We start from the raw sequence: 70,074 nt of genomic DNA, 5'->3' as shown, positions 1-70,074 counted from the left end.
ATGTACATATCTGCACTTCCTTATATTTGAGTAATCTTAAAGCCCTGGTAACGATAAAATAGATAGTGATGAAAATAATTAGGGCTAAAACATCGACAAGAAACTTATAAATTTACATTTTTTTCTTTCTTATCTATTTCTTAATATTATTGTTATATTATCAACCATAAATCATTATTTTAACTATATATTATTAGTAAAGGAAAGTCGTTTGAGGGAATAGTAATTTATTTAATTAAACAGCGCTATCTGCATTAACTTAAAATATATGACAAAATAAATATATAATAAGTATAGACTTGGGATACTTAATTTGTTAGGCTAGATAAAATATTTTAGAATAACTTTGTTTTCAAGTAGTTATTTGCTCTCACAAAATCAGACTACACAAGATTCATGATTTGATATATGTGGAATACTTAGCTAACATGAAAATATATGGCTAGGTGTTCTATTGTGATAGCCAATTATAACAAGAAACACATTTTCAATTTAAATTATTGTGTCATAAATAAAAAAGAGTTCAATTTCCATTAAACTTTACCACAACAATTATATTGTTTAGGAGTATTCTGTAGTTTTTTAAAAACATTCTTTTTTATTTCTACCGATTTTTTTTTCATCTTAAGTAGAAACCGTAATAAATTCCAAGATTTAACGATCATACGTAAGGTAATTTTTCGTTTTATAAATGTTTGTACTAAAAAAAGTTAATTAGAATTTTCTATCGTTTCTTAGTGTATAATTTTAGTTTTCTTATAAAGGCAACATCATTTCACTAATCACAAGACACATAACTTAAAGTAAGGCACTATTATTAAAGTCGGTGAAACAATAAAGCTAGCTTTAAATTAATGTGTAATCCAGTTACTATGAGAATAATGAAATTAAAGTTTAAACAAGAAAATATTAGTTGAGCAGACTCGTCATTGTATTTAATAATATAAAAACAGGCGTGCGACATTAACAGCAACTTTTATTATATGACGACTAACTTTATATTAGAAAAAAAATATAATCTTTGCAGAGTCTCCTTAAAACAAAGTTTTAACAATCTGTGTTATGAATTTTATATTACATAACATATTCAAATAATGTTCCCAAACTCATTAAAATTATGAGAGAAATAATTTTTTGGAGGACACGTTGCTTTTAAATCCTGTAATAAGTATAACATAAATACAACTCTATTTAAATAAGAAATTGGCTTAACGATCCGATACTCAACCAACGTAATGGTTGGTAGTTCCACCTAAAATACACGAGGATACCCCCAAACCTTATTTTCAATATCCACTCATGCTTTCACACGAACTTGGTAAGTAGTTTTCGGCAAATCAACTTATAAAAACTCATAAATGTATGGGTTTTGGCATGGCGACCTTTTTATGTAAATCGAGTATGTGATAGTTTGAAAACCATTTTGTGTAAAAATTCACTATAAAAAAATATTCTACGAAACCATAATTTCGAAGTAATTGTTGAATCGTTACAAAATAATATGCAAGTCTCATTTAAACTCTTCATATAGAGGTGAAAATTTCTAAAATATTCATAACATTTAAATGTTTTGACTTTGTACTGTCACTGTGAATCAATCTAAAATTAATCTTTAAGGATCATCCGGATGATATTACAAGGCTACTTTAAGTTACGAATGAGTTTCGTCAAGGATAAAAATTTTATTCATCTTACGAAAATATTTTTCTCTTTCATTTCAACACTGAAAAGCAGTTATTGTTGAGTACTTATAGCGAGAACTTCTTAAATCCACAGGACAAGAAAAAGGAGGACTATAATACCAATTGCACTATTGATAATAATTAATAATAACTATAAATTTAAAAGTATGATATACACAAAGCACTACAACGTTAAGTTTCGAATTGACTATAGCTGTTAGCTCTAATGGCTTTGACAGCGTCACCGGGAAGGGTGGGTGATCCGATGAGAACTACCCGTTAAATTCGGGCCTGAAGGGTCCAGAGGGGTACGCCCATCCCAAGGGTGCCTCTAAGAGGCCGGACCTCGGCTTACGACATCGTTGAAGGGAAGGGTGGCATCGAGTGATGCGACCTTATGACTGTTTCAACAGCTTCAAATCGAGAATATTTTTGGTTTGGATTGCCTCGGTTTGGGAGGGTCATAGCTGGATTAGTACTGGTCTGTGGTCTGAATCTAACTCGGATAGCGCCTCGATTGAATGCTACTGGAGTGTTACTTTCTTCAGGAGGGCTATGTTGAGCTCGTCAGGTCTGTCTTGCGAGCCGTCATGGAAGGGGTATCCCGTCGGATTAAGAGAAGCGGTGATCTCTATGTTTAATTTATCTACAATTTGATCTAAATCGCGTCCTCTAGCATTTGGTCGTCATGGGTTCCAGGGTGCTTGGGGGTTGCTTGCGGTTAAGGTCCTCAGCCAGAATGCCTGTGAGTTCCCTAAAGAAAGGAGTGACTGGAGGTTGCAGGTCCATTCCGGTCGCATTTCCTTGGGGCGCCGCGGTTTTTCGAGGTCTCTATTTATAAGCCTGATAGACGGCAAACGGTTTGTAAATTGAATATATTCTTACCTTCCGGGGTAAGAAACAAATGAGCTAAAACCATGTGAATGGTTTTTCGTTTGGCCTGTGCATGCGATGCACCTCCAACACTTCTAAGAAGAAGGAAAAGAAGGTTAAGATTTATCTTTTTAGAACAATAATACAACTTACAAAATGTCCTGTATTGCGCTGTTTTTAGATGTTTCAATTAAAAGACTTTTGATTCTGACTATAACAATCGTTTTCAAAACTTTCTGATTACTTCAAAACCTACAATTATATCTTCCATTAATTATTACATTAAATTCTATGGCTGAAGATTAAACCAAATTGAATGATGTAAAATTACAAAACTTTGAGAAGGAAGATGCGTAACGATTCAAAGTACTAAGTCCAATGACAGGACTCATCGATAAAGTTTATAGTTTATCACGAATAAAAGAAATCTTTTGGTATTTTTTTCATTTTAGTTGGTTATTATTTCTTTATTGACAAAACTAGGTTGCAATACTTTTAAGTGTTTGGGCAGTAATATTGTTCACTTCTCTTAGATCTTCTTTTCATTTGTTTGGGGTAGTAAATAACTTTAGACTTCAAAGAATATTCTTAATTCCTTATTAAGATTACTTATAGCTTGTATGATATAGCAATATAATGAATATCCCATGATTTTAGCAGTTATATGTCAAGAAATCAAACTTTGGCACTTGTATTTTTTGTTTTAACAGGTCTTTAATAAAAATAAATTAATTCTTTTAGCCATGTAAGCCAAAAGAAAATGTGATTATTTTGAAATTAATGATATGGAAATTGCATAATTTATTTAAAAAGTAAATAAACGAGTAAATGTTTAAGAGAATTTAAATAATCTTAAAAAACCAACAATAACCTCTAGAAGGGGCATTACTTTTGGCTTAGTTGTACACGAGTTAAGACACAGATAAGACCTGACCATAAGCTTACAGACCCACGTATCGTATTCTTTTTGTAAAAACACAATAAAACTATATTTTTTTTATTAATTATAGCTTTTAAAATAATTATTCTTAATAATCCTACAAATTAGGTAAAACGCATTTAAATTATATAGCAAATATATAAACAAAATGAATTATTGTAATCCGAAAACTCTTTCATTTATAAAAATCACATTTTTATTTTTATTTTATTATAAAACAGTTTTTCTCGCGAATAAACTACGAGTTATTTAAGTGATTAATGTTTCATATATAAAACCACTTTTATTAATATGTGAGTTATAAATAACTATTGAGAATGATTTTATTTTTTTATTTTTATACAAAATACAAAGTAAAGTTTATTCAAAATTGTTCCCATTGAATATTATATTCTAATTATTCTAATATACAGCGTTTGTGATTAAATTTATGAAAAATGTTGGTAATATTTAAATGGTTATTATATTAATATAACTACATAAAGTTTCCATTTTTAATATTCCAAGATTTTAACGCTGTTGATATGATGGGATATTATTCTCTTAGTTTACGCAATATCATGAATTATATTGGCTCACGGTTAACATAAAAACAAACTGTCTAATTAAGAAAAAAGTAAAGGAAATTTTAAAGCCTGGAAGAAAAGCTGTTTTAAATATGTCATTTGTTATAGAATTTTATATAAAGATTGGACAATTATTTCAAAATATTCATATTATATTAAAGTTTTCATATCACCGATAAGTTTTTTATAACTTTAAAATTGTCTTATTTAAAAGGGCGACGAATTCCTAATTATAACATACGTACTCGTACCCACATACATAATCGACATAAATATTACAAATTTGCTTTACTTTCTTTATCAAATCGTATTCAAGATGTATTTTAATATTGACAATCATTAAATAATTCGTGAATTATAAATGATATTGATTTTACTATAACAAACGCATGAACAGTTATTGCGATGTTTCATTGCCAACATAGACAACAACACTTATGTTTTTTCTATACTTCTTCATTATATTTAGTCAGAGACAACGGTCTAGGAGTGATAAATGTTGTAGCTGTTGAAATAACTTGTATACATTTGAATAAAATATAAAGGAATATTTGTATGACATTCAATAAAAGTCTTATAATTTGTTTGTTATAAAATAAACGTTCTTTATCTCACCTCGTTTGCTCGATGTCGAAATATAATTTACATTAAATCACGTAGCGTCAGCTATGTCAACATTTTTATAATCCTTTCTTTTGTATTTTTTTATTGTATTTTATAAGTTTGTTTGTTTTTTTCACAGTGTATGTATGTATATATGTATATATAAACATTCAATACATAGCTTGTCAAATATATCGCTACAATCGCAGTCATTCATAAAAGGCTATTTTTTTTTAATGTATCTTACCTAAACTTGGTTTTCTCTGAACATACACAAGAATTTAACAAATCTCTTTGATCTCCTTATGAGTGATGTTATGTGAATACAAAACGTAGTTTTCCATGAATAGTTTCATGAATACTTAAGATATTCTCATTAATATTTCTTGGAGTTACAACTGTATAAAAAAAGTTAACTAATTATTAAATTCTTACAATTTTAAATAATATAAAAAAATTATATTAATATTTTCCGAATATATGCAAATCTAATTTTAAATCAGTGGATACTTGACGGAATAACATTTAAAATAAAATATGATTAAACTAAAATTTAATTTCATGAAAGCATCACGAATTAAAACATTAACAGTTTTGATTAGTTTATACATTAAAATATTTTGTCTCGATTTTCAAATTATCCATTTACTTGTCCGGAACAAGATGAAACTGAAACATGTATTATAATTAAATCTTACAAACTACCTGTATTTAATCGAAATGAAGAAAATATTGTAGCATTTATTAAATCGTTATTAAGGCATTAAACTATTGGAGGGTAATGAAGACATAAAAAAAGTCTTAACGAATACTAAAGAGTAATTTTTTCTTTCAATGTCTTGTAGAACAGATACGAATTGTTTCTTTGTAAAAAGAGAAGTCAGATTCTGATGTGGTTTAACGTAAACTGTAATATTATCTTGACAAATACGTTGAGATGTTTTTTTTTTTATGCTAAAGGGGACCACCGAGCAGACGGCCTACCTGATCGGGGTTTGACGGTCGCTCATGGACATCTGCAACAAAGATTTGCGAATGTGTTGCCACCCTCGATTAGGAAAGAGGGGAAGGAAAAAGTGGGAAAGGGAGGGAAAAGGGAAGGGGTAGGAGAGGGTGGGAAAAGGGAAAGGGAAACCGGTTCTCTCACTCATCGGACGAAACGCAGCTATTAAAGACTACTTCACGCCGATATTCTGTGAGAGGGTGGTACTTCCCCGGTCGAACCGAGCTGCAGTAACTTGACCACAGCTAGGCTCTACCACTTACTATTTGAATAAGTAGGTGCTTCTTTTTATGACTTTTTAACTTTGACTCAAACTTTTAACTTTGACACGGTCTTTATCAAAATCTAAAGTGCTTACATGCTTACAAAATTTTCTTACTAAATTGGTTGGTCTTTGTTAGTAATAATTTAATATTTTATATTAAAGGTGACTTTTTGTAGTAAAAGTGACTTCCACCTTTTTTAATTCGTGCCTAAATGGGCCTACAATCGTATTTCGTTAAAGAGTGCTCTTACATATGTTTGGGGAACTCTACAAGTTATACAAATAACGTTGAGAAATATTTTTTTATAGGTTGCTTTAACAAAGGCATAACCATAACTTATTTTTATTTTCTTATTTAGTACTACTATAATATTTTCCAACTCATTCCTCTTACTAACGTCAAGAAAAATTAATAAAAAATTATCAAGTTAACAAACTGTCAGAAGTTTATTTAAAAATAAAACTGATAGTTTTTGATTAATTTAGCTTCAGGAAGCTAGATTGATCGTTGCTACATAATTATTTAACTAAATCTGCTGAATAACTACTGTGAAAAACATAATGCTATTTCCTTTTTTTTTAATACTATAATAATGAAAATTGTATCTCTAGGATAATGAAAACTGTATACAATGTGAAAATAAAATTAAAAAATTAAAAATATTTATTGATTTCGAACAGTTAATATTCTAAATTCACAGGGGATGATCAATCACAGCCGTTAGGGCTATTTTACTTTGTTCTATTTTATCTGTGCCGTATTTCTGTCATGGCGGTGCGCGGGAAATCAGTTGTACACCGTTTACGCTTTGCACTGCATGCCTGGTGTCGAACATCAAGCGGTAATTTTATTTCGAACGTGAAAAGTAATAAAGTGACACATTCTGCTTTCGTGTTTATTGAAGTTGAACTTTTATTTTTTTTTTATAATAAAAACAGTTTTAGTGAGTATGAGATATATATTTTTTGTGTTTACTAACATGAAATCCTGGTAGATGTGAAAGAGGTGAGCATTATTATTGTTTTTATTTACGTCTTTATCTGAATCTAATTTAAATGAGTTTGTTATTTGTACGACAGACAACTTTATATCATCTATTCTCAAAAAATGACAATGAAATTATTATTATAATTAATAAAGAAAATCGCCGTGTTTTTTTTTATTACATGACGTTTTTTATACGATTTCTGCTAAAGTATCAATAACTTTTTCTGCCTCTATAAGTGACTGAGTGCACGTAGGTTAGAATTATTTTAGCCATATATAAAAAAATATTTGAATGCGTATATAAGGTTAGACTGATTAGGGAAGGTGAAGTTATTTACGTTTTCATTGTGTACAATAATATTTTTTTTATATAATATTATATGATAATATGATATTTTTTTTTTTTTTAAGAAAAATATAATAACGTCATAATCGTATTTTGTTAGGAAACAATTTTTTAATATAAAAATTATTCCGTATTATCTTCTTTTGGGATAAATAAACTAGGTGTTCTCCTATTATAAGCCTTTTTGCTGTAAAGGTTTCTTTGCTTCTGTAGTTGGTTACCTGCGGTTACTGGATCTGGTTTTTAGAGAAACCAATAATTTTCATAGTCTTTTATTGACTTAAGGATTAATAACAGGTTAAGATGGAAGAATAACATTGGGTGTTTTTGTAGAATATTTTTTTATAGACTCAAAAAGGCGACTACAATATCTACGTTATACGGCTAATTCACACGTAAAAATTATATTTCTATATAAATAATATCCTTATATACAGGAGATGATATCTATGAAATATGGTCAAAGTTTAAGCTGAAATCAACACTCATATTATAAGCCAGAACACACTATGTATATATGTTATCAGTAACCAATTCCATTTTAATCAAGTGATATATTGAATGACGGCTCTAAATATCTCTTCTGCCTCTTATAATAATTAATTATCTCTCATTATTACCATAATACCTCATATAGTAAAGCATCCAATAAAAAAAATCGGTTTTAGTCAAGTATACTGAAAAATTTTGAGAAAAAAAAATAAATCACATTTTTTGTTTTGGTATTATTCGAAATCTTTGTTCGTTCAACATGCAAATTTAAACAATAGCACTCTGATGCAATTTGCACAGATTATTTATAGCAGAAAAATATCAAAGGTTAAGCGAATACAATGAAATATATTTCGAATAGTTTTTTGATATTCTGTAAGAAAAAATCGGTTACAGATAACAAAGAAATTACATCTTCGCAAATCCGTCAGAATAAAATCTTTACGACTATGATTTTTATGAGTCGCCGATATGATTCTCGCTGACTCGTACATTTTTGATTCACAATGTGAAATAAAATGATTTTATCTCTAACTAAAATCATCTTTGTAGTATATTTTATCATTAATTGCGCACAAATCGTAATGTTATATTATAAAGTATGTAGATGTTATTAAATAAACGTTTACTAGTAAAAAGTATACGTATAAATTTTTTAAGCTGTCAGTATTTAAAGAATTAACTACCTAATAATCTCTTTAGCAAATGAGTGTTATTTAAATCATTTTAAGTTATATTACATTTTATACATAAAAATATTGTAGTAAGAAGTTTTGGGTGTTTTGCACATAAACCAAATTATATCTCAAAACCCTTTGTGGTGTGAACCCCATAATTAATTATTGACAAAATTAATTCATACAAAGTATTTGTAGCGCTTGGTTTTAAATAAAAATATAATGTGATAATGGATAAAAAGGAAAAAATATGAATTATCTATAATAAAGGGTTGATGGTATGAGTAAAACCAAAATCAAGTATTTTATAATATAATTGTAATTATGTGTAACTTGCTTTAAATTATTATGCCGCGTTTTTTTACATACCCTCATTTTGAAGATCAAATAAAATAATTTATTGTTATAATTCTTCGACTATGTAAGATGTATCCAAAGCGTAATCAGTTCTATACTGTTAATAACATGTCCGTAGGAAAGTATTATTCCCAAAATCCTTTTTTTTTTTCAATATACAACAAGACATCCTAATCAAAACAATCACCTTACACGAAATATCTTAATAGATCAAACCCACCATTGATTGTAATATCAGAAAGTAGTAATGAAAATTCTTGCTCTATTATGTGTTTTCATATAATTTCTCCTAATGGCCCGTCATCATCATCGGGCTATCGGAGCCCACTGCTGAGCAATGAGCAAAGACCTCTTCTCACATGGTAAAGGTTAGAACACTAATTACTACGCTTGCTCAAAACGGATTGTCGATTTCAAACTTATAATTTGTAATTATAAGACCAGGTTTCCTCACGATGTTTTCCTTCACCGCCTGTCAGTGGTGTTTAAATACTCTTAGAAAGTACATATTACTCGGAAAAGATCACATTGTTACTTGCCTGGTTTCGAACCCGCGCACTCACGTATGTGAGGCGGGCCTTTAACCTCCAAGCCACCACGAATGGACTTCAAGTCTAAAATATTAGCTGCATGTCCACTTGCACATTAAAAATGTGAGTTTGAACAAATAAGCTTGTAAATTCATAAAAATATACCAGTAGATTATTAAGTTTAACTTAAATAGTCAAAAACGGAACTGAATTATTTTTCTCATACTTTTCCTTTTTCTTGTTTGATTACAGTTGACGAGGTCAAACAAGAAATATTAAAAGTGAACTTCGTTTTGATTAATGTTTACGAATAAACAGAAAAAAATTACTTTTAGTTCAAGTAATTCTTTGTATTCCTGATATATATGTTAATATTTATGACTTAAATTTGATATGAGAAATAGATTGTTTTTAACTTTCCATAGAATCAAAGTAGCCAGAGCCATCCATTGCATTTCAATGTAAAATTTTACTTACAACTGTTTTCCTCGTTTCTCGATTAAAATAGATTTTAGTCTTATTTATTTTAAGAATGTATTATTTACGATATTATAAAAATATGTACCCCTTATTCCCCTTAAGTTCTTAAAAAACACACTCTGTGCTTAAAGTATTAAAAGATTTCTTTTAGACCGATGGTTTGCAAATTTAAGAATGTAAAAGATATTAAAACTTAAAGAAAACTGTAAAATTACAACCACAAATATGAATGCAACTGAAACCTTTTCATTTTGTCACTATCACTATATTCTGTGCAGTTTTTGACAGTTCATGTGAAACATGTATTAAATAATTTATTTTAAAATGATGATAGAATAATAATACGAGGAAACATGCTAGATGCAGGGCAAATGAAACTACACCAATAAAACATTTTCAGGTCTAAAGTGTACTCAGTCGTGCATGGTCTTTGTAATATTCTTGCTAAATATGCACCTTAAGAGTGCGCCTTATATATATACTATATAAATCTAAGCTATAAATGTTTATAAAATGAAAATATTTGAAACAAATATATAAAAAATCATGAACACAAGCAGGATTATGATCATAACTATTAGGATTATTCCTCCAATAAACTCTTAACTAACTTGACATAGCCAATGAGTGAAGACGTGTGAAAAAATGTATATATTTATTATCTTATGTGTATTATGGAAATTTCATATAATTTTTATCGAAACGGGTCGTTACATTTTTTTAAATAGCTGTGTAACGAGGAGAAAGTCTTAACCGAGACGAAAGAATATGAACTTGATTAAGGTTATATTTTTATTACCCAGAATTAAATTTCGATTACTCATGGATTTTTCTATAAATAGCTAATTTTAATTAATAGTAAGTCTTAATTTTTCATATTATTTGACTTTTATATTTTATAGTCGGTAATTAAAAAATTATAGTATTTTGTGGACCTTCCCATTAGGGAAGAAGAAGAAGAAAGAAAATGTATTTTCTTTTCCTTTTTGGAAATTTGTCTATTTCATTGTTGATTCCAAATAAGCCAATTTTATTTTTCAGAAAATTGCATGATTCCGGATAAGCAAAAAAATAGGGATCTGAACCTCCTTCAAAGTTGAAAGGATTCATTTTTCATTAAAGAGGGATCAATCGATTTTTACATACGTTTGTACCGTATATAAATTTACAGCTTTAAAAAAGGCTTGCTGTGTTTTTTTATTTATTTAACAGTTTGTTGAAAACCACAGAATAAGAAAGAAATATTATAACAGCAAGAAAAGAAAAAAAAAATATTATCTTGTGTTCCTGTTTCAATGAGGGACAATATTGAATACAAAAATATTGGTTAGTATTCAAAATGTGTCCAGCAAAACCTCTTAAAACTTAATTCAGTGTTCTGTTATTTGGCCGGATTTGAAGAGTTTGGCCGAGAACAAAATTACATAAAATACATAGGATGTCCTAAGGATAGTAGATTTTTTTTTCAGTTTCGTTTTGTCTATCGCTGTTAGCCCTATTGGCTTTTACAGCGTCACCGGGAGGGGGCGATGGTAATACTTTACTACCATTATAACCTTCTGTGGTAAATTCATCCGTTTATTGACAGTGTATATAGAAAGGCTATATAAAGAAAGATAATTAATTATTGTAGTGATATTTTTTTTAGGATTAACGAACACTTCGTAGATATTGAAGTTATAGAAGGTTTTAAACCACATTATTTAGTGTTATGTGCATAATAGTGTCTCTCTTTTAACCACGATTTTCTCAGAGATAATGATACCAAGCAATAGTAACCTTTTTTCGTAACAGTAATTGTCCATTAATGTTACAAATCAGCATACAGTAGTTTGCAAGGAAACCATGTTAATTGGCCGTCCTAATGTGTATGTATGCATTATTATTGTAATACGATTTGAATTTAAATGAAAGTAATGTGACAAAGGAAATACTTCGAAATTTTTTAGTAAAATCGTATTTTCGCTTTTGAAGGGTTGGTTTAGGTTTAAGGTTTTTTTTTTCTATATAAAGCTGATTAAATTGGACTTAGTCCCTATTTTCTTCTTTCTGTAGGTACTCCTTTGTTAGTTATTATCTTTAAATAGGATCGTTTCAGATTATTTACTGTTTCTTTTGTTGTTACTAACATTATTTTTTTATTTGCAATAATATTTTTTGAATACTTAAGATTTTATTAATTATTTCTGACTATTCAAAGCAATATACCAAATATTTAGAGAAAATGTATTTATATCTAGAGTGTGTCTTAGTATAGAAATAACATCGGCTTAAGATCACTACTATAATATATTATGTTATGATTGGTGTATTTTATTATTTTCGTATTAAAAATTATATGTAGAAATATAGAATTTGAACTTGTTTAAATTAAATTGAGAAAGAAACAAAAAGAAAGTATATAAATAATTAATTAAAAGAAAGTATATAATAATTATTTAATAATAACTTTAATTTCATTAAATATGCAGCCGATATAGAAATTATATAATAAAAAATTCATTGACAGGAGTAAGAGTTGAATCAGAAACCTAACGAATGTTGCGTCTCGGTTGCTAACTATATTCAAGTTGCTAATAATAATTGACTCAAGGAAGAAGATCGCTGTTAGCCCTCTCGCGATTAAGCAAGCCCGCCAGGCGGGGGGACGCTCCTTGTCACGTGAAGTGAGCCCTCGGGGGGAGGTGGCCGTTCACGGCTGCATGCCTTGAGCGATTCCCGCGTCGATCCACCAGGCGGTGAGGAGAGTGACCGCTGGTGTTTTAGTGGGTAGCATGGGTCCTTTTGGCCCGTGAATCCCACATAAGATACTCCATCTCCCCTAGACGGAGGGGTAGGTATAAAACCTTTCACCGGGTTAACAAAAACAAAAAAAAAGGAAGAAGATCTCTAACCCCTAACTTGATCGTTAGCTATGAGTGGCTAAAAACTTTGATTCGACCGGGAGATTTAACAGAAATAACAAAATATATTTTAAAATCGTAAAGGATTACTTAAATTAAAATAGTGTTACATAATTAATATTATAATTGCTATTATATACAATATATTAAGTGGGAGAATAAGATGCGACCCGGCACCCGCACGGTGAATCCATGGAATGCTGAGAGGTTTCGTTTCTTTTAATACACATTAAAATACAAATTAAAATATATTTTGTTTTCGTCAGTCTGCTGAAAATATATGCTGATATTATTTCTTAAAAAAGGGTGCCTGTCAGCCTTAATGTTACAGACATTCTTACGATCTGGCTTGTCTTCCTTACCACTCGCTAAAAAGGGCTGCGAGATCTCATTCATGTCGTGAACGATATTTTCAATTAATTTTGAAATAGTCATTTTATGTACAAAATCAATGATTACTAACTACAAAAGTTCAAGGTGTTTCATAAAGTTTGCCTTTAAGATGAGCGCAGAAAAACAATCCATGATTGTTAGATTATAATACCTGGATGATAAGGGGATGTTATCAAACCGGCTTATCAGTTTTGTAATGTGTAAGGCCAATCGACATCTTTCTGAAACTATGACTCGAATGTGAAGGTTGCATATTCTTAAAATTAAAGAAATGTGTATTCGTTAATAAGGATTTTTCCTCAGAAATTTCTCGCTCTTGACGATTTTCAATAAAATTTACTCCAATTATTCAACGCTTAACAATGCACACATTTTTACATTACATTTCGTGATATTTCGATTGCGAAGTGGCCTTAGATGTTTTAAACCGGCTTTTATTGTTTAGAAGACATATAACGACAATTGTACTTCTCTTTATTTCTTTTAACATCATTTTTGTTTTACGTCTCCATTAATTGCAGAACAATAGAGTTAATCTTACGAAATTATTTTAACATAATTTTTCACACATTTTTAAGGTCAGTGTTAATATTACGCTTAAGAAAAATGTGAATTTTAAATAAGTGAAAAATGTATCAGAAATACCAACGTATGTAATCGCATTATAGATAATAACCTTTAGTTTACTTGATCTATGTTACTTGATCCTGGTAGTTATAAAATATTTAAAGTTTCTTAAAACATTTAAATTCCAAGATACAAGGGCTTATTGTAGGGTTTTTTACAGATATATATAGAACATTTCAAGAAAGATTTTAGTAAAAAAAAAATTTTTTATAATTCAATGTGTCATAATTTTTGCAAACAGTAATTTTCTATTCGCGAACTCATACCCTCAAGCAATCCTCAAACTTTACCACACATTGTAAATATTGATTTCCTTAACTCAATTCGTAGGTAAATGTTTACATTCAACGTTTTTCATTTGTCTACAATATACCTTGAATTCTCTTTCTCATACTTCAAGTGTACATAAGTTTAATTTATTATTGTTACAAACAATATTAATAAAACAGAAGTATAAATAGTGATGAAATTTAAGTACACTCTATCTAGAACATCATTGCATTATATTTTGAATAATTTTATTATTGCTTCCATATTCACAAGAGTAAGCCCTTAACCCAAATAAAAATGTATGCAGCATTTTTGTCGCAACAGTTTGTAAGTTTTTTAGGATTGAAACTTTAAATATTTACTAAAAAGTAAGTTGATCCTGATCATATATTTATTCTGTTCGATCCACGTCCACAACGAAGAAAACATGATGTGATATAATGGCATATATCCAATAATTTTCTTGTTATATTCTCTTAGCAGAACAACTAGGAAAGTGATACTGTCGGGCCATCTAAAAGTTTACAATTGTATAATAAGACTATTATAGAAATACATTGAGATTATTAAAATTGAAAAGATCCAACTACGATTATTAATTTACAGAACAATGTGTCAAAATTAATTTCTATTCCATATGCTATGTAATAACTAGTTTTGCCAATTTCAAGTCCCGTTGTTTGGGGTTCAGACCAACAGTTGCACAAATTTTTCCTTAAAATTAATTCATGATATTATTTGTATGTTTATATTCTTTTAACGATATTCCTGTATTTTTCATAAAATTCTAGAATCACTTACAATTACTGAGTAATTTATATAAAAAAGTTTCCAGGTAATATTTAAACCAAACATAAAGTAATTACGATTCCTAGATTATTATAAAATCACAAAATTTTATGGACCTAAACCTAAATTTAATACGTACATTTTCATATTTATTGTATAAGGCATAAATTAAATTAAGTTTTCCTAATAATATTCTGATAACAGTAATTGAGTACGTTTGTGTAGTGAGCATCATACAGAATTCCTTACATGATATATTTTCCGTTGTCAAATCCATTGCTGTTGCCTAGGTGGAAGGCCATAACATCGACTGCCGGAACATCCTTCAGAAATAGTTCTGTCGTAACCAATTGGTCAGGTCTCGATACATTATCTATCGAAAACCTATGCTGGAAGGGTCTAACTTGCCGTGAAAATTAGTCTGTAAGTGAGCTGATATGCTATTTTGTATTTTTTTCTTACTATCCTACAAATAAAGACCAATAGACCTATAAACTACACAATAAAAATGGTAAAAAAAAAGTACATAAATGAAAAGTTTAAAATCTCTCAGACATATTGTATTCAATTTGTGAATTATTACAAATTCCTTGACAAAATTAGGATATAGGTCAGTTAGATTACTAAATTTCATAAGTACAAATGTAGTGTTAATCATTTAGCGCAATGAAGTTATCATTCATGTACTTTTTATTATATTAGAGTTGAAATATATTAAAAGCTATTAAAATATGGTCTTATGTCTTCCCACAGTTACGTACTACTTGTAAACAGACATTATTGTTTGTTTTCATGAAGTGAATAGAACAGCTAATAAAGAGATACAATAATAGATTGCCATGCACTAAACCAAAATTTTTACGTTTCCAGTGGAAAGAATCAAACCATTTTATATATATTTCATAGTATATTTTATTTCAATATTAGGGTATTACCTTGAAAAAAAAACGAGTGCCTATAATAAGTCAAGTAAATGGTGTAAATATTTGTCAATATTTATTATGTTGGCATCAATAAAAAAGCTATAAAAATCAAAGAAATAGTAAGCTTTAATAGTACTAGTATTTATTTATATTCTAGAATAAACATTCTCATTCGTCCCTCGAACTTTTTAAATGTCAATGAATGCCTGAACTTTCAAGAGAGGCAGTGACTTTGCCCGTTTATTACAGAAAATTGGGCTAATAGCAGCGAAGTGTTATTTTACTAATAGTTTTCTTTCATAATCTATTTTCGTATATTTTAGTTTTATAAGTTTGGCTTGCATGTTATTAACATTTTTGGATAGTCTACCAAGTTTTTCCTTGCTTTATTTTTGTAAACATATTACTTAAATAAACTTAATAATGACTTATGTAAAATATTCAAATTTAATTGGGCCTAGGTTTCAAATTTACTATTTGACTTTAATGATGTTAAAATATTTGAAGTGGCCAATGATTTTCAGCAACAATTAGAAGATGACTTAGCTATTTTATGTATTAGTATTGGAAGACAAATTTAAAAAACTTTTATTGAGAAACTGTTGTTTTTACCAACACTCAGCACGTCTGCAGCTTCTACTCAGGATTTGTCTGGGAATATTCCCAATGGCACAGACGATAGAACACACAGATGGAGCTCTTATCCCTTTGAAGGCTTAAGGGTTCTATATCGTCTGTGAGCAGGGGATCGTTGATTATGCGAACAGCACAACGTTGTGTGGAGTCAAGTGGAAGATGTTGACACTGTGATGCACTGGACCAGAGATAAGAATAGTACTACATGTGGATAGGAACTTCTGCTTTGTATAATAAAAGCAAGTATCCCGGTGTGAATTACTGACTCGCTCTACTCAGTACACCTTTTTCCATGGTAACGTTGGAAAAATGCTTTACGCGTACCACTTGGCCCGGGGAGGGTTATATGGGCAGCTGTGGTTATATGGGACGCCTAGGTATAAAGCGCCCAGTCTACCCACTAAAAAACCAGCGTAATTCCTCCTCGCCACAAAGGTGGGGGAGGCTGCGGTAACGCTTTCGCCCAGCCCGCGGCGCTATCCTATCTAGAATTCAACGCAAAATAGATTTGTAGAGGCTTCCAGAGGCATGCCAGCGTGGTAAGGCACGCCATCCGACTCGTGGATCTCGTCGAAGCTTGATCGCAGACTCCCCGTGGCTGCCGCCCCGGGTTCTCCTTAAAGAGGAAGGCGGCGGTTGTAAGCGAGCCGCCTAAGCCCGACTCGCTTACAGCGTTGTTAGCTTGACATTGGGTCGTTTTCCATCAGCCGTTCCGCTGCCTCCTTTTGCGCCATGACGGTTTCGAAAAGGAGAGGAACGCTTGCTACGACCTAGAACTATCGATCATAGATTTAACTACGGTCGGTAATGATAGGTCGTCCACTATTTTAGCGACGAGGCTTGCTCATTCACGAGCTCAGGATGGACACTCTCGAGGGTGTGTTGCGCCGTGTATTCAACTCGTAACCACCCCTATGGCACACTGGAGTTTGCTTCCCACGAGCCACACGCTATAAGTACCTCCCAAAGCATGTATGCCCGGAGAGGACCTGGGTCAGTCGGAAAGTAAGCGTCTCATGGTCGTGATTTAGCCACTCAAGCAGAATCGGACGGATCGCCTCAACTGTACGGATGCCTGCTGTTGGCTGAGATAGCCTCGACGTCCACTTCACCCTCATAGCTCCACGAAACTCCTTTCTTTGCACCTCTACCTCGTTTGGAGTTGCCATTTTTACACAAGCTTTCATTCCCTCGCGCTACCAGTATAATAACGCGAGGGACTTCGCCTCCAGATCCCACGGCAGCGATCCCGCCAACACGAACGCTGCTTCCGAAGAGATAATCTTATAGCCCCGTACTATACGGATAACTAATACCCTTTGCGCTGCACGTAAATAGGCAATGCTCTGGTTTTTGAGTGAATTCGCCCACACCATTTTTCCGTACAGGGCTATAAATTTCACCACACCTATATATAGGCGCCGGCATGGCGATGTGGGGCCCTCTCAGGTTCGGGAATATACGCCCAAGTGCTGCAGCTGCATCCAACAATCTTGGCCCCAGGAGCTTGAAGTGGATCTTAAAGGAACAGCGGGAGTCGAGGACAGTTCCTAGGTACCGCAATGTCGACTCGATTTTTATATAGACTCTTCCAACCACTAGTTGAGCCCTCGCTGGAGGTGCTATTCGAGGGCCATGGAGACAGATGGCCTCCAACTTGTGCAAGGAAACCTCCAAACCTAATCTCCTAATACGGCTAACTACATGGGCCACTCCTGTTGTTGCCAAAAATGCTGCTTGCCGATACGTAGTTTCGCGCGCCGTTACCAGTTGTTGTTCATTACTTGTTCTATATTTTGAAATATCAAATATTACGTGCGAGAAAAATTTAAAAATATTTGTTCATATCTAAATTTCAGAATTGTAGAAATTAAATTAATAGTACTTATTAAGTCACTTTCAAATGAATGTACCAAACCTATAATTTAATATAACGTTCAAACCAGTCGTGCTTTCGAATTTCTGTGGTAGATAAATCTTATTTAGCTGGAAATTTCATTAGTTCAGTGAAACGAACAATTCGTGTTTTAAGATTCATAATAGTAATGCTATAATTATAATTGTTTTATCAGTTTGGAGTCAAAGTGAAATAATTGTTCGAAATGTATTATAATGATTGATATAAAACATAAATATAATAAATAATATTCAATTGACTTTTCTTATAACTGATTGTGCAAAGAATTAAAATCGAAAGAGTTTGTGAACTGTTCAACGGCAACACTTACCTTCAAAGAATTTTAACTGACAATGCCTGTTGTCTACTTTAATAAAAAATTAACTGCATATCTTATGTATTTATTTAAAAAAAAAAATTCCGAATTAAATTAAAATTAAATTTAAAAAATGCGGTATAAAGGAAATTAAGAATTGGTGTGTAAATGTATACCACTAGCCAAACAGAAACTTTTAATGAGTTATAATAATTTTCATGTATCTTAGAAATATTCTATTGAATTTATTTTAATATACAATAAATATTGAAAGTTAATACATATTTCTATAACAACAAAAGTACGTTTCATCATTGTAAAAAAGAAACTATTTTAAGTACCCAAACGATTGTCTTTTTTTTATTATTTCACTGCATGTGTTCATAAAGTCGTTGGATATAAAGATTAGAATAGATCTTAGATGTTATATTATCCCTTACGAAATGCCTTAAAATCCATGGAAGTCTTATAATAAGTAGTACAACATTTTGTGGGTATCCGATCCTTATCTACAAAATTACAAACACATGTACACACATAGAAACAAAAAAAACATACATATATATCTCTTTGAAAAATAAGTTTAGTACTAGTAATTAAAGTATGCACTTAAGTTACAAACTACCAAATAATAGTGAAATAGGGGAATAAGAAACTTGTTTATAAACTGAACATGTTTTATATATTTTTTTATATTATCCCTTACGAAATGCCTTAAAATCCATGGAAGTCTTATAATAAGTAGTACAACATTTTGTGGGTATCCGATCCTTATCTACAAAATTACAAACACATGTACACACATAGAAACAAAAAAAACATACATATATATCTCTTTGAAAAATAAGTTTAGTACTAGTAATTAAAGTATGCACTTAAGTTACAAACTACCAAATAATAGTGAAATAGGGGAATAAGAAACTTGTTTATAAACTGAACATGTTTTATATATTTTTTAAAACACAACGTAAATCAAATATTTTTGCAAACATTTTTTTACGTTACGGTTATCAGCAAATCGAATCATTTTTAATTTATTTTTAAATTCTTACTAGAGAAAATATTATAAGGTTTTGATATAAATATTAAAGCGTATTTATTCATATTAGTTAAACTTTAACTGTTATCAAATTTTAGAAATTATTGCGACGAGAAAATTTGATCGCAGTCCAGCAAGAAAAAAAGAAGTGACAGAAGATATGATAATGGCATATACATAAGTATGTTTATGAAACAGTATTTATGATTAAAAAAAATTTAAATTTTGCTACATTTGGTTTTAGTACAGCGTTTAAATTATATACTAATATATCAGATACAAAACTGTTACTGAATTTCAAACAGTATAAAGCCTATCCGCTATAATTACTTCAAACTCCAACACATTGATATAATAGTACCTCTATGGTAAGATCCAATCTCTCTTCATTTCCTGACAATTGAAAACAGACTTTAGGTTGTGGAGATTACTTTCATTTTCAGTCAATATTCCAATCAAGACAAGAATCGGTAACTTCCGTTCAATTGATGATGTGACGTAATGACAACCAAAACTGGGAAGCTATTGCCATCCTGAACTTGAATTCAATAACCAAGGTAAATATTTGTACCCTGATTTTCGTCAAATACCAGTTAAATCATCAGGAATAGATCTAAATTTTCTCTTTTTAATATGTATTTTCTCTTTCTAAACATAAATCCATATTAAATTAATTCGGTTTATAATTCTCCTGCTATTTTGTTTGTCTCTTATAAAAAACTCTTCTACCTGTCGTTAATTAGATTTTTCTTATCCTAGAAACGGTTTTTCTAGTTCAAACTAACACTTTTTAATTTCGATCATTTAAATAACATTCAAATTAAAAGGAAAAAAACTTTTATATACAAAAATAGTATTAAATTTTAAAAAGAATAAGTATATGCCTCTGTAAAGAAATATCTAGATTGGGAAAAAAAATATACTACATATGTATATTCAGTGTCTTAACTGCTTACTGTTTTATGTAGCGGTTCAAGTGATATGACACAACAAAAACTATCTATTTACTTCATTCAACATAACTGTTATAAAATATTCAAACCTATCTTTAATATTAAGAATTAGTAGAATTTATCATTATAATCATTATACTAAAAATTGTCATTGGCACATTTTTAAGTATTAAAAAAAAATCTAAAACAAAATATCCACTTTGTACATATAGAAATGTGATACATACGAGATGATTTCTCATCAAGGTTAAATTACCGCTTAACATACTGTTCACGTGATTTTAAAAGCATTAAAATAGCATTTTGTGAAGTAAAAGTATAAATATTGAATTTTGCAAATAAATAACATCACACAGCTTTCTGTCACCGACATTATTGTGTCATCTTTCAAGTCACGATACGCTTAAAAAACGATAAGTAATTTATTCTTAGGTATTATTGCAAAAGATTTTCGACTGTTTACTAGGACTATTTTCGACTACGGTTACTTTACAGTAACCGTGATCACGGACAGACAAGGTGAATGGGTCCGTCAGTTGATTTTGTTACTTATCATCTACCACCCACGATTTCTTAATTTTCTAGCGTACCGCTCTGGATGCACCCAGAATGCGCTTACTGTGTCTTGAGGTCCTGCGGTGGAATCACGAACATAACATTTTATATTTTCGGTGAGAGGATCTCAGGTGTTAGATAGTTTCCAGCCAACAGATGATTTTCAATAGAGAAGATAAGAGAAAAAAGAAGAAACATCAGTTTTTAACCCATAATAAATTATTGACTTCAATTCAAATAAGTTCCAAATTTTCAAAGAGAGTGAACATTTTGTTTAAAAACTAGTATTTAATGATATTGTAAATACAAATTGAAATGTTTTTGAATAGACCTAATAATAATAATAAGTGCCGTTATATAAAATTTATCAATTTATGTGATAATTACAAAAAAATGGTTATGGTAAGAAAAAATATTGCTTTATTTACAACTTCTACAAACAGCGGTTGGTCACGAATTTGTGTACAAACATATATATGTAATTTAGAAACGAAAATTTACATAATACGGCCACATTATAATAGACTGTAGAAAACATGATAGTGATCGGATTATGCAATGTTCTTATAGTTCTGGGAATAAACCATTTTAAGAAAACATATGTTACAATAATAGAAGCAAATATGTTAGTTTTTAAGTGTATGTCATGCCAAATAAGATATTCAAATATTTAAATTGATTTAAATATAATCAGTATATCAATAGTACATATTAATATAACTAAGTTTTCGTATGAAACACGGGTTTTAGTTTTTGAATTTTCTTAATTATTTACCAGTCGAAGATTTGCATTTCAATTTAATTTACATCTACTGTCATCGATATGTTTATTTTCTTGTTTATTGATGTAGATGCACAGTTCTCGATATTAAACAGACTGCCATACTGCCAGACTTGACTGGCGATTTTCCATGATAACTTTTGCTATAAAGAAACCGAACCGGCGGAATAATAATAATACTTTAAAAATGCAGGTTTTTGGATTTTTAAGTATTTTGTGAGCTAAAGATTTTTTAATATAATTATACATATGTATGTACATATATTGACAAGAAGTAAAGGTTTTATACCCTTAAGTTAAAGTGTTATAAGTGTGGCTATATATTTCTGATAATATAATTTATTTAAAATATATTTACTAAGTATATTTTCGAGTATGTTGCCCATGTTTGAAATTTGCAACCATTTGATATCTCTAGTAAAGCGACAATTGCTTTGAAGTCTTATTAGAACTAACTCAATAAAGCAATTAAACTAAAAGAGGGACTGCTAAATTAATTATCACCAAACTAATTTTGTCAGTACGATATTTAAGTCAACGAATGGGACGAAACTTCTTAGCACTCTATTTATTAATCGTGCGGGTGTCGGGTTCATCGCGTTGCTGGAAGAGGAGTTTTACAATGCCTAGGACTTTCGACCCAGATCAAGGTTTAAGGGGACCCATCTAAAGCGCGTGAAGCGCTTACATCCACCGTCGAAGCTCCTCTCTCTACCTAAGCAAATTTGAAACGAACCTATTAGTAGAGAGATTCAGCTGTTATACCTCTCACTCACACTTCTACTGCGTATTTACAACGAACATATTTCTGGCGAGTTCGTTAGTTGGTTTGTAATACTTGTTGACATTGAAGGCATAGTCTTTGGGGATATTGGTTTCCCAAGGAACCGTAAGCTCTATTAACACAACGCGCTTTAAAATTCCAGAATACAGAAATTTATCTGGTCTAGACACGAATATCCCTTGGGATTTTCATCCTGGGATTTTTGTCCATCATTAAAGTCGTTTGATTTTGTAGCCCTAGAGGCTTCTCTCACAAAACCTATTGATACTTAACCCTGAACCTTAAACAATCTGTCATTAACTATTAGTAATTGTCTTTGTGTGAAGTCACATTTATTCAGTGTTTGTTTATTCATCATCTAGAAACAAAACTTTTTTCTCCAAATTATTTATTAGCAGAAAATAGACAAAACTGTTTTGTAACATTAATCTTAAATGATTTACATAGAGCGTTTTCTAGTTGAATGAGTAGCGTACGCATAAATTTTGAAACTATAAAATTAGTGTAAAAAAATTATTCCAATTTCAGATTTATATCATAGGCATTTTTTTATATTATTTTATGTTATTCTAATAGCAGACATACTAATTATTAACTTACTGTATTACTTAAATATAAATCGCTATTATATATATTCTTAGAAACAAGGTAAGAATTGACTTTTTAAAAAATAACATTCGATACAATTCCACCGCTAATTTATTAAATTTACACAAAAATAAAAACAATTCTAAATGAATAACTTTCAACTATCTTGATTTAAACTAATCGTTACATGAAATCCGAATATCACACAATCGAAACCGAAAACACACTTCTAAAATCTTCTAACGACTAAACTATCACACCAACGCGCGTTACGAACGAAAAAGAGCCCTGATGTCCTCTGACAACTGCTTATATGTCGTTTGAGTCTCTCCTACCCTCTCATATTCCTACAATATTATTAAGTTAATAATTTTTAATTGAGTTGAGACTATATATTATGATCACACTTCCTGATATCACCATTCATAATAATATTATAATTAGGTACCTTGACCCAACACACTTATATAACATTTTTAAATCACACACCAAAGATGTATATAATTACAAATTAACGTATATATGAAGTTATTATATTTAATGTCAATGTATTGATAAACAACACGCACCCTTCATAAAATATCGCTTAGCAAAAGGCGGGCCATCTATTTTTACACCCTGTATGTATTCCGTGCCATCATTAGCACTGTTTCTTAAATCAAAAATACACACGCTATCACGCAACCATCAAACTAATAGTCCGATTCTGCCCCAAATTTAGGGATAATAAAAAGTGCGATTAATATATGAGTGAATTGTAATTTAATTGAAATCTTATCACTTATAAGCGTCCTGTCAAGAAACGTTGATAATGATTTTCAAGTTATATGAATAGTTTAGGCAAAATTTTACACATTTATAAACATACATTTCAACTTTACGTGAGAAGAAATTAAAGGAAATGAGGAGTACGCCTGTGCATAGTGACTGTGTCAGAATCAATGTTAAATTCAAAAATATATTATATCTTGTACCCAAAATTGTCACTCGTCACTTTTCAATATATTTTTTGTACCTAAAAATTTATTGTCAGTTTAAAGTAGTTTGCATTTAAGCATATACCTTTCATACACGCGGTAATAACTTTGATAAGGAATAAAATTGCTTATGACAGTACGTTAATAGTATTAGCGAAAAAGTGAAATAAATAATAAAATGACATCTTTGGTATAAACAAAGAAATCGTACAACTGAAAGCGGTTATTGATTTTGATAGATTTAATTTATTTCATAGTACTACGTTGTTGACCTTGACAAAGAGTGACTTTGGAAATTTCAAGCTGAGGTCTCACAATAGAATTTTTATTAATTTAGGCTGAAGGTCACAATCACACACTTTGCAAGGGCAATGACATTTAAGAGGGTAAAATTCAAACAGAATGTTTAGACATTACCCTTTACGTGCCCTGTCTTTGAAGTAATTTTCCACAAATATTATGTGTTTGCTTAAAATATACATCAATAGAAAATGTAGAGTGAAAATTAAAATGCACTATTCTGGTATTTGCCAATGAAATAAATTGGTGCCTATTAAAACAAAAAAATTAAAAATATTTTCTCAATCAATAAAAATTATATTTTATTTCTGGTTTGCCTTCAAAACTCTCGTGATTTCTTTTCATTTCACCGTATTTGGATACCTGTGATAAAGCTCCTTTGAGAGTCAAAAATGAACATCTTTATGTTTAGAAAAATTTATAAGCATACTTACCTAAACAAAACTAAGACGTCTTATATTTAAAATTCATGAATCATCAGATTTTTTACTATTTAAACGGTTTTATTATATTCATTTTTTTTAAGTGAATGTATAACTTGTAATATGTCTGTTAAATCGTATTCCTAAGTATAATGTTATTTTTACTTATATTTTTAGTTATTATAAATAATTCCAATGTGACTCATCAGAGTCTTGTACACGTCTTAAGTTCTCACTCCTAATATTTAAAGAAAGAAAGTGCCTTTAGGCGACGACATCGAAATTTTTCCAAGAATTTTCATTTTATTTTCATAGGATTACGGTGCTCCCAAAGAAAGATTACGTTGGCGTGACTACTTTTTAAAAAGTAAACAAAAATATATTGCAATATCTTTACTTTATATAAAATTGTAAAATGTTTAAAGAAATATGTTTTTTTAAAATAATAAAATCCGCTTAGTATATCCGAAAATAGATTAGTTTCATTTAAATGAATAAAACTCGCGAAACTCTTAGATCTCAATATGGTTTTTGTCGAAGTACGATTTCTTGCACGGTTTAAATAAGGAAAAGTAAATAAGCTAAATTAAATCGAATCATACCAAATATTAGAAAACTTCTTTCAATTTCTTATTTAATGTAATTAGATTTAAATATAATGAATAACATTAAGATTTTAATCACTTGCTAAAAAAACCGATAACAATGAAAACATTATACCATTCATTTGTATTAACAAAATGTAAATTATCTAATGATGTTTATGATTTTCTGTTTACACATTTAAATGAAACTAAGTTTATTAGATACTACGCGTTTTTATTATTTTATATCACCTTGATCAGGGCACCTTTTTATTTCGTCTGGCAGAAATTTATTTGAAATAAATTAATAGAACTTAACACTTCTTGCGATATAAAATTAGAAGAAATTGTTTTGTGGTGGTTAAAAAAAGACCCATTATTAATTAAAATGTACATGACTAGGGAAACTCCTCGGTTTTAGAGGGATATTAATTGAATCTATTTAAGAACCAAAGCGAGGTAATTGAGAGAAATTGACTGAATTGAAAAAAAAAATTAAAAAAAAAAACGCAATAATCGGTTGATTAGTTTGAGCTACGATGGCATTGGCAGACACACACTGATATTGACGTCAACTTATAACACCCCTCTTTAAGCGTCCGGGGTTAAAAGTCTGTCGATATATATAAGAGTATGTTGTTAATTTTTTTTTAATAAATTCAATTTTTTTTTAATTGAAATAAATAATGAAAACGTTTTTTTTAATTTCCTTCCTTTTAGAATATCAGTTTTTTTTTGTTTTGAAAAACGAGTATAGTTTAAAGATAAAATCAAAAATACGGAAAGACTTACCCATATCAAATATTTTTTTACGTTTACTCATCATTAATGCCACTGAGTTTCAGGTTCAAAAAATAAATTAATACTTATTTAATTAATGCAGTTCTAGTTGTTAGAGTTTAATTTCCACAGATTAATATGTTACACTTGAGTGTGTAATAAAATACTTTTAAATTATTTATTTTTTAATAATGGATCCACAAGCAATATAATCGGTCGATTCGTTTGACAACACTCACCACAAGTTAGTTTTTAAGCTCATTTTTAACTTGTTTTAATATTTCACTAATTAGAATTATTACCCGACTGCTTAAAAGGAGGATTACGACTTTCGAGTCTTATTATTATGTATGTATCTATGCATATATGTGAGTATTTATATGTGTATGTGTACGAGTATATTATTTAGACAGTATGAATATTTTTGGCACACTATAAATCCTAAAAAGCTTGCTGTTTAATTATGTGAGATGTGCTCATAGATTAATCTTACTGTTGACTGTGACTCTGGGTAGAGTGAAATTTAAAAAATCATAATAAGATTTTTTGACACCAGTCTTCAAAAAACAAAATATTTTTTCTTTAAGGTTATTACGAATATGCATGTTAATAACACCTATTAGTTTTATTGGAATTCGGAATAGCAAAATCTAATAAATGACGTAACCCTTTTTACTTTAATTGCGAAGCTTCTATTTTCATCCCTTCAGTTTTTCCATGAATTTAATAAATATATTAACGCAGTTGGATTCTTGTATTATTAATACACGGTATTTGTTTTTTCTGCGACATAAAACAATCATACATAAAATTTTTATTTACAGGTGGTGAATATGGAGTTTTATCGCCTAAGAGTGTTTTAAACAGTAAATGTCAGTGTAAATTGAGAAGAATGGCTCTTAAAAATTTATTATCCTTCCTTTGCGTAATTTTTATGTGTAATCTACATGTTGGCGTTAAAGGAATTGAAATAATAGTAAGAAGAAGTTATAACAGAAATATTTTTAATGCTCCAGATAGCTTAATAGATTCTAAATACTTCATAATTAATGATAAACAGATAATAGGCGGCAACAATAGGAGTGATCATAGAGATAAGCGCAACATTAATAATATCACTAAAATTGTTTTAACAAAGGAAAAGAGGAAAGATGAATACCAGCTGTCATATCACACAAAAAATATTCTTAAAGAAGATTTAAACGACAAAGATAAAATGGTTGCCAATAGATCTAATGTGGTAAATGAATATGTAGAAATATATACAGAAGAACCTTGCGTTGGCGATCCTGAATTCTGTAATATGACAAAAGAAGAATACTTGGAAATGTTATACGAGTATATTTACCCTAAATCATACGAATGGGTCCTGATTGCAACGCACGCGATCGTATTCGTGACAGGATTGATCGGCAACGCCCTAGTGTGTATCGCCGTTTACCGTAACCATACAATGAGGACAGTGACCAACTATTTCATCGTGAACTTGGCTGTCGCTGATTTCTTGGTAATCCTCTTCTGCTTGCCGCCAACTGTGTTATGGGATGTTACCAAGACTTGGTTCTTTGGTACTGCGATTTGCCGAATAGTGCTGTATTTTCAGGTACGTTTTTATTCTTCAATTTTTTATTCAACAAAATCTTTCTTTTTTCGTTTTTATGATAAATCATTCTCTATGAATGTAATGAAGGAAAAAAAATATAGTTATATTTAGACATATTTTTTTAGGGTAGTAAAAAAAATTATTAAAATGATATTGGCTAGTTTCTGTTGCGGTGTGACATTTTACCGACTACAATCACACCACACCCTTAAGTACAGAACAACATAGAACTGGATTTTCATTACGTCATAGGGCTGGTAGTTTTATTCATTGAAACCCTAGGAATCATTTGTGTGTTTCTACATTATTTTATTCTTCTTATCACGTCTTATTTTTGGATATTTTTTTTTATATATTTTTATCATTATTTGTAGATTTGCAGAGGAATGTTATATATAATACAATTCAAACTATTGTTAATATATAACAAATGCTGGCACAAACACTCTTATCCATATTACGAATAGACTTGTTGATTAGTATTGCAATTAATTAATACTTTAGGGTAATTCAGTATTGTTTTTAGTATTATTTAGTTATATTTTACAATGTTATTATTGTGAATATTGGTTTAACGAAATGAATAAAAGAAAATCACTCAAAACAAAGAAAAGCGAAAACAACTATATAACTTGTGTAACCTGGCCTTAACACTAAATAACTTTTTCATTATTTAACATTAAGATTGATGGTGTCACTTAGGCAATTCGTACGGTCGATATCAGTCTAGTCCACCGTGACTTGAGAAACTATTAATTTACTAAGTAGAGAATCAAGGAGGTATCAAGTGTAAAAAAATGTTTTTAATGTTGTTAAGCCTAACTCGGCTCTACATATAGTTATTCTTTCAAGTCTTATCCCGAAAGGACAAATCAAGTCAAAAGAAAGTATGCCTTATGTTAATAAGCATACGCTCTGATAATCACAAATTTGGGACACTACAATAATAATGAGAGGATGAAAGATGCGCTGCCTGGCCAAGAAAATCATGTCTGTAGGACATATAATTATGAAATATGAAATAACAACAAACCGCTGCTCCGGTTGACTTCTGACAAGGAGGTGTTTAAAAAAAAGAATGTGTATGCCAGTTTTTATTTTTCGTGTTACTGTTAAACCATCAGTACCTTTAAATTTTCTGTTACGGAGATTTTGGGCGGCCATCGTACCCAATGGACAACTGCATTACCGGGGATATCATTTGCACGTCGCAAACTAATAGTGACCATAAATGTATAAGTTTCGCTTCCTTGTATTTAAAAAGTTATTTCATACTATTAATGTCTACAACAAAATTTAAAAAACCTAATAGAATAAAATTGTAAGCGTAATCGTTTGTCTGTCACATAAAAATAATAACAAAGTAACTACAATTATTGAAATTGCTCACTCGCGATTAATAATCACTAACAGTCAGTCCTTTTTTTCCTATTTTATTCCCAGCGAAAACAAAGTAAAGTCGTACAATAACTCTTGAAGCTATATATGTAGGGTGGCACAAAAAAACTAGGCTTATTTTACAGTATGATCGACTAGATTAGGTTGGTTTTGCAATTTACTCATTAACTATTTAAAAATCTTGAAAATTAAATATTGTTTAAAAAAATATAGGTTCGTATTTTATGCATTTTCAAAACGACATCTTGAAGAAATGTATATGGTGTAAATGCCATTTATGTTATTATTAACTAAAAGTTATTATTGGAACAAAATTCCTTCTTGCGTGTTGCGAAAGGTGGGGGGGGGGGGGGGGGAAATTAAGACCAAAAGTTGTAACGACACTTTTTGCTATAGTTGGAAACCGTGCGGCGTGCGCGTTGCTCGTTGCTCGTTTCTCTCTCTCTCTCTCTCTCTCTCTCTCCCTTCCTCTCTCTCTCTCTCCCTCCTTCTAACAAGTCAGTAAGCCAGCAGACAAGCCAATTATTTTCGATTCGTCTTTCTATTTCACATTGTACAGTTTAGTATCGCGACGATTACATTTATAACTTAAAAACTACTGGACGGATTTCACTAAAATTGATATGGGGATTGCTGATCACCTGAATGCCTCATTCCCATGGGAATATTTTTAAACTAATTTGAACCAAACTTATGTAAAGTTACTTGCATTGAACACTTAATGAGTTTAATAATGACATGTTGTATTTAATTAATGTACTAATTTTCGAGGGACAAACCATGAGTTGTGTCGGTCCTGAGATCTGCCTACGTCCTGTTTTTCTCATCGACAGTTATATATAGCTTTATCTCGAGTAAGCGATGCAAGAAGCCTGTTTATACTCACTGAAACTGTTAATACGACTTCTAACATTGTTTATGAAAAAATTTTGTAGTAAGGTACTTTTTCTACGCGAACAAAGTCGCAGGCACAGCTAATCTTCAATATGTCTTGGCAATTGATTCACCAATGTATTTTCACCATTTTGGCCGACCATTTTTAACATCAATTTCAGTGTTAAAAAATCTAAACTATTGCTACAGTTTCTAAAGGAAGAATTTCATTTAAAAATATACAATAATCCAGCACAATGAACAACAAAATATAATACTACCATTGATGCGGTTTTTTCAAGACATTTGAATAAAATAGAATCCTGATTAAGTATATATATATATTTTTTTATTATTAACAAATATTATATATATAAATACATATATAATATTTGTTAATAATAAAAAATATATAAAAATAAAAGAATAAATATAGCCATTCACTAATTAATTGAAAAGAACTTCGGTTTATCCGGATATCCCTTGATATCACTCAAATTTTTTATATTAAGTTTTAGGTTTATTTATTTATCAAATAAATAATAATAATACACCTACAATATTGTAATTTGTTGCAATTTGCAGTAATTGTGATCAAAAGCAGATAAATATAAAGTGTGTTTGAGTTAGTTTTATTTTTTGTCACCTAGAGCCAAAGATTTCTTAATTTTCACTCTATTGCTCTGGTCACTTCACATTAGTTTCCTCACCAACTATTGGAAAATCTTTGTTTTTGGTGCCTAGCAACTTTGCGATACTGAACATTTAGAGGCCGAGCTCCAGCAATGCAAAGCATGCTCTTACCATCAACAACTTGTCCGTTCCTCACCAGAATCACTAAAAAAGAAGCAACGCACAGTTTAGTGACATTATGCTGTTTTATAATATGAGGAGGTTTACTGACAAAAAAGAAAACTTCTTGCAGGTTTCAATTAAAACTATATATAAACTACAACCAAATCGAGCAAATTGTTCTAATCGATTAAGAATATCATTTCTTTAAAATAAGTGTTGATATTTCATAGTGACCTGAGGCTTGTCATATCCCACAGATAAACGAAGAGAGGAAATGGTACTGGGGCTAAAGAAATGGTATCTAAACGTACAGTTGACAAGCGAATTCAATGCAGCCGTTGTACCAAATTATTTATATAAAAACGTCTATTACATATAGCTAGAGAAAATCCAGTTAATTTGTAAATTCTTAGGGAAGGTCTAATTCCACCATTTCAAAAATATTGCCTTATGATATCATTAAACAAGACTTTTCATGAGCATAACTGTGAATATTATTTGTTGCACAATTACTATATTTTTTTCGTATTCAATATTGAAACTTTTATAGCAATCGAGAATGTTATTTTCGGTTTGTCTATTTATTTTGTATGTGTCATAAGAAACGTAAACCTTCCTTTAAAAATATAGTAATTCATTCCTTTATTTTTTACCACGTCTAGAATTATCACTTAAATTGACTTTTCCAAAAGGGAAAATATTCTCTATTTCTCTAAGCACTTTTTTTAAATCTAACGTAATAAATATTATATTACTTGTACAATTATATGGTTCACGGCTTATCGGTTGAGTTTAATAGGACCACCTGAAATGTCTATATAATAAGCTACTAACACATTATATCAACACCAATTAGTTTATAATCTATTTCGTATTATTATTTTCTTATTAATTTTGTATCTTGTTATAACAGAAGCATGTACTATAGGTATTAGTAAGGGAACCCAAGAGGGGATTTCGAGATTTTCTAAAGCGTAGCAGATTAATATATAGGGGGATATCTTGTATCAGGTTACATATCTTTACCAAATATGACTTTCAGAAATATTTCTCCCGTTTAGGATAGATGTTCAAATTACTAAAAAAAAATTATCATCAGACATTTTTGAGCAGGTTCGAGTAAGGTAATGTTCGCAACGCGTAAAGAAAGGGAAGGTATTTAAAAAAGTCATCTTGACATTCTCAAGAATGGTAATTTTTATATTATTTTGATGGAAATAATATATGGGTAATAATATACATATATATAAACTTACAATTTCCACAAGAAAAAAAGAAATAGATGACAAAGTTTAATGCGTACAGTGGCGTGATGCCTAAAATCTCCTCTCTGCATTTCTATTTCTCTCCCCTTCTATCTCTATTTTTTACTCTATCACTCCGTCTCCACTCCCAATTTATCGAAAGTTTCTCGAAATATCTCCGATGCATATGATCTCAGAAATATTTTTTTTAAACTGCCAGGTTAGGCGAATGTTTTCAGATAACCTTCAGCACGTCTAGGACGAAAAGATGAACAACCAATCTTAATTGTCGTGTCGTGAGTATCTGAAAATGGCGATTTTTGTTGAAAATTCTAATTATGTCCACCAGCTTCCGTTACATCCAAATCGTGAGATTATTGAGTGAGGACTTGTTTAAGGTTTACGTCCCCTTATAAAATATAACGAGCTCAATTATTTTTCATTTTCAACCCATACGTACGACCATTCCCATCAAGCAAGCGATCAGATTAATATATGTACATTATGTAAAAATGGAAAACAGATTTTTACATTTTTGGAAATCTATAGCCGCCCTCCCCACCGATGAAAAGAAACGCATAATACAAAATTTTTCTTCTTTTCACTATGTAAGCTTTTGCAACCTAATAGGTATCCATAATTCTCGAGTAAATCTCTATTCAGCTTGTGGGCTCCCCGACTGTATAGTAATAAAGAATAAAATAGAAGAAGTAACGAACAAATTGAATTTTTTTGTTTAATTGAGACATTCTGTTTAATTAAACACTAATATTTACGTTAAAGATTCTTAATCAGCAAACATTTTCAATCCCCTCCAAAATAACCTACTAAATTCAAATTTTTGAGAATTAATAAATGCATCATAAATATAACTTCGAATTAACTTTACATTATACGCTTCCAACGTTATTACCAACCATAATTTTCTTTTCATTACTAAAGCTACGGGAACGACATAAATATATTTAAACTCAGTTTTATTAAGACAGTTTGTATTTGTATATTATTCTTATTTAATACGTTTACCTCGTTTTAGGAACAGTTTATAGGGTTGTCAAAAATATTTTTTATTATATTTTATTTCATTTAAAAGTTTTGGAAGCGACTTCGTCGGTGTGGAATACTAACTTTAGATAGAATAACTTCTTTTTCATATATTTATTTTGCAAAAAATATGCATACACTGCGTTTTATTCTATAAAACTTATATGTCAATGTCAATGTCAATATAAAACTGATTGTACAGTTGTTTGCATCGTGGTATCACAATAAAACCTTTTGATGATACGATAGACATGACAAAATCTATGTATGACACATTGTTATTGGGTAATAGCAAACTAGACACAAGATTACCTTGGGGTATTGTGGACGATAGTGGTGAATATGTTTCCCCTTGGTGAATATTATGGGGTATTACAGCGTAGGTATTGCAAACACAAAATATATCTGGTAATGGTACTAATTTTATTAAACCGCATTATTTAAAAAAAAAAATCCTGCTCTTCGATATCTAATAATAATATAAAATTTATTATTGATTATTTCAATACTACATATTTTCTACAATATTTGTATATTCGACGTGTACAACAACAATTATATACTTCTTTTTCTCTATTCTTATACTAAAGGAATTTTGCCAGTGTTATGGTTTTTTTTCATACTTTGGTTAAGATAATCATCATTGCAAATTCTTTTTAAACGTTCATACCAGTGAAGTTAATAAGTAAAATGAAACTTTGAGAGTTTCCATGTTTTTGTCTTCTTAATGCTTTTTCCGGAATAAATATTTCTCACAAAATCCGTTGACCGCTCTTTGAAATTCGTCGTAAAAACCACCCACAATAAATTGAATCTGAAAAGCTTTTATTGCTCGCTTTGATAGAAATAGCGACAATTAATATGCTGTTCAAAATTTTGATGAAAACATTTGGTTTTACATAGTATACTAACTTGACTCAAAAAGCAAAATGTATGTCAATATTTTTAGTATTTATAATATTTTTTGTAATATCAATTATATGACATTTTAATCGATATAATATAATCGAATTTATATGAATCGATATAGATTGGGAATACTTGATTTTAGTAGAATCAAAAAATATTCCGATAAGAATATAATAAATTATATAATATATATATTCAATAACAGGAATCGGTAGATGGTGCAGTGTTCACAAAATCCTACCACGATTACTAATTCTAAAGTTTTTGAGGAGGTTTGGGTGTACTTAAATATTTATTTGTCTGTATGGACGGTTTCCTCTTTACATAATAACCACTTAATGAATTTTTATCATATTTTACAGTAATATAGATTAGACAGAAAAAGACGACAGATAATTTATCCTTAAATTCTAAGCAGTAACCGAACGAGCAACTCATTATCACTACACGTGTATTTTGTATGACGACACGCAATGCAGAATATACGAGTACTTAGATGTCTTTGCCAGTACGACATACACGCTTATTGACAATCATTGTGTAATTACATATTAAAATATTGTTAACCTATACCCGCTAGAAATAGGAAAAAAACCTTAATATTAACTTAGGGTAAAAATATAATAAAAGAGATATTTTGACTTAAAAAAAATACATTAAAATGTACCTTTAGATCTGTATAATCTTATTATTGGACATTAATTTGTTACAACCATTAATTTGTTAAATACCAACCAGTATATATAGTTTCAGTTTACATTATCATACTACGTACGATGCATTTTCCATTTTTAATTCAATAACCTACGTTAAGAGACGAAACCTCTCAGCATTCCATGGATTCACCGTGCGGGTGCCGGATCCATCGCGTTGCAGGGAGAGGAGCTTCAACAGTGGGTAGGACTTGCGACCCAGGTGTAGGTTTAAGGGGCCCCTTTCTAACGCGCGTTGAATGTTCACCACTGTCCAAACTCCTCTCTTCCTAACCAAATTTTAAAAACAATCGACTAATAAATGACAACCAAACCAGTAATATCTTTCTATTTTTTTTAATTGTGAGCTCTGTGGGATAAGGATTATGTGCCTGACAAAAGATAGCCATTACTTTTAGTATTTTTAATTCGTTTAAATTACACGTATTTAACTAGTTGTGATTTACTGTAACTTTTAAAGGGCCTAATAAGGCAAATGTATTAAAATAAGTGTAATGAAAGAAGTGTAATTGCATTAGCCAGCCCGTTGGAGCTTTTACTGCTCACCAAAACCACAACATGCATACAATCGCTCACCCTCTAATCCAATCGACTACCGGAACATAACGTACCTGTGACTGGGGCACATGAGGTATCCAACTCTTTAATCAATTGCATTAGTAACCAATATGCCAAAAAAATCACTATTTTTTGCTCATTTTTCAGTCATATTTCTTGTACAAGGCATAAAAATCATCAATATAATATTTGATTCAATGTTATATGATTATCATCGTAATATCATAATTAATGTGTGCACAGTTATAGTATTTAATATTATGTTCACAGTCGTGTTTGTTACAGTCGGTATCAGTGACCGTGTCTGTGCTCACACTTACCTTCATATCCCTGGACCGTTGGTACGCCATCTGTCATCCTTTGAAATTCAAATCAACCACCAGCCGAGCGAAAACTGCAATTCTTATTATATGGATGCTGTCTATGCTATTTAGTAAGTATATTTATTTTTTATTTACGTACTTATTGAGTGATATTTGCTTTATTATAATATCTTACCCGAAAACATGTTGTACCGAAATTCCTCCAATCTCGCTCTAATTTTCTTATAAAAAGAATATTCAAAATCGTTTTCTCCTTAAAATCAATAAACAAAATGGTCACGAGATTAATTTAAAACAGAAATATTTACCAATTGTTTCATTGTAACTCATAGATATACCAGAATTTGTGATCTTAGAAGTACAAACAAACATTGAGCTGCGTTTCAACCAGCAGTATTTCATGCAATGTACCTACACTTGGTCAGAAGAGAGCGAGCTCACTTGGCACATAATAAGGGCGCTTTTCCTTTACACGTAAGTAAAACGTTACTTTTATTATCAAAATGCAATTAAATTAATATAGGTAAACTATAAACATGTATGTCTTTCTAAAAATTTGTAACGAACAAATTTCTTCTTTAGTATTCAACAAATAATGCTGGAGTGTCAAGTTTTTCGACATTTTTTGAACAGTTCAATTTGGAGTCCCATGGAAACTTTATACGTTACGTTATTAAAAGTAAAATAGCTCTCCTTACCATACAATGTCTTTTGGTGTTCTGGCGATTTAAGACATTTTAATATACCCAATGTCATGAAACATGTCTCATGTCCTTTAAAACGTTAAGTTCCTTTTGAAATAAATCACATATTACCATTCGTTTTCTATATTTCATTCGTTTCGTGATATCTAAGGCCATTAATTTTTCTATTATCAACATAAGCCATCACATCTCGTCTGCCCGTGATCACGGTTGCTGAAAAGTAACCGAAACGAAGGGAGTATGTAGTTTTTTAAAATGATAAAAATCCGCGTAGTTTATCCGAAAAATATTTGTTTCATTTAAATAAATCATCAACATAAACAAGTGGTAATTGTATTATCAATTTTAAGAAGACACCTTGAAATTATTTTTGTTATGTAGGGTTGACACTCTTGTGCAAATTATATAATAGGCATATTTAAAGAAATCATTTACTAATAATTCTAAATACGAGTATAACGTGAATTTTTCAGGCTTGTACGTATACATATATGTATTAGAATCTATTTGCTCTACAGATTCCCACTTATGCTGATGATGGTAGCGTACTGTCAGATTGTGAGGGTCCTATGGAGATCAGATAATATTCCGGGACATAGGGAGCTACACCAGTTATGTCCAAACGGACAGACAAATGGTAAGTTTTTATTACTTACAACTCTGTTATTTAAGTACGGGTCATATCCAAAAAAGTTAAAAAGACAACTATGTAGATTTATTTAAACATAAAGGCAGTTTATAAAATTCTGAATTATCGATAACTATCGATTTATCTCCGACATCAATAGCTTAATTTGACCAACTCATTTCGTGTGCCAAGCCAGACATTGACAAGACAATAAATATTATTTTTTTCTAAAATCTGTGAGTGTTGTGTGTATTTAGAGTGTATTTGTCTTTATTTTTTGACGTCATTTTTATTTTATTTTTCTTTCAAAATCGGTTATTCTTTACCAAATTCAGATAATATTCCTTAAATTACATTTAATATTGAGTTCTAAGACTTCCGCGAGTTTTATTCATTTAATTGAAACTAATATATTTCGGATATACTACGCGGATTTTATTATTTTAAAACTACATATTTCCGATGTTTCGGTTACTTTTCAGCAACCGTGATCACGGTAGTATATCTGAAATATATTAGTTTTATTTTGTATAAAAGAACTTGGTTATAACATGTACATAAACTATACTTATTAAATAAATAAATGTGGTATGGTATGAAAATGTCCCGACCAAAGCTTTTTATTATTAAATCAATTATATGTGATTTAAACTCTTTCTGCAATCTTTCATCAATACTCGAATTTGTTTCAATCTTTCAACCTTTGATTCATCTTCTTTTGTTTTGTTTTCTGTTATTTTCTCCTTAATATTACATTCAGTAAATGTAGAATTCTTGAATTGAATTCAATAGCGTTTTACAGGCCGCTTTATCCAAACACTTGATTTTACCTATTCATAATAGCTATATGTATAGTGTATAAAAAATATATTTCTTAATAGCTATGCAAAACATACAAAGTTGTTATGAGACACAAGTATCAATCAGGATCTATCGATTCCAAAAACTCTCTGCTGTCACAAACTTTCTGCTAACAACTTATTAGTATTCATTGAATATTAAACGAATTATTTGTTTTGTACTTGGAAAATAGATAAGGTGTACATTTGCTTTAAAAAAGTAATCCGACCGTGACAGGACTCGAACCTGCAATCTTCGGATCCGAAGTCCGACGCCTTATCCATTAGGCCACACGGTCCCATAAATTATAATTTTAACTTAAAGTACTGTATAAAACATTTTTTATTCAACATCAGTTCACTTCATAAATCTTCTTACTTTAGGTACCATAATATATTAATAGTTTATGCCAATTAATTTTAATACCTTTAAAAAAGTTAATTGGACAAAAAAGGAACCAAAATTCTGTATTTAAAATATGATTTTGGGGGTGATTGTTGTTTTCGTTGTTTATTTATTTAGTGGAACTAATAAGCCGCAAAAAAAGTTTCAACAAAAATAAACTACAACTATTAGGCTTGAGGTTTTGCGGCATTCGATAGCAATAGCCAAAGAATGTCAAAGTATAATGATCTTTTTATATAAACAATTTCAAATCCGTAACACCTGTTTCGTAACACAGAAGTAAGTTCATTAGTTGTTCTTTTTTCAATATTTTTTTGTGTATTCTGTATTTGATTTCAGTTTTTATATTAGCTTAAGAAATCATTATTTTATTTATAATTTTTGATTATATTTCCCAAATATAATTGTGATTATGATCTCATTCGTAAGAAGGCTGTTAGACGTATCTGTATAAAGTTGATATTTTTACAACTAAAATATATTGACGTTTAACATTGACGTTTCCATAGCATACAGATAGTTTGCAATAGAGAAATCATATCCACCAAAGACAAAAATAACAGAATTAATAGTTTTGTTATCCTTATAAGGGATAAGATAAGACTTTAACAGTAAAAGTTATGTTTACTACGATACACACATCGTTTTATTACAGCAACATTTGAAGTAGCTAAAAATAATATGTCGTAAAACAGAAAAGTTCTGAAATAACCATAAAAATATACTGTATACGAAAAAAATGTTCTCCATTTGTAAAAGTACGTCATTGTTTCTGGCATTTTCAATATTGACATAAAAATATAGGTATTCTTTTTCTACATAAACAGCGCATAATTTACCTCTAAAAGTTAGAAATCAAGAAATTCATTGAAAAATCAATCAGACTTATATGTAACGTCTTTTGTTTTTAATATTTTTTATAAATCGTGAAAATGAACTTGCAATCACCTACCGTTAGTGAGCAAAGTTACGTTACTAATATACTAGGTACGCCGTTTTTTTATTAAAAAACTCATCATTGTTAAAATGAAAATTACAATAACTTTAACTAAATAAGGAAGCCATATTTAAACAGATAGCGATAAGCGATACCTAAATAGTTTCAACGAAGCTTAGAGCGAATTGCTGTTAGGAAACATTAGACAATTAGTTTTAGAAAACTTAAAGATATTATAAAGGCTGCATTATTTACAAATAGTCTTTGTAACAATTTAATTTACTATTTAATATTTCATTTGGAACTATGTAAAGCTTTAATCTAAAAGTACAAAACAATTTGTTTTTTCCTAAAACTGTTTATAATAAAAATAAAATTTAACTTTATTGACAACTTTATTACTTTATTCACAAAAAACATCATACTTTTGTTTGATTCCTTTAATCCCCTAATAAGTTCTCAGAAGCAAAAACATGTTTGATAAAATATTTTTAATTCGTAATAAAAGTTTTTTTAAGTACTGTTAAAGATCCAGACAATATTTTCATAATATTTGTACGGTAAAGCCAATTAAAATTAAGACCAACTAAAATATCAACGTTCATTTTCATAATAAATTATGATAATATCATAATCTTTAATAATTATGAATAATCGTTTAACGGAATTATGTCTTAATAAAGTTTTATTTGTACCTACAAAAGGCACCCAAGTTAAGTGTCCTCTTTTCGCAACTAGATAAGGAGAGTAATAATCACATTAAGTCTAACAAAATTAAATTCTTTTACAATTAGAAAACATAATGAGCACATATTTCTTAATAAGCTTAGATATTCTCAAAGTAAAGTTATTATTCATGGCACATTTTCAGACTTGATTTTTAATATTATTATCTTCTTGCCAATTTCTTTAAAATTTTACCAAAAAATATTTATCTTCATAATCATATGTACATAACAAATCTTGTATGTCTAATAAACTACTTACGCAAACAATAAATATTGAAATATTATAAAACAGTTTCATGAAGTCGACAGAAAATTTATTTGAGAAATATAAAATAAAATAAATTTCTTATTAATAATTACAAGTAAATATTATATTTACTCAGGGTTTGCAGCAAAAAGACGTAGGACTGCGTCAATTCATGCGAACGCGTCTACCGAAGGACAACTACGCTCTCGCCGGAAGGCAGCCAAGATGTTGGTAGCTGTTGTCATCATGTTCGCAGTGTGCTTCTTTCCGGTTCATCTTTTATGTGTTCTGAGGTATATATTTTCTCATCTATAGTTTTACACATAAACCATAAAAAGGTCACTAAAATGTATGCCTAAAAAAACAACTTATCTGATTTGAATAGCTTCTCCTTAAATCTTAAGTCTATAGCTCTGGAATCTATATCTCTGGAATACATCCAGTGTACGACTTGATAAGAAAACTTTGTAAATTTGTTATGTATTTTGTAACATAATCATCATCATCATCATCATCATCATCATCATCATCATCATCATCATCATCATCATCAGCCTATCGGAGTCCACTGCTCAGCAAAGGCCTCTTCTCACATGGAGAAGGTTAGAGCATTAATCACTACGCTTGCTCAGGACGAGTTAGCGATTTAAATCTTATAATTTGAAATTATAAGACCAGGTTTTCTCACCATGTTTTCCTTCATCGTCGTCAGAGATGTCTATTTAGACTAATACTTTTAGAAAGTGTACATATGATTTGGAAAGATCACGTTGGTACCTGTCAAATTTCGAATCTGCGGTCTGACGTATGAGAGGCGGGCCTTAACCTTCAGGCCTCCAAGACTACTTGTAACATAATACAAATAAAAAAATTCTTATTTAAAAATGCGGAAACTAAAATATATTTCATCATACTAGCATTTAAAATTCCTTAAAGAGATTTCTATATCACACTACTGACCTAAAAATGAGTTGTTCGCTAATTTCAGACCCTCTCGGAAGACAAATTTATGATCGTGAAGTCTGCGTAAACATGTCTATCAGCCTGTATCTCTGGCCCAATACCACAGTTAATATGTATTTATATGATTCATGGTCTCGTTCTACTTCACAGATGTCCTGACTTAGCAATTGGAAAAAAATATATTCTGTTGTTATTTCTTTCAATTTGAATTAATAAATTTAGACTCGAACAGTTTAAAGAAAAAAACTTAAGTATAAAACATATGTATTAATCTGTCTATACTTTCTTTTCTAACATGAACAGGGTCGCCTACAACGTACAACACAGTGACATGATGACCGCTGTAGCACTGATATCTCACGTCATGTGCTACGTCAACTCGGCGGTGAATCCCCTGATATATAACTTTATGAGTGGTGAGTGCCTCAAACTATTTTATTTCATATATATAATGTTTTACTAAAACTATTAAATAAATTCCTTTCTAATGTCATTGGTACTTTTGTCATAATGAAACTATAATTAAGGGCTGAAGCGAAAATATTGTGTCTGTACTGCAATCATTAGGACTTTTTAATAAAGATACAATTAACATTGAAAATATAATAATCCCTCTTCTATAAATTACACTAGTTTACAAAATTTAAGTTTTTGTTTGTTGCCGCGAATTTTATGGTTAATAATGTTAAATGATGATTTGTTTATGTCAAATCTACCCTTAAAATTTCTTCAGCAGCTATAGTTAGTTTGTTTTTGGTTTTGTCATTTAAGCTTATAAATTAATTGGTAACAGTCGTATTTTAGTGTTTTGAGATAAATATCTAAAGTTTTTTCAACATGAGCAGTTCAAGGAGATGTTGTTTGAATAATCCAGATCATTTTTGTTACATTTGCGGAGAATATGCCTTTAACTATTGTAGAAAAGTTATATCACAGTTGGTGAAAAATACCTATTTTGAGTATTTTGGGATGCCTTTGGATAAAAATGAGAAGTCTTGGGCGCCTAATTGTGTTTGTAAATCGTGTGTTGAATATTTAAGATTATTGAAAAGTGGTAAAAGAAGTACCTTTAAATTTGGAACACCGACTATTTGGCGAGAACCACAAAATCATCTCGAAGACTCTTATTTTTGTAGCGTGAATGTAAACGGTTTAAACACTAAAAATCGGGCTAAATGGCTGTACCCCAGTACTAATTGTGTTCAAAGTCCAGTGCCGAAGCGATTGCCTAGCTCTTCAGTGCCTACAAAGGTATCAGAACCCTTACAACAAGACATTGAACGACATCACAAAATGATGCTGATTTTGAAGGTATGTTCAAAGAGTCATAATGCGTTACTCAAAATGAGTTAGATGATCTTGTTAGAGATTTAAATCTTTCTAAACAAGCTTTAGAATGGCTAGCATCAAGGCTCAAAGAAAAAAAAATTGCTTTCCTCGGGTACTTAAATAAGTTTTTATCGTGAAATAGAGAAAGAATTACGATGTTATTTTTCCGAAGAAGACGGTATTACCTTTTGTTCAGACATCAAAAACTTGTTAATAAAAATTGAGGGAAACGATGGAGCCTGGAAAGCAAAATATAGTCCACAATTCATTAGTAGCTCGTGACAAAATCATCCTACCACCATTACATATAAAACTGGGCATCATGAAACAATTTATTAAATCACTACCCAAAGACGGCAAGTGCTTTTCTTACATTTGCCAAATATTTCCTCAAGTCACTATGGGAAAAATTAAAGCCAGTATTTTTGATGGCCCCCAAATTAGAAAACTTATAAAAGACACTGAATTTAAAAAGTATATGACAGATTTACAACTCAAGGCTTTGACAGCATTCGTCTGTGTGATGCAGAATTTCCTCGGAAATAAAAAATTACATTGACCTTGTAGAAGACCTTCTCTTACAATTAAAAAATATGGGGTGCAATATGAGTATAAAACTCCACTTCCTACATAGTCACTTGGATCAGTTTCCGGAAAATTTAGGGGATATGAGTGAAGAGCAGGGGGAGCGTATGCATCAAGACTTACGCATCATGGAAGAGCGCTATCATGGTTTCTGGGATACGAATATGGTGTCTGACTATTGCTGGTCCTTGATACGTCATTTTCCAAAGTCTACACATCAGAGAAGATCTTTAAAACGTAATTTTCTAGAAGTTAACGATTAAATATGTTTTTTTTTTTGTAGTTTTTCTTAGTAAATACGTTTTTTTTTTCTATTTATTCTTATATAGCTGAAACTGAAAAACTAGAGCTGATAAAAATATTCTAATTATATTTTTGGAAATGGCATAGCATATCTAATCAACAACAATTAAAATTTCTTTGGCAACAGATGTACTGTAAACTAGTGTTATTATTTGAAAAAAAGATCCTAACAGAAAAAAAATAATTGACTAAAAATTAAATGACACTGATATCGACTTCTTCTAAAAACAATGAATGCAATAAAATTTAAATATTGAATTAATTAATTAAATAACCCTTTATAAAATATGTGTATACACATATACGAATAATCTTATTCTAATTTTTTCGCATAAACAGCTAACAAAATTTTGTTTATCTATTACAAGCACATAACTGTTGTCAGTATGAAAAATACGCTTCAATTTTAAATGGCTTGAGTTAATATTAAAAAAATATATATCACCGAAACGTAATTACTCATCATTATATTCGATGATGAATGGCTCGTCTTTATTAAATCATATTAATGGAAAACTTCATAAATAATTTTATATTAAGCACATTATCGTCATTTTGACGTGAATGTCAAAGATTTCTAACAATGGAACCCTTACAACAAGTTCGCTAAATTCGCTAAATTTGCTAAAAAATTCATAATAGGTTTATGACATTAAGCTAGATAGGGATCCCATAAACCTGCACGTGAACACCTTAAACGTATTTTCTAAAACTGAACACAATAAGTATTTAATTTTACGACGAAAGCTTGTTGTGAAAGTGCTGAGCAATATTTCACAATAAAAAATGAAGCGCTGTTGATATTAATTAATATTTACTCCGCGATGAATGAAAGAATTTATATCGTCACAAATCTTGTTGTGCGTATATATATTACATTAATTTCAAAATATTTATCATAAACATTATAAATTTTATTAGAAGGTACAGCGATTACAAACACATTTTATTTAAATAGAATTATTTCAGGTTTTTTTATTTTTTGAAATTATAAACTCGTCTAATAAGTTTAATTGTCTGAAATTCGTTAAGAGTCTCTTCATTCATACAAAAGGTTTGAAGCGTTTAGAAGTCACTTATATAAAAAACTCTGTTGGATCCGGCGTAAAAAGCCATTGGCCTAAAATCGGCAAAAGTTGAATCATTCTGATATTAGTGGGTCAAATTTTAATTAATATAAAATTATTAACAGATTATTTAATATAACTTTAGTATTCAATTCATCCGTCATGGAATTGGCAACAGCTGGTCTGCGATAATATCTCAATTGTATACAAATGGTGATTTAATTAAATCCCTTTTTATTTTAATTGTGAGTACTCTATAAATTCTATTTATTTATCATTAATACATTTTTTTATAAAAGGAAAAAGAAAAATTAACAAATTATCATTAATACATTTTTGTATAAAAAGAAAAAGGAAAAAGGAACAAATACAAAATTATACGACTTAAAGAGTCCAATAAAGAGTATAATCCTATCAAAAATCACATTTTATTTTACTTACAAGAATCCTTTGCTAGACAAAGCATTACCAGAGACATATTTCTCATCTGATTTGAATCACTTTCGCCATGAAACATTTTACAAAAGTAATATCTTTTATTATTACGTCTGATTTTAATCTTTAAAAAAAAAAAAGTATTTTATTCTAAATTATAAATTGTGTCTACAGAAGATATTTAATTAAGTCACTACCCGAAACCTTGTATTTATGTCATGAAAGACGACATAATGGATTGGTATTCAAGATAAGCGTTTAATTACACAGAGTATGTGTTAATAATACTTCACTGTTAAAGAGTATTAAATTAAGACATAGATTATACGAGTATATTACCAGTATCATAGACGTATCACTTGAGTTTGCGATCAGGCTCCGTATAATATATGTAAATTGAAATTGGTTATTGATTTAGATTACATTTTAGTATGGAACAGCCACACGAGGGGATTCATTGTCTTGATATATATTATAAATAGACTTTTAATATTACTCTGTATACTGTCTATTTTAATGATAAGTTAAACATTGAAGAGATACGACAAGAAAACGTTATAGTTAGTTGTGCTTTGGTTTAACATTGAAAGCTTCGTTGAAACTTTCGATCAATATTAAGAAAAGAATATTTTTTTCGCTAATTTTATAAGCAATTTGGATTTAAACTCGCGTTCTATGAATTAGAGAGATACCGATTGGACCATAATCATTTATTTTTAACAAACACCTGTCCGATGTTAATCAATATATAGTTTTGTGCAAAAAATCCCGAGCTATAAAAATCGCTGACCCACTAATACATACCTCGAATTGATGAATCCCTACGCTTGTGCAAGAAGACACAACTGAGAACTTTCATACCCACTTCAACATTTGCAGTCATGACTAAGTTTCTGTTTAAACGATTTGTGGAATAATTAATCAGTTTTTATTTCTTCACAGGAAAATATCGACATGAATTTTATAGGTCATACTGCAAATGCTTCCGTTGCTACACTCCTCCAGATGATACTGCGCCAGGAAGTTCACGAACGTGTAACATAAGAACCACTGTCAGGAGAAACGATACTTGCTTGGGTTATCGAAAATCTCACCATCCGTCTTCGAATCATAACAGCGTACACAGAGATCTTGGTAAAATGAACACGTCGTTCATAGAGAACATGAACGGGAACAGACGGCTGAAGAACAACGGATGTGACGACTCCATCAGCGAATCGGCCCGGTTCACATTAAACTCTGATGCTAGAGATTGACACTTGGGCAGAGATCTTCTCGTATATTCAGATATAGGTCGTGCATGCGGATGCTGCAAAATTGACTACAGCGCTAGAAGCACATACAGCCTTGATTGTAAGCCCTATTACGATTGTTTTAAAGGGCAGATTGCTAATGAATGTCGGAAAGAAGCTTGTTTCAACAAAATGGAGATCGAGAGACATAGTGACACGTATGTTGATTACCGTATGTAAAAAAAAATGAGTTAACTTAATTTTGTTCTATTATTAAAAATGAGAACGTGTAAAAATTTTAATTTAATCGTAATCTTAGTATTTAATAGTAGTCAACTTAGGACTAATAAGAAGTTGTAAACTGTATGATGTTAAAGTATTCAAAGTAAAGTATTTAAAGTATCGAATTCTCCTTATTTTTTTAATTTTTAAGAATTTGGTGTATAAGCCTAAATTGGCAGCTATAAAAAGAAAACTTACAATGTATTGTTTTGAAAATATTATAAAACGGATATCAGGGTTAATACCATTTCAATTAAATATTCTATTAATTCTACTTGTAGTCGAAAAGAAATACATTTATAATATAACAAAGTAATCTAAGTAATTTTTACTTTCACATCGATTGTATTCAATGAGAAGTGCTTAACGAAATCTAGACTAAAATATGCTCTATTAAAGAATAAAATAAAATCTTAACAGTGTCTTACGGAAAAGTTTTTATGGACATAACTTAATTACGTCTAAAAATAAAAACTATACTTATTTATATATAATTTAGGAATTCACAGATATTTTATAAAAGCCATACGAGGATATAGGATCATAAATTACTTGGAACTATATTTTAGATTTTAAAAAACATATATATATTCTGAGAAAAAATATTTTAAAATCCTTTCACTATATATTTTTTTAATCATGCAGAGTGATGTTATTTTTTCGCTACTTTAAGCTACCCTAGTTTTTATAAGTTATTTATACTATTAATTTATTTGCATATAAAAATATGTTAATTTTGGTAAAATGATTCATAGATATGATTTTTGTTTTCTCTCCAATCCAAAGACAGCACAACAACTCAACTAAAATATCGGGTTCAATAATTTAAGTAATATAACTAAGATTTAAATTATAACGTAATTATATTAAAGAAAATTAATTAAAAATACTCAGATTTTAAGCAGTTTATGAACAATTTTTTTTTATATTTTATGAAGAGACCGAAAACAAGTACTGAATTAGTTAAAGACAATATATTGAATATGAATAATTACGAACAAGGATATACACGAAACTGCATCTTCAAAGTCCATCAGAAGCAAATTGATACTAATGGCCTCCACTATTCAGATAGTTGGGAACAAATCATAAGAATGTTCGTAAATAATTACATAGCGTTCATCTGTATTATTTGTTACTAATGATTTTCGGTAACTAAAAAAAAAATTTTATTAAAGCCAAATAGTAACTCACATTCGATGATTTCGCAATCGACAAAATGAATATTTTATTTAAAAGAGAATAAACGAATGAAAAGTTTAAAAATTTCTTTTATTATAAAGTTATATTTATTGACTTTAATACCTTAATTTTGTTGTTAGACCATCTATTAAATGTACAAAGTACACTGAAATACAATTTAATTCTTATTAGTTAATTAAAACACCAGGAAGCTTCATGGTTGATTTAATTATACACTTTATACAATAGAAATAATATTAATTTCACAACATGCTTAATCATATACTAAGTCCAAAAAAAAAAAAATATTTCCTGTTAAGAGATATGTCTCTTAGAAATAATCCGATAAAATTTAAACTTGTCAACCATTTTATTTTTATTCTATTTCTATTTGAAAAACGGATTAATAACGGAAGTTAATAAGCCATCTTACTACGGGATTCTAGTGATGTAAACTAATATTGCGTAGATTAATTTAAAAAAAAAATCTGTGTTAAGTTCGCTTCTGTTACTTCGATTACGACTATTTTATTTTCAAAGATGACATTAGTATATAGCATCTTATCCAATAAGTAACCCATTGTAAATGTTATATTTTGTTATGTTTATAATTAAATTATATTTTTGATAGTTCACACTTTTATATGTAGTCAAATCAATATGTTAAAGCACTAATCTATGCATGTAATAGTTTTTCCAGTTAAGTGTACCACAAAACCGATTAGGCTGTGCGATAGTGTTAGGGATCACTTCCTCGCCCTAATTATTCCTTCTATTAAAATTTATTTGGAAATAATTTATTATAAGAATACATAAAATATAACCTATAAATTAAAAAAAAATATATGTATGTATATTTTATGCATGTATTACGACTCCATTAAGAAGATGTTGCAATGAACTTGATCAGTGTACTAAAAGATATGTACAAATAAATTTATCGTTTTCTAATTATTGTCCATTATTTACCTTAAACTAACAATGGAGAAGACACGAAGAATAATCGTCTGCTTAACATTCACGATAATACCAACAGTATTTACGACAGGAAAAATTTAGAATATATATATATATATACATATACATATACATATATACTCATTGTACAGTACAATAAATATTTGCCCAAAACTGTTTATTTATGAAATTATAGAAATAATTAAAATGAACTAACGAGAATAACAAATATTAATGTTTCATCATTAAGTCAGGTAGACCGATCATAGTTTGTGGTAACTCCGATAAACATACCTATCCCAGGATAGATGTAAAGCGTCCAATAAGAACCTTCTATGCTCTCAAGTAGGTGGATGGTCTTATACTCAAGACAATTTTTTTTTTTATGAATTTGATAAAAGTGAATTACTGCACACTATGTCCATTCGCTCATCACAACGGTAGCAGGCGGGGTTCACGCTTTATAGCGATCTTGAACAGGAATTTATGGCATATAGGTATAAATAACAGGACCGCAGCAAGTTCCATCTACCGTCCAAGTTGTAGCCACATACTTCCCCCAGAATTGATACAGAAAGGCTTTCGTCTTTGTAACAGAACACTAATAGTCCTAGGCGGTCTTTTACGAAAATAGCTGTCACCGTGGTGAAATAGCCTACGAAACAATGACTCGCAAAAAGGTTGGTGTATTAGTCTTGCTACTCAAATACAGATCTGGCTTCCTAATGACATCTTAAATTTATTATCAGCATCACCATTATACAGCTTGATTAAAATGACCTACAGACAAGTGCCCGAGATTTAGAGTCACCTACACAGGGCTTCTAGTTTTCAAGATATCTTCTGGCACCTAATGATAGGCAGGAATAAAGATTCTTCTCCATTAAAAATAATTATATATTTTCTACACAAATAACAGTTGTTAAATGATCTCGCCGATTTGAGCCTACAAATTCATGATTAAGGATTTGCTGTAAACAAAAAACAACAAAATTTTTTTTGGTCTAGTAAGCATACAAACTTGAGACGCTACATTAGAAAAGTATATTGACAGAATACATCAGATTCTATTATACTTACAATACGATACGGTAAGATATCACGGTCTAATATACTAACGATCAAAGAAAATCAATGTTTAAGAGTATCCGAAACAGATGATGTTAACAACAAAAAATGGCGTTAGAATTCCTTTTCAATGAACATGCACTGTGTTTCATGTCTGAAATAAATTAACATATTAACAACACAAAACAAAGTATAGACTCATATCAACTAGTAAATATCATAGTATAGACTTACTCAATTGTAATGTGTTACTAGCCAAAGAAAATTAGCACTCGTTCTTATGAGACGAAGAGAAATTAACATTTACTTTAATAAACGAGAACAATTTCAAGGGCGACGACGGCCAACTGCCATCAAGGGATTGCATTATGATGACACAAAAATCTGAAGTCGATTGCAGTTCAAAGTTTATTTAAAAACGTAGTGCTTTTTAAAATTTTGGGAATTATTTTATGAGGTCCAAAAATTTTTCGGTAAATGACGATAACTTAAGTCAGTAAACATCAAAAATACGCTTAAAATATTATTTCTACACACAATAAATCTTGTTGCTTTTTGGAATTCAAGTCATTCCCTTGAAATTTGTACTACTTATAATGTAATGTAATTTGTAATACTTAAATCGACTAATAGCAATCGAAAATGTCTTATAATATAGTTTAACAGAGGGCTAAAATTAAATACTATAAAAGAGTTAAATTTATTTTTACTACCCTTAAACGTAAATGAAATCAATTTGTATAAAAAAAATAGTAATAAGTAAGTGAAAATAATTTTATATTATATTGTTATTGTTGTTATTATTCTTAGTCTTAGTTATATTTATAATGTGTAGAGTTTTTATCTCTTAAATAAGTAAAACAAAATAATCGATTTAAATTCAATTCTATTATTAAAGGTCGTTAAATCTATTGACAACTTTAGAGATATCGGCTCATTCAAAATGGGACTGAAATTTACTATGGAGTTTGCAAATAAAGTTTATATTTAATAAATTATTCAAGTTAATTAATTATTCTAGGTAAAAAAGGTTGTGTTCTGAAGATAAACTGTTGATGAGGCAGAGTTTAATGCAGGGTTCTAAACAGTTCTCACTTTTCACACACTGTGTATCGTTTACTTGTACTTGCTTATTGATTTATTATACATGTTCTTATTCAGCTTTGGACATAAAAAGTGGTGTACCACCTCAATTTTTTCATCGGTTAGCTGTTTCGGGTTAAAATTAAAATAAGAGTATATACGTAACTATCTATCTGGAAGTGGAATAGATGTTGAAAAACGTTTGTTAATTTATAACATCCTTTCTCCTCTCCTGTTTAAATCAAACTAATAGACAATAAGTAAAATAGTTCGACTTGAGCCCAAGCAAAAAGTGGCCAGCCTCCCATTATTTTTTAGGATACACCTGGGAGAATGCACTGGAAAAGCACGCTTTAATTCCAGAAACCTCTTTTTATCATCGGATAACCAGACGCCCGGCGAGCCTCCATACTTCCGTTGTAGAATTGTAGAATTTCATCGCATCAGGACGAAGCGTTACGTTTTATAATTGACACACTAGAGACTTGGAATACTTTTCCTTCCTTTGGTTTTCCTTCGAATTGTAAATTGACTGCTTTCAAGACTAGAATGAATAGATTGTTACCGGGATACTGCGTTCAGCACCTATGGCTTTAATTCCATGTATCATCGGGAGAAATGATAGTAAAACGCTATCTGAAAAAGAAAAAAAAATGTTATTGTAGTAAACTTGAAATTTTAAAAGAACGTGATCACATATAAAAATAATAAAAGGAAATTCGGAAAATCTTGTTAATTTTAGTGAAAGTTCATTAAGGTTCTAATATTAAAGAGGACATTTGCAACAATTTTCTAGTTTTTTATCAATCTAAACCGTATTTGGTAACATGTATAAAGGCACTTAAGCGAAATTTAATGCTGCAGCTTCTGTGATACGGAAACAAAAAAGCTTCACTTATAAAAGTATCTAACCCCATGTTGATTTAACATTCTTCATTGGTATTTTATTAAAAATAGTCTCAGTAATAAAACAGGTTTAAAATCATAACAATTACATTATTTTTTTTTTATTAAAAATCTTATTAATAATACCTATATAAACAAAAATTCATAATAGCTACGAATTATCTTTGAAGTTCAATGTTCTCCACTTAACATATTTTTATACGTATACACAGTATTACAGTTATATTTTTTTCTTTCTCCTAATAAGATTTTGAATTCTCAAAGACAAACAAATAGGTCATACAACTCCTTTCAGGTTTCTATTCGTAAATCTTGTTGCTGTTGCTGTATATTTTTAAATAGCTTTGAGTAGATTCCAGTAATAGTGAACCTTTACCAAAAATCATTAAATTTTTCTATAAAACATACTTGTACGGCATTCTTCTAGTCAACCGGATAAGACGAAAACTTCTCAGCATTCTGTGGATACATCGTGAGCATGTTAGTCCATCGCGTTGCAGGGAGAGGAGCTTCAGCGGTGCCTAGGACTTGCGACCCAGGTGGAGGTTTAAGGGGCCCTTATCTAATCCGCGTTAAACGCTCACCTCCACTTTCCATGCTGCTCTTACTACCTAACCAAATTTGAAACGAACCTGCTAGGGCTGCCTTCGACGCACGTTCCAAGAATGAATTAATGTCAGTGCTGGACAGGCCAAGTCTTTTAACAGGTTGTAGAAAGATTTAGCCGTAATACCTGTCGCCCCCTCTTCTACCGCTTACGAATTTATTACAAACCTATTCTTACTTCTTAGTGAGTTCATTAGTAAACTCTTAATATTTATTGACCTTGATGACAAGGTCTTTGGGATGTTAGTTTCTCAAGGAAGCGTAAGCTCTATAACCATAACTAATAAATTACTGTTATTGAAAACTTCATACAGTATTTTATGCCATGTATTATATAATATAAATTATAATTTTCAAATAAAATCAAAGCACTTACGATATTTAACATATGGCCGTGTGAAAAATAGATCAAATCCAAGTTCCTTTTGTTCAACATAAGTATACTGGTAATTTTACTTTGGCTTGTAGCAAGGGATTTTCTTATAAAGAAACAGAGAACAAAAATAAAAATTTCAATCACGAAATATCTCCCAGAATATGCTAGCTGCAGTTTTTATAATTAAGCGTTAGTATAAATATTAACATTCAAATTTAATAACTTTAAAACATCCATTTTGATACATAAAAGATCGTGTGTGAAATGAGAAGTCTCTATATAACATTATGATACTTGCCGAAGCACCATGTCATATTTGATTTTTAAGTGTGACGTCAGCAATGCTGCTGTCACTACCACTAGTTTCAATAGTACGGCTTATCCATTTTCCATTTTCATATAACTTATAAACACTTGCACTACTTTATTTCAGACTTTAACTAGCACTTGTATTTAGATAATCTTCCTCCTGGAGGGCTGTCACACTTCTCTGTCTCTTCCGCCAAGGTTTGCGAATATAAATGGTTTTTTGTGAAGTCTTTACATTCAATCTGTTAATTTTACATATTATTAGGTTACGACGAGCAATCTTAGTTATTCAAATAAGCACAAAAGATTACATAATTTTTAGTAATTAATTATTAAAAATCCAATCTTTATTTCGTATTTTAATATTTTGTAGAAAACATAATTGATTAACATTGATTACAAATTTGTTACTACTAAAGTTTTCTTTTTAATAAAAGTTACAGAATGACTAATCTTCACATTTTACAAATCCACGTATGAATAAACATTTATTGTTCTTTAATAGAAATCATACAACGATCTATAAAACAAATAATTTTATTAAAGAAATCACAAACTCCAGGACATTGATTATAAAATACTATCATGCATATACTAGAAATTGTTTGAATTATTGTGGCACAGCCAAATAAATTGACAGCCCGCAATATCAAAATAATTATAACGAAAATTTAATTCCTGGCAGCGTCAAGAAAAAACTCCGTAAAAAGATCATTTCAATATTCATAAACTTTTAATTCCGGAATAGAACGTATTATTTAAAAATTCGTTTGGAAATCAGTTAAATAACACAGTCTCGATCCATATTTATATTGAGAGATCATTTGCAGGTGGTAGAGTCTAGCTGTGATCAAATTACTGCAGCTCGAACATGGGATGGCTCGACCGGGGAAGTCCCACCCTCTCACAAGAAGATAAAGAAGTAGCCTAATACGGCTGCGTTTCGTCCGATGAGTGAGAGAACCGGTTGCCCTTTCCTTTTTCCCACCCTTTCCTCTTCCTCTTCCCCAAATCAATGTGGCAAGGCATCCGCAATTTTTTTTGCGGAATTCCATGGGTGACGGTACTACCTCCATCAGGTAGGCAGTCTACTCGTTTGCCCACTTTGATATAAAAAAACTGTGTTATGTGCATATGCATATATACTGAACGCTTACTTTGCTGACTCGAATAAGAGTATATTAACTGGAGTATAATAAAGTTATAATGATATTTCGCAGCTAATGAGTTTTGTTTGTACATTGTAAATTAATGAGTTGAATTTTAAGATCAATTTAAGATTGTAAATTAACAATGACAATCATAACGACATGCTTTCAAAATAGAAAATGTGATCCATGGACTCATTTAGCATGTTATATCATTTAGGGAAATAGGCCTAAACATGTGTCAGTAGGTCAAAGAACAGAAATTATGCCTTGAAATTTAATTAACACCGTAATGTTTTTATCATTAAGTGAAGTTTTGTAAGATAAATAAATAAAACAGTAAATAAAAAATGGTAATGAAAAGAAATAAAAAGGATTTATAGTACTTAATCAAATCCCCTATAAATAAATCCTCTGTTCCGATGGACTGGTGCTCGTAAAGTTTTTCCGCAGTAAGTATTTTTCGCAACAACACTTAAGTTTTTAATCTAAATGCACTTGCCTTATTAGCATATTTCTTATTGTTGTATATATTGAAAACCCAATAAATACAATTTGTAAAAACACTCTGTTTAATTAATAAGAATAATAATATCTTTTCAAATATTATAACAAACCCATTAAAACATAATTACGTTATTTAGTATTAGCAAATCTGTCCATACTTTTACTATCGGTTACATCGTGCTTTTATAAAGAAATAGGTGATATGTATTCAACAACACAAAGAAATATTTCCAAGAAGCGACTCTGAGATGAAATAGAAGTATCAGAACAACAAGGCAATAATTCTAGTTTTTGATTTAACACTTTATTATTTTAAGTATGTAGTGACTATATTTTTTTTGTTTATTTTATTATAGTAAATATTTAGGTGTTTTGTAATGGTACAAATGCACTATAACTTAATTTTCTAAATAACCAAACGAGGACTTATTATATAATAAATATGGACTAAGGAAATTAATATAATAGTCCTTAGGATATTTTCGCTATATATGTCTATATATATCTATATTAGACAGCCAACGTAACTGAGAAAAATGATGGAATAAACATTAGCAGTTTTCAAGAAAACCAGATCCAATGAAATTAATATATTAAGATTTAATATATTAGTGGCAAATGAAGATCATTTTTGGTATTAGTCAAAAAGATACTAAGAAATTTTTAGATAAATAACGTAAAATTCTGAGAATTTGAAAGGCGTTTCAATGCCATTTTTGTTTAAACAAAAATAATACGCAGAAAATTAAAAGGACCAAACTATTTTTATCACTGAAATTAAAAAAAATATGTTTTAAATACTTCATTAGCAGTATTTATATTATAAAAATGAAAAATAATGATCTATCTTATAAATAAAGTATCGTTAATGAGGTTATTAAATTTATTTAAATCAATTTTAAAAGCGCTGTATTCTAGTAGGGCTTTTAAATTAAAAACAGTAGAAATTGTATAAGAGATCACTCATTGAAAGCTAAGATCGGTCAATTGTCTACGTTTATTTTTTAATACCTCGATAAAGGATACTTAAATTGCTAATATATCTCATTTTACTGATAGATAATTTGTTGTTGTTGTTTCTGTGACAACATGGGACTAACAATACAATGCTATTTTTTAAAGACTTGTGTACTTCAGCACACATTCGTTGGGAACACTATTAGTTATCACGGTCGGTGAGCGTCGATTCTCGTAAAATTAAATATTAAAATATTTGAAAATCCATAAAAATATGAGAAAGCAGGGTAATTTTTCTCCCTACTTACTTTTTATGATAAATAAATATTATTGTAAGAAACAATACAGATTACAGAATATTAACGTGATGTACTTACCTTACTTATCGACTATCGTTATCTTATTTCGCTGTTTTAGTGTTTGAATTAATTTAAAGTTATGGAAAATCTGTAATACATCCTCTGCTTATCTTGTTCAAAAATTTACGAGAGCCATTTATATAATGTTAATGTAACGAATTATTTAGAGCAATGAATTATTGCGGTATGATTTATTATAATATCTACGAACACCTCAAAGCTCTTTAACAGCGGAAGCTAGCTGAGTTCTTATCAAACATCTGACATAGTTTGGAGTCTGTTAATACAACGCGAATATCAGTAACATTGAACACATTTATGACAACGTTTCAGACTCAAGCTAAGTGTGTGTGATATCTTGAAATTTGTTTTATAAAAATATATATTTACGCTGTATTACATTTATTTTCTTGGAGTAAATTTGTTTGTCTTCAGGTGAGACTGTCACCCTTCAATTTATAATTGATTAATTCATAGACCTGTAACTATACAATCATACTGTAAGGCTATGAAAAGGGGTATAGCTTGACCTTTTTCTTAAACGGAGGGCGAACTTTCAAGTTAATAAACAAACAGACTTACATTTTATATTGTTACATTGATCTGTCATTGTTTCCGATTTTGAGAAACTTTATTATTTACACCTCGTCTGCCCGTGATCACGGTTGCTGCAAAGTAACCGAAACGTCGGGATTATGTAGTTTTAAAATAATAAAATACGCGTAGTAAATCCGAATAATACTAGTTTAATTTAAACTTTATTATTTGTTGTACTAAATAAATTTGCATTATTAAGTATTAAAAAAATATAAAAGAATCAGTATACCACTAGTGAATAAAGACAATTTAAACTTAAAATACGTAAGATATATATATATATATATATGATCTTGGAAATATTTTGACTAATTATTAATAGCTGTTTATTTCAATACAATTGTTATTACTTCTGTACAAAACTAGTGTAGAATTGAATCACTAATGATACACTCGCTCCACTCGTTACACAATTTGTGTAGTATTTACTAATGATTACTCTACTTATTACTGAAGTATTTTTCCTTTATTTTTATAATTATTATGAAAAAAATCCCTAAAACATAAAAGAAATAAGTTAAAATAGATAAAAGTATTTTAAAAACAAAACGGTTTGACTAACTTAAATATCATTTACATATAAATGTGTAAATACGAAAACCTCATAAAACTATTTTCTCTTTATAAAGAATATTTTTACGTCTATTTTATTACTGAGTCGAAACCCGACCTAATGCAGTCTGGAAATTTTGCTAAGAAGAGAATATTTTTATTGTTATTAGTTTAAACCGTGTGTCTTTCCTCACGATGTTTTTCTTTACCGCCCGTCAGTGATGTCTAAATACTAATAGAATGTACATATGATTCGGAAAGATCACATTGGTACTTACCAGGTTTCGAACCCGCGCCCTCACGTATGAGAGGCGGGCCTTTTGACCTCCAGGCCACCACTATTTGGTACCCGCTATTATGTACTAATAAAATATTCTAAAATAACGATATATATTCCGTTTTAATCTTATTTCTATTTTGAGGTTAATTAAATAAATATAAATTCTATATAATAAAAAATAAATTCTTAGCAAAATTTGAGGAAAGTTCTTTTCTTGTTTTTAATAGTTTATCATTTCGTTTTAATTACAACAACGATTATGAATGCCAATCTATTTTTATGATAATTTTTAACAGCCAATAATTTGTTAACAGCCAATAATAACTTTTATGTTACACCCGTTCTTTTATCATTTTCTAAATAATCGACTCTTTGTATGTTAACCTTTACTTCCAGAACGAGGAACTACATCTTGGAGATTGAACTGATGATAACTCATTGAAAGCCTTGTCGGTTTGCATAAATTATATAACATGATATTTGTTTAACTTGTATTTGAATAAGAACATTATTTAGTCATATGTTATATGATTATTGTATATATAGATTGATTTGCTGGTATGATGCTTTTACTAAGACTGAGTGGGATAAATCAATGCTTATCGGTTTTATTAAGCGATTATATTATTATTATTTTTCCGTTTCGATGAGCAACTGTTATTACGGGCGAACAGGATGAAAGCGTCTGTCAGATTGTTCTGTTTTGGGTTATGTACCACTAACAATTAATTCAAAATAAATTACAAATTATCGTAAGCACCATATATCTGACTCAACGTACACCTAACAACATTTTTCTTCATAATTCTTAAGGATCTGGTAATTAAGATTTGCAAATGAAGAGTTCAGAGTAATTGCATTTTATTGTATAAGCCAGTTGAATGGAACGATTACCTCTTGCCTATCCCTTAGTGCCGTTAGTTAGTGATTTAGTGGTTATAATAGTAACAAGTTAATTGAAATTGACCTCCACTTGTCCTTTTTTTAATACTCTGTGCTTAAAATATTCCAATTTATTAATAAGAAGCTATTATGGCAAATGTTGAGGTCTGCTTCCCCCTCCCCCTCAATTTTGTTGCAGAAAATTGTCCTTGATCTTCAATTAGTCCTCTATCTGTGTCAATAATTATCTTCTATTAGCTTAAAAAAATATTAAATGAACTCTCTACACCGAAAATAACTTGTTGATTTAGTTTACTTCCCGAGTTTTGCGAACAATATGAAAGGTATAGTTCTTACTAATCAAATATTCCAAACAAAATAAGACACTTTCATCTCGTCTTCCATGATGATGATCTATGTTGATAAATAATTGAAACGTCTTAAATTTAAAAATAATCTAAAAACGTCAGTGTACTCGATAAAATATCAGACATAACACATCTATACAATCCACATCCATAATTTTGTTATGATACAAATAATAACTGTCGTACTATATAGATAAACAAACAACAATATATACGAAAGCTACTGTAGCATTTACAAAAGTTTCTACGGACTCGTACCAAACTCAGTGACGTCACAGAAGTAATTTCCTGTTGACATAAGTTTTCCAAGCCGCTTGATTCGCGACGCGCACGATGTTGCTATATAATATGATGTTTAATAAATGTATATTAGTGGCAAATAGTGCATTTAAAAAAAATGCTTCGTATCTTTTAATGAGTACAAACGGTTTGAATAAGACATCTTGTTATGACGAAGTTTGACAAAATATTACATCATTCTTGGAAATTTTAAAAATATATACATATTTTTATAGAAATTATCTTAAACCAATATAAAATCGGTCCAAAGACTTTTTTGCAGAGGTTACATTTTAGAAAAGTTTCAATTTTTTTATTTAAACGATCTTATGGAATTGGAATATAGGTTATAAACTGAAAGCTACAAAATATACTGTGGTTTTAATAGTATCAATTTTAGTGTTATTACACCACTCGCCTCATCAATCTAATATAATCAGCAGACAATAAAAAAATTAAAGCGGATCGTCGCACCATAAACCTAAACGTATATATAAAGTATTAATAACAAAATTAGCTATTCATTGAATAAGAAAACTTTATTTGACTTACAATAATTTTAATGTTTTTGTTCAAAATGAACTCCATCCTATTTTCATTGAATACCCATTTTAGGAAATTACGAAACAACATATTCTGCCATTCTGGAAGGTTGAGCTTAGACTTTTCAATGATTAATTAATATTATTGTATTTTCATGTAAACCAAAGATGAATAACAAAAGGTAAGCTTGAACTATTTCCATAAAATTTTTTTCGAAAAATTCTATCCAAGCAAATCGATTAAGCTGAATAAAACAGATTGTAAACAAATTATTTGATAGCCAAATAGCTAGGACACTTTACGAAAATATTAACAATGTCTTAATCTTTGTTTTCTTACTTCCTTCAATAAGGCTAGATATAAATAACGCTAAGCACACAAGATAAGTCGAATATTTATAAACATTAAATTAAATATTAACTCACTACTTATAATAACGTGCAAAATATATTTAAATATCATAAATCGTGCAAGTATATCTTAAGACTCATATAAATTGATATGCTTAAAATAAATAGAAAATTTTTTTGATCGTAAAATATACCAAGATGTCAAAAAAACTGATATTTACGTTTTATCAAAACAACTACTGAATTAGTAAATTATTATTAGTCAGTTACATGAAAAAAAAATTAAGGCTCAAGAACAATACGATCCATGGTCTTTACGAAGATAATAAATATATTATTTAGGAGTATTTTGACATTTTTAACATTCTTTGAGTTTAAATCGATATTCTCTTTCCTTCGCTTTCTCTTTATCGTCAATCTTTATTTAATAAAATCGCGAAAGACTTATTACATCACTTAATATATGAACAGCAAATATATATATACACAATGGAAATTACTGTGTATATAGATAAATTTATTTACCAACGATTTCAGACAACCCGACTTCATTAATTAACAGAGTTTCTGACAATGATAGTTATATTGCTGATTTAACTTTTTTCACCTTTACATTCAAGAAGAGAAATAAGTGCCCAAATTAAAAAATAATGGTGAGCCTAGTTAAGGAAACAAAAATAGGTAACACTTACCGGCAATGGATTTTTGCCTTATTAGGTAATGTTTATGTTAGTTTTCAAGATTATTTTTACATATAGCTCGCTCCTGAATGAGTATTTATGGAATTTAAATACAAGCTCTGTATCTTTTGGTCGTAGAATAATAAGGCTTATTTATAGGTCTAGATTTAATGATAAAGACCATTATCTTTTAGCTCCAAATTCTATTCTTAAATCTCTTTGTATGATTTTTATTTGCAGCAAATTTTACACTCTTTACGTATGGAATGGACTGTGGATGGATTTCGCCAATGACTAAGATATTACAATCAAACGAATCTCCAACAGGACAAGCAATTACTGACAATGATTTATCTTGGATAGCCAGTTCTTTGAGTATAGCAGCAATTTTTGGAGTATCCATCTATACGTTTATTTCGGATTATTTTGGAAGAAAGATAAGCGTTATATGTATTGCTGTTCCGCAAGCAGTAAGTAGCTCATTGCAAATTTACTGAGGGTCACAATAATTTCCAATATTATAAATAAAAATATTTTTTCTAATTCCAAATTTGAAATTATTTACATATGTATGTACAAACTCACACACCCAGTTCTATTATTTACAACGAAAAAGGGGTAAAGTGATTATTTTTATTTTTAAAATGTCTTGATAAATGGATTATGAGAGGTTATTTCAGATTTCATGGACCATAAGACTATGCTATCCGACCACCATTACATTGATTTTATCAAGAGTTTTATCAGGGTTATCGGCTGGTGGATGTTTTATTATAGTTCCCATGTACGTAAAAGAAATAAGTCAAGATGATATAAGAGGAGTTCTAGGAACATTGGTTATATTATTGCAAACAACAGGTTTACTTTTCATGTACATCATTGGGACATACTTGAGTTATTACACAGTCACAGTGATTACCTTAACCATCTCTATTGCTGTAACATTATTTGTACTTAAGGCTCCCGAATCACCAGCTTTTCTTGTGAAGCTAGAGAAATATGAAGTAAGTAAAAATTTATGTTCAACTATTTCTCACTAATTTATTATGATGGATAATATTTTTATTTCTCATAATTAAAAGGATTTTTAAAGTATGTCAAGATGGTTTAGGTTAAACGTAATTTCATTGTCTCATACATAAAATGATGTTTTTTAACATAAAAAATATATTGATGGAGTGAATTTTACAGGAAGCAGCAGAAACGGTCGCATATCTTAGGGGTCTGAATAAAAACGACAAAATTGTCCAAAACGTAACGGATTGCATGAAATCTGAAGAAACCTTATTTAAATCATTGCCAAATATTTCGTTGGCTAGTATTTGTAAGCATAGTAACAATACCATTATTTTATTTATTTTTAACTTCGTCATAAGCTTCTGAACAATTATCACTGTATTTAGCCTATTGCCTATAGCCTATATATGTTTTATTGATAAATAATATTTTGGATCAAAACACAACCGAACAATGTTGTGTTTTAAAACCATCTTGCACTTTATTTTAATATATCTATCTACATTTGTGCAGAACTAAAAGAACATCACTTTTTCAGCAACAACTGTTTTAAATCTCAAAAATATTGCAATTTTCCAGTCAAGAACAGATCCTGGCGTCGCGGGTTGTTTCTTATTACTGCAACCTTCGTGTTTCACGGCTTGAATGGATCCTATGTCATTGTAACCTACGCTTCGACTATTCTAATTTCTACTGGAGTTAAATTCGAAATCAGTCCAGAAATACAGACTTTCAGTTTTCCCATCTTTATGATTGTGGGTTCGTTGTCACTTGCAGCTATCGTAGAAAAAGTCGGGAGAAAGGTAAACATTGTTTACTACATATATTTCTTTTGCTACGTTTTAAAGTAAAAAGTTTTTATTATTAATTTAACGTAGAATAAATTTACAGAATTTGATTTTTCAGCCTTTGCTAATAGGTTCATTTTTAGTAACAGCCATTTGTATGGCTCTTATAGTAATAATGATGATATTACAAGAACGAGGTGTGAGTATACCATCGTGGTTGCCAGTTTTAGCCATCATTTTGGCGGTCTCAATGTATGGTGCTGGCGTATCTCCTATACCATATATCATAATGACAGAGATGTTTAGTTTTCAAGTAAGTAAAACAGCGAAATGTTTTTCGTTGTAATCCACTTTATTTTGCTTATGGCAACTTTATTTAATTCAGGGTTTTATATTCTAAAATTTCTTTCAGATTCGAGCGAAAGCAATGGGCATGGTTGTCACTTTCGCCTGGTCGTTGACTTCTCTATTAGTTATATCATATACACCATTGAATAATTACATAGCGCCATACGCACCATTCATATTATATGCGGTTATTAATTTCTTGGGTTCCATTTTCACCTTACTGTTCATCCCAGAGACGAGAGCAAAGACCGAAGAACAAATCAATGCTATTTTAGAAACTGGAATAATTGCCAAAAATAGTCATAAATGAGATTTTTAGATGTGTTCCTGTATTGCATTTTTTTTTACCATACTACGTCCATAATTATATTGTCTTGTTTTTTTGTTGGTATGTTGGTAGTACACCTGGACGTATATAAGTACTTCATATGAATTTAAGAGACATTATGAAAAAAAATACATTTGAAGTCAAAAAGCGTATTTTTTTATTGCATTGTTTTCAAATAACAATTTAAAAAATTTAGTTGACGTATAAAAGATAATTAAGAATATTTTTTAATTCCAATCTATTAAACGAGTTTATTTTAATAAAAAAAAATCTTATTGAAATTGTATATAATAGTTCATTTACTAAACAAATTTTAACTTTGCTTGATATAAAACACTTTAAAACTACCTTTTGGTAAAATATATGTATATACAATACTATTGATTAACGTAGTATTATGAATAGCAGTATGGTAGAATTCGTAGTTTGTTTGTCTAGGACCTGAGGAGTTAAAGAGGTGCCATTTCATTAAAAAGTCTTATGTTATAGTATTCTAACTCCTCAATGACAACTGCAATTTATTGACAGTTATGTCACTTGTCAGACGAGTATTGTCATTTGTAGCTTATATTGATAAACAGGAGCGCTCGTTGTGCGGTTTAATGGATTTTTTGAATTAATGATATGTGATTACTCTATATTCGTAATCTAATATTTTGTTCTAACATGGGTCTTTTATCCGATCCAGAATATGGGTCGGTAAAATGGGTCAGGGTACTAAAGAAAGTGCATTCGCCTCTGTGTTTTATTTTTTACGTTTGTGCTATTGGATGGTTTTTTATGTTAGCACACAGAGAATTCAATAATGAAACTTATTTCTCAGAGAATGCTTTATTACCCGGTTTAGTTACTAATGAATTTGACGCCGAGTACTCGGCAAATAAGTTTTATAAGGAATTCCTCCAAGAATTAGAGGTTAGTTATCTTAATTAAAAACTATAATATAATATTTGTAATATATTTCTATAGTAAAACTAAGATAACATGTAATTTTTTTTATTTATGATCTATGTATAACATGTAAATATCTTATAATATTAAATTATTGTACAAAGCATAACAATTATATTAGACTACTTCATATTAAACAAAAAAAAAGTAGATATTAAAATTCTTCATAATGATCCATTTCGATGCAAATTTTAAATAAATTTAACAGGATAAATATGAAGATAGCGATGAAATGCCCGTACCCTGGCTGGTTGGCAAGATGTCTCAGTTAGATCTCGAAGTCTACACTCACAATTTTACACTGAACTATCCTCTAGGACATGGACAGGTATTTAAATAATATTGTAGATAAATTCTAGATAAAGGATATATATATATGTGAGTACATAACAATGAAGCAATGTTATATGTGTAAATTTGTTACTGCTAAATAGTTATCCACCACATTTAATGGCCCTAAATTATATTATTTATATATGAAAACACAACAATACTTGGATTGTACCTGGAAAGTGTTTATTTGGTACAGGTTTACAAAGGAACAAATGTATATGGCATTCTAAGAGCACCTCGAACTTCTTCTTTAGAGGCATTGGTGGTGACCGCACCTTTTCGTTCATTATCCAGTCATCAGAAAGGAACTGCAGCTGGTATAGGATTGATGCTGGCATTTGCACAGTTTGCTAGACGTAAGTATATACAGGATGTTTTGTTAGTTATATTTGCTCAGTATTGTTAAATAATAATACGATGTCAAGTGTAATGTCGGTAGCTCCCTTTATTATAGTGTATTCTGGCTTATCTTGGCTTGTTATTTAGCAATACACATATGTTACGAATTTAATATAGTTTTATAGACAACATAGGGATTTCTCTGTTAATTTCTAACTCAAATGGCTATTATGAAGTGACTCAACATCAATGAAATTTGATATACAGGTAATAGTTTTAAAACGAGTTCATTCTCCTAGTGCTGTATTTTCTACTTATGATGATTATCTATTTTACTGTTTGTTCGAAAAAAATATCAAATTGCATTTGTAAATTTTTGGAATAAAGAAAAGCAAATGGAATAGATACGTATTTGCGACAAAAAACTTGTAATGTAATGGGATATAAAAAATTATTTATATGAGAGATTTGATATTGATTTTTCAAATGAGAATTATTGCTTTTAGAGATGTAGGGGTACTAAAAAAATCTTATATTATGTCCATGACAGCATCTTACTAGTATTAAGACTACAGATAATACAATTTTAATTAATTACTAATAGTGATTGTGTATATATAGTTATTATTATCTTTATATCAAAAATGACATTCTAAATTTGAAATTTTTAAACCATATAAAAGTAATGCTCTTGAGATCTATTTATTTATAAGCATACAAAGTGCACGACAAAGAAACAGCGTAGTTTTTTATAGGATATATAAAAAAAATATATAATTTTTTCCAGCCCAAAAGTACTGGGCCAAGGATATAATTTTCTTGATCACGGAACATGAGCAATTAGGAATGCAGGCGTGGTTAGAAGCTTATCACGGTCTACGAAGACAGTCTGATACTTTCTATACGAGTCTCAGCAGCTTCTGGCAACCTGGCGGCGAGTTGTTCAAGCATTTGAAGGTTTTGGAGAAAATCAGCGATCAAACTAAATGTTTAGATCCCGGCACATTGAAAGGGAGATCGGGATCTATACAGGCTGCTATCAATTTAGAATTTCATACACCAAAATTTAGTAAGTTAATATAAATTACTGATATAACATTCCTTAATGTTATAAAATAACTTAGAATAGTATATAATAAATACCGCTATTAGCTGTAATGGATATGTAATTTCAGAATATATTGAAGTCAAAGTTGAAGGTCTGAACGGGCAACTACCAAATTTGGATTTGGTGAATCTAGTACACAAGCTGTGTATTAAGTCAAATTTACATCACTCATATAAAAATAGGTATTTTAATACATTTCCATCACAGAAATGACTAGAAACTTTTTTCTAATGATAAGTTTATTTCCTTAGCTATTCCTGGATCAGAACGAGAAATAAAATGGATGAATGGATGAACAATGTATGGACCATGTTAGGTATGGTTGGGAGCCAGATAGCCGGGGTGAGTTCATATATACATATAAATATTTTTAAACAAATATTTGACTGAGGATTATAAAGGGTGGCAACCAGAGGTTCCGGGGAAGCTAAGAAACTAACTTATATGTATATAATAAGAATTACATATTAAAACTTATAACCTATACCTAAGACAATATGATTGCCCCAATGTTAGGATAGCAATGCCATTCCATAGCTTGTGTGGTCTCAGGAATCTTCTGGTTCACACGGCTTGGTGTTCGTTCCGCGGAGTTGCAACGTCACTCGTTATATGTTATTTTATCCATACAACGATATCGCCCCGGCGATGCTCATTTATTTTTTAATATGTTACGCGTACGTAACATGAGTGAATCACTCATGCAATTCTAGTGTGACGTGATCCAAGTAAATATGTCATAATTTAGTTTATTATATTTAATAATTAAATTTAAATAATTAAATCATATATATATATATATATATATATATATATATATTGTATCACTATACATATATAGATATAGATATATACATATATAGATATAGTGATACAAAAATTGCATTGGTACAAAATTGTTTATACTATCAATGTCATTCAGGTTCCAAATGGCAATCATGGTTTGTTCCATCGCTTCAATATTGAGGCTCTTACTTTGGAGGGTCGTGATGCTTCAGACCCTGGCCAGCCTCCCCGGATCCACTCCCTCCACCAGGCTAGTTTTCACCGCCTCGGCATCACATTGGAGAGTATACTTAGGTCCCTTAACAATCTACTGGAACGGTTCCACCAGAGTTACTTCTTCTACATGCTGGCTGCTACTAACAGGTTTATATCTATTGGTGAGTTTGCTTTTCATCGGAATCATGAGATATACTGAATATATATGTATGTTTTTCTTATCCCATAATGTCTTAACGTCTGTTTGTCTTTGCTCAGATTTACAGTCTACTCTGAAAACATAGCATTCATTTTGGACATACAAGTATATTGTTTGCGATAAAATATTACAGTGTATATATTTTAATATCCAGGTCAGTACATGCCATCACTGTGTCTTCTGTGTGGTGCTATGCTCATACGAGCTCTATCACTGTGGGTGACGTTACAGAAGGATGATGAAAAAGATGAAGCTATCGGTGATACAAAAGTAGCGGAAAAAGATAAATTAGGAAATAATGTTAATGATAAAGCAGAAGGTGACGACGAAAAAATTGCAAGAGAAACAGATGCTAAGGAGTTAACAAAAGAAGAAACTCAAGAGATTACACAAGATATAGATAAAGATAAGTCCGAAAGTGTTATGCGGGGGACGGAAGATAAGGTCGCTAACATTACCAAAGATAAATATATAGGAAAAGAACAGACAGAGAATAACTTAGAAGAGAAAGAGGAACTTAAAAATAGTCGAGTAAACGGCTTTAGTATAGCCAATGTAGGTGGTAACTATTTGCTAGTGCATCTCATGGGATATACAGTCATGAATTTACCACCGCTCTTCACTTATATTGGTAAGTAGATTTTAAGTATATAGCACATGGCATAAGAGAGAGCGAGATAGATAGAGGGAGAGAGAGAGAAGATTACATACATTTTATTGTGTTGCCAGTACCGGTTTAACTTAGGTGTAATAAATTATTATTTATCTCTTTAACTGTCAAGAAACTTAAAAGTACGTATGATTTTTTTAATGATTGCTATTTAATTTTGTCAGTTTTATTTATTACAACACGATAATAATGCAAGAACTATATCCACAAACAAAAGTACATTATTTTTTGGTAGCATATTTGATTTAAAAAAAATTCACTAAGGAGATATCACTTCAAAGTTTTCCTGTTTTCATTTAGGATCATGCATATTTTACTTATAAGATTCATCTCGTTTCAAGGTGCCATACACTTCTCTCTAGCGTCCGAGGTGTCCGTGTTTTATGGGATGCTGTCCTCGTCAGCTATATTCATACTATTATCGCCAAAGTGTTTGAGAACCCCGTCCGAGCTGACGCGCGATGAGGTGACCGTAGTCAACATACTGATGTTAATAGAGCTGTCCACCGCGTGCCTCGCTATCGGTGTCCATAACTTTCCGCTGGGCGTCTGCTTGGCCGCTCTGTACACGCCGCTGGCGTTAATCGTCGGGGTTGTGGAAGATAAGAAACAAGGAAGGTCGGCTTATATTCAATTATTTATATAATGATCTTTAATAGTTAGTGCAAATTCATGACATTTACATAGAAGTTATAGGCATTCAGTTTCACTCTAGTAAAACTATATACTAATTCCATTAAAATTACCCTAATTTCCTGGAATTAAACACGAGTAACATAATTTATGTACTAGTTATTGGAACAACTCTATCTATAACTAAATGGAGTTTTAGCCATTGTGTTTGTTGTTTAAAATAAAATTTTATAACTTTCATTTCTTGGAGACATATATATATATATATATAAAGCTTGATGGAAGCTGTGAAAGAAACAGTACACTAAAATCGCACCCTGTGAAACACCTAACGTTAATTCACAAAATATAATTAATAATTTTTCACCTTTCATATATAATAATTTATTTTATATAATTTTAACACATACAAGTATTAATTGTTTATTTCATCTAAAATATACATGTTTTTTTTAATGTCGAGGAATGTCAATGAAGTCATAGGCTTTATAAAGACAGTAACACACGGACTGTCGGTTTTGTTACAGACTCATCCTGTTCGTTAAGCGGGTTGTCTGTTTGTTGCTGCAGCCTTTACTCATTCTGATGATTCTGATGATCCTATATTCGCGGGTTCTGTTCCCCGAGGAAGGTATTTTCTTGATGGCGAGTCGTGGTAAGGACGCCGCTATGCAAGCCATCATGTTCTCTATAGTGGATTCAATGGTAAATTATTGTTGGTATTAATTTTTTTTTTGTAAACCTACTTTAAAAAGAGGTTTTTTTTGTTTGTTGCCACCCGACTTTCAACTCGTTGACGCGATTATTATTTTTTTTTTTTATTTCAATTTAGTCTAATTTTAATAATGGCAACCAAGAAAAAAACATACATGTCTAAAATTATATTGTTGAAATAGATATATGAAAAGAATATTGTATACTTTTTCGTCATATAGAGTAGCATAAGATTTTTATCAGATTTATGACGTCAGAGATAAAATTTATGACATGAATGTTATATAGGATTATGATAATGGTAGAAGCCGTGGTGGCCTAGAGGTTAAAGGCCCGCCTCTCGTACATGAGGGTGCAGGTTCGAATCCTGGGAAGTACTAATGTGATTTTTTTCGAATGATATGCACTTCTTAAGAGTATTTAGACACTATTGACGGACGGTGAAGGAAAACATCGTGAGGAAACCTGGTCCTATAATTTCAAATAATTAGTTTGAAATCGCCAACCCGTCTTGAGCAAACGTGGTGATTAATGCTCTAACCTTCTCCATGGGAGAAAAGGCGTTTGCTCAACAGTGGGCTCTGATGGGCTGATGATGATGATGATGATAATGTTGCTAAAATAAATTTCCAATATAAAATTTCGATAATTCTTTATAGAAATATGCCTATTTTATATTCAAGGACATATAAATGTATAAATTTAATCCTGTTTTCAGATTTACGGCAACTGGTTGTTCAACATTGTGTGCACGGTCATTTTACCGACTTGGATATTGTCGTGGCAGATTTTGTGGAACAGAGTCCAAGTCTAATATAAGCTTATTTATGTACTTTCCAAATAATAAAGTATTATAAATGTGATGTTTTTTCTCTTCGAATAAACATTTTTTTGCCTTTTATTTCTTGAATGGTTTACAAAAATTACAAGATTTTGATATTTATCCGAAAACTTTTGACCTACACTCTACAGAATCAAGTCGGAGAAACGCAAAGGCAATAATTATTCTCGTAAAAAAAAAATCACTCGACAATTTTTTTTTTAACAATCGCAGGTACTTTACCTCAGTTTGGCGTTATAATGATATAACTTGAGCCTTTAATTTATGATAAATGATAAATTTTGATTAATTAAATTTCATTAAAACTGACACCAAAATAAAACGAAGTTATTCAGTTTCCAAAGAAAAGG

At 30.1% G+C, this 70,074-nt stretch overlaps 3 protein-coding genes and 1 non-coding gene across 4 annotated transcripts; 3 read left to right on the top strand and 1 right to left on the bottom strand.

Annotated features, from left to right (window-relative positions):
- The first annotated feature begins 27,472 nt into the window (after positions 1-27,472).
- Positions 27,473-41,854, top strand: LOC116775283 (orexin receptor type 2-like). Its single transcript, XM_061524678.1, has 7 exons — positions 27,473-27,922; positions 35,742-35,889; positions 36,112-36,253; positions 37,002-37,120; positions 40,405-40,561; positions 41,535-41,647; positions 41,799-41,854. Exons 1-7 carry the CDS (start codon positions 27,536-27,538, stop codon positions 41,852-41,854), a joined length of 1,122 nt encoding a protein of 373 aa, XP_061380662.1. The 5' UTR covers positions 27,473-27,535.
- Trnar-ucg (transfer RNA arginine (anticodon UCG)) lies at positions 38,177-38,249 on the bottom strand. The gene has a single exon. It is a non-coding gene; the product is annotated as a tRNA-Arg (tRNA).
- An 18,454-nt stretch (positions 41,855-60,308) lies between the features above and the next one.
- Positions 60,309-63,127, top strand: LOC116775117 (facilitated trehalose transporter Tret1-like). Its single transcript, XM_032667937.2, has 7 exons — positions 60,309-60,490; positions 60,694-60,923; positions 61,134-61,457; positions 61,645-61,777; positions 62,050-62,273; positions 62,377-62,571; positions 62,671-63,127. The coding sequence occupies exons 1-7, from the start codon at positions 60,424-60,426 to the stop codon at positions 62,914-62,916; spliced, it is 1,419 nt and encodes a 472-aa protein (XP_032523828.2). The 5' UTR covers positions 60,309-60,423; the 3' UTR covers positions 62,917-63,127.
- A 339-nt stretch (positions 63,128-63,466) lies between these two features.
- On the top strand, positions 63,467-69,744 carry LOC116775427 (glycosylphosphatidylinositol anchor attachment 1 protein). The gene is made up of 11 exons (XM_061524609.1): positions 63,467-63,849; positions 64,094-64,213; positions 64,415-64,574; positions 65,345-65,626; positions 65,733-65,847; positions 65,917-66,007; positions 66,588-66,828; positions 67,021-67,497; positions 67,878-68,154; positions 68,697-68,874; positions 69,602-69,744. The coding sequence occupies exons 1-11, from the start codon at positions 63,601-63,603 to the stop codon at positions 69,695-69,697; spliced, it is 2,286 nt and encodes a 761-aa protein (XP_061380593.1). The 5' UTR covers positions 63,467-63,600; the 3' UTR covers positions 69,698-69,744.
- The last annotated feature ends 330 nt before the right edge of the window (positions 69,745-70,074 follow it).

This window comes from Danaus plexippus, chromosome 25 (genome assembly GCF_018135715.1).
Source record: "Danaus plexippus chromosome 25, MEX_DaPlex, whole genome shotgun sequence".
Taxonomy (NCBI): domain Eukaryota; kingdom Metazoa; phylum Arthropoda; class Insecta; order Lepidoptera; family Nymphalidae; genus Danaus; species Danaus plexippus.
The sequence above is the reverse complement of the archived record's forward strand: the minus strand, read 5'-3'. Positions and strand labels throughout refer to the sequence as shown.

What these genes read in the sequence shown, in the direction of transcription:
- LOC116775283 (XM_061524678.1), top strand. Translation starts at nt 27,536, where the DNA reads ATGGTTGCCAATAGATCTAATGTGGTAAATGAATATGTAGAAATATAT. An exon ending in CATCTTTTATGTGTTCTGAG is followed by an intron (nt 40,562 to 41,534) that starts GTATATATTTTC and finishes TAACATGAACAG; the next exon opens with GGTCGCCTACAACGTACAAC. An exon ending in GATATATAACTTTATGAGTG is followed by an intron (nt 41,648 to 41,798) that starts GTGAGTGCCTCA and finishes TGCAATCATTAG; the next exon opens with GACTTTTTAATAAAGATACA.
- LOC116775117 (XM_032667937.2), top strand. Translation starts at nt 60,424, where the DNA reads ATGGTGAGCCTAGTTAAGGAAACAAAAATAGGTAACACTTACCGGCAA. An exon ending in ATGGATTTTTGCCTTATTAG is followed by an intron (nt 60,491 to 60,693) that starts GTAATGTTTATG and finishes TTTTATTTGCAG; the next exon opens with CAAATTTTACACTCTTTACG. An exon ending in GTATTGCTGTTCCGCAAGCA is followed by an intron (nt 60,924 to 61,133) that starts GTAAGTAGCTCA and finishes AGGTTATTTCAG; the next exon opens with ATTTCATGGACCATAAGACT.
- LOC116775427 (XM_061524609.1), top strand. Translation starts at nt 63,601, where the DNA reads ATGGGTCTTTTATCCGATCCAGAATATGGGTCGGTAAAATGGGTCAGG. An exon ending in TTGGGAGCCAGATAGCCGGG is followed by an intron (nt 66,008 to 66,587) that starts GTGAGTTCATAT and finishes AATGTCATTCAG; the next exon opens with GTTCCAAATGGCAATCATGG. An exon ending in GAAGATAAGAAACAAGGAAG is followed by an intron (nt 68,155 to 68,696) that starts GTCGGCTTATAT and finishes GTTTTGTTACAG; the next exon opens with ACTCATCCTGTTCGTTAAGC.